The sequence below is a fragment of the Neolamprologus brichardi genome, chromosome 17 (genome assembly GCF_056152115.1).
Source record: "Neolamprologus brichardi isolate AB-2024 chromosome 17, ASM5615211v1, whole genome shotgun sequence".
Classification (NCBI taxonomy): Eukaryota; Metazoa; Chordata; class Actinopteri; order Cichliformes; family Cichlidae; genus Neolamprologus; species Neolamprologus brichardi.
Window position 1 is genome coordinate 13,678,267 of NC_142120.1, and position 60,948 is coordinate 13,739,214.

At 39.3% G+C, this 60,948-nt stretch overlaps 2 protein-coding genes across 2 annotated transcripts; both read left to right on the forward strand.

The window, feature by feature from the left end:
* Nucleotides 1-8,557: 8,557 nt before the first annotated feature.
* wu:fc23c09 (uncharacterized) lies at nt 8,558-12,524 on the forward strand. Its single transcript, XM_087830938.1, has 4 exons — nt 8,558-8,623; nt 9,347-9,409; nt 9,622-11,341; nt 11,438-12,524. The coding sequence occupies exons 1-4, from the start codon at nt 8,575-8,577 to the stop codon at nt 12,522-12,524; spliced, it is 2,919 nt and encodes a 972-aa protein (XP_087687064.1). The 5' UTR covers nt 8,558-8,574.
* A 27,793-nt stretch (nt 12,525-40,317) lies between these two features.
* dcn (decorin) lies at nt 40,318-60,464 on the forward strand. The gene is made up of 8 exons (XM_006780766.3): nt 40,318-40,498; nt 48,282-48,499; nt 53,216-53,328; nt 54,393-54,606; nt 55,749-55,862; nt 56,081-56,174; nt 57,491-57,629; nt 59,008-60,464. The coding sequence occupies exons 2-8, from the start codon at nt 48,301-48,303 to the stop codon at nt 59,206-59,208; spliced, it is 1,074 nt and encodes a 357-aa protein (XP_006780829.1). The 5' UTR covers nt 40,318-40,498; nt 48,282-48,300; the 3' UTR covers nt 59,209-60,464.
* The last annotated feature ends 484 nt before the right edge of the window (nt 60,465-60,948 follow it).

The following is a 60,948-nucleotide window of genomic DNA, read 5'->3' on the forward strand; positions in this document are numbered from 1 at the left end:
TAAACTGTAATTTGCCTGGTCCTGAAAAGCTAACAGTGGTTCAATCAATTTGTTCTAGGAACAGAGGAAAATTCAGCTAAAGCCCTCCAGGCGTGAGGTTTCTTTAGTCTCTCAATCATATGCTGACAAGTGGATTAAAATTTGGTTTACTGGTTTGCTTGAATATAAAAGTAGCTTGCCTGCTTAATAAAACTGCCATCTCTTTGTCGCCTGTCGGGACATGTCTGCTGTGCACAGCACAAAAGATGTGAGGGCATGACATCATCAGAACTTTCTGCCTCTTTAAGCAAAAAGGCCCAAGATAAATGGGTTACCATAAGCATGCACAATCCTCATCAAGCAATTCCTTAGATAATTTAACCTCATTTTACATATTTTAAAAAAAATCAAGGTAAGACTTGTATGGATAACTCAAAATAAACAAATCTGTATTTTTGGCTGGTTTTACTGTTAACTGGCTCCTTGATAATCAAAATTATTATTAATCAGTTGATTAACTATCATCAAACAGTACAAAAATGGCATTGCAAATATTCTCTTTGAGCAGCAGATTTAGGTCACCAACATAATCTCTGTGGCAGATATTCATGTACTGTGAACTGTGTCAGCTGCATCATCATCATCATCACCATCATCATCATCATCATGGTGCTGCTGGTGGCTGTCAAATCCACTGACTCATAAACACCCACCACTTTGCCATGTCAGCATATCGTAATGTCAGTGTGTTTGTACATTTCATACTGACAAACGGCTGCACAGACAGTGTTTATGTGCATGTGTGCGAGAGAGGTTTGTGTGTGTGTGTCTGCCAGAGCGTCTGTGTGTAATCAGAAGAGTGTTTGCACATGTTTTTAAAGTAAGCAGACCTACGCAGTTTATAGCCTCCTTCTTAACCACATCACACAAGCCACCTCGCCTGTGCCATGCCTGTGTGTCTCTTCACAGGTCTTTTTTGTTTTCTGGAGAAACTGCAGTTGAGATTTCAGAAGAAGTGTAACCTTCAGCGGAGAAAGGAGCTGTGCATCGTACGTTCTTGCAAAAATCTGTGGGCCACTTTGATTAGTAATTGCAAGATACGCTACATGTGAGTTTGAATCCACCCACTTCACTTTTCTCACAAATACGCAGTAAACAAATGCATGGTATACACTCAGCACCCACAGAGGATGTATAAGATGACACACGGAGAAAAGATATTTAGACTAAAACAATGCATAGAACCGCATGCTTGTTTATCGCCCATTTCCAAATGTTTTCCACTCTTCTTTCAGCCTCACATCTACAACCGCATGCGTCACGGCTACTGTAAGACAAACACCTATTATCCTCGAGAGACTGTTGACTCAAATCTACCAGTAAGTCCACTCGAAGCCCTGGAAACACTCGTTTTGCAATGACATGTCTCTGCCTGCTGAACACAAAGCCGATAGCATCAATAAAGAAAAGTCACCGCCTCCTTGTTGCCACTCAATGCAGGCACTTATCTGGTTGATGGATCCCAGAAAATGTGTATATGTAGTTGTTTTATTTGTTGATACAACCCTACATCAGTGATCTGATTTTTTGGCAAATCTTTCAGGTCTCAAGAATTTCTATGACTAGTTGACTGATTGTTAGCAGTTGTATCTGATATATAATAAACATGAAGGATTTCTTTCCTTTCATGAGTGTTACTGTGGCCTTTTTAAGGATGTCAGAGCTAACAGAGTGCGACACGGAAATCTAGGCTACAAAATACAGGATTTGAGAAACATTAAAAGATTTCCATGGTAATCTGTGTGAAAGAGGTTAAAGCTTTAAAAAGTGCTGCCTTCTAAGTATGATTAGTATGTGCTGTCATTCTGCTTTCTCCGTCTTATCACTCTCTGTTGGAAACACGAGCTGATGTCTCTCCAACTCTTCTCGTGTTTTTTCACGGCAAACTTTCTCACAAGCCTTTCTGTTCTCTCCTTCTCTCTGTTGTGTTTTTCTCCCCCTGCGCTTCCTCGACATGTGGCCTGCACGATTGGTCGGAGGAGGTGGAAAGTTGGCCAATGAGAGGACAGTTGCCAGGCAGTCTGTACCTAGTTTGGAGGCGGCTGGAGGCTCACACAGCTGTTCCATTGAAAAGCAGCAGGACATAATAACAGGGGCCCCTCGCCAGACACACACACACACACACACAAACACACGCTCGCTTCCACAAAGGCACACAATGCAGGCTGAATTGAATTCTGTGGTCTGAAAAGTTAACTGCGCTACTTTTTCTGTCGACATATGTGTCCGTTTAACATAACAAATGTGGCATACATGTGCTTAGCAGTTATTTTGAGACATTTTTCCCGAGTTTTGTCTAGTCCAAATGCAATGTTTATTTTCTTTTGCGTGCAAAAGTTTGGTCTTGGGGTAATACCTGGCTCTTTAGTGGCAAAAGGTTCTGCTATGTTGACCATTTATTGATTAACTTTGTTTTTCCTCTCTTGGGGGAATTTTTCGAGAAAAAAAACTTACTAAAACAAGCTCTTGTATGTCATAGATCATCAGCACTGGATGCACTGTTTTTCATGCTGTACTAACAGAGGAAACCACAAAAAGAAAAAAGAATATAACAGCGATGTTGTGTTTCAAGGTCAAAGACTTGTTTTGCAGTGCTGCAGCTTGCCTAATAACACTGGAGAATTGTTAACTGGGCCCAATGACCCACATCACCCGGCAAAACACTGTGGATCCATCTGTCTCTGTGTCCCGCTTTAACAATACAACTCCTTTATGCTGTGTGCACTTTTTTCCACCCACATTTTTGACACCTGTTGCCTGTGAGGACAAAGAATCAATCCAAGCTGCCCTTGAGAATTAAAAAGATTTAAAAAAAGCATATACATTTTTAATGCACAGAGCCGAATATGTATGTACATGAACTGACACATGCATTGTGCGGCATATGGTGAGCTTTTCTTGGCTGATGGCATCAATAACAGCTGTCAAAAGGGGCTTCAGCAACATGAGTCACTCTAGATGAACAAAGGGGTATTTTAAAGGACAAACGCATCCGCTCTGCTACAGTGCTTCAGCATTGCTTTTGTTTCATCTTGCAATATGTGGTAGCCATATGTCAAAGCTTCTTCAGATTGTTGCTTTTACACACACAAAAAAACTAATGGATAAGTTGTTTTCTCCATGGGAAACGTCAATTTCAAGGGTGTTTGCAAAGGCCTGTACATGTGAGTCTCTGTGTGTGAGCAATCAATAGGCCTGAGTTGTGTTGCTGTTATAGAGATGAGTCTTCTTCAACAAAGAAGTGGGAATGTAAAACAATTTCAAGGTTGGATGTCTAGGGTCATAAAGAAAAATCTGCTAGTATGAAATTGCTGTTCCCTCTTTTCCCACAAGTTAATGAGTTACTAATTCAAACACAGTATAAACCCATGTTGAAACCCATGTTGATGACTTTCTTTGAGTTAGCAGTGCCCTTGTCATTTTAGACCTAACTGTGCTTTGATCAGTCTGCCCTGACCGTTGATGTGATGTTTATGAAGAACTGACTGACCCACAGGTTAGATAAGCTTCATTAACACTAAAAAAATATGTTTTTTGCCAGGGTGAGGCTTTCACTTCAAAGGCCTTCTTCCTTCAACTTCAAATTAAAGTGTAAGGAAAGAGCCAAAGTCCTATTTTAATCTATGTTTTTCTGCCACAACCTCCTGTTTTACTTTCTAAATCATTTTTATTCTTTATCCTCATTTCTCCAATGCTTCTTGCCATGTTGACACAAGAACTAAAACAAAACCACACATTTCATTTGGTGAAGCTATTCTAGGCAGGGTTAAGACAACAGTGTTGTGGGCTGCTCATGATTACTTCTATCTTTTTTGGCCAGAAGGACAAGAAAATATTTAGAAATTCTTAGAAAAGTATGCAAAAGGATGACTAAAGTACAATCGGTGCACTTCCTGTTTTCATGCTTATGATTTTCCTGAAATTCCTCTTTTCTTTTTAGTGCACTTTTTATATCAGGAACACAGTCTGGAATTTTTTAAAGAACAATCCGTAACCTTGAAAAATTCCAGTCACTAAAAATCATTAACCATCTACGACAATATCAGATCTTCATTTTGGTGCCAAACAACTGAACTGGACTAGTCAGTGTGTTAATGTTTACCTTATGTTCTTCTGCCTGATAACAGAACTGCTGACATTTATAAAAGGAATAGGAAATACACCACGAAAGGCACAACCTTCAAACTGTTCTTTTCTCAAAGTTTTTCTGCAAATTAGTTATGTTAATGAATTGGCATAATATAGCAATAAAAACATCACATTATATTTATATCCAAAATACAACCAGATCTAATACTTCCAAGAAGAAGTCTCTGGGTTGGTGCCAGGGGAAGTGAACTGTGCGGTCAACCAACTTTGACAAGCGGTACTTGGCTCAACTTACTTTACTATTTCATTTAAAAAGAAAAAAAAAATGAGCGGCTTCATGCACACTATAGCACTTGCACTCAGACTATGCCCATAAAACAGAGGTTATAAACTAAGATGCACAGTCACAATATACAAAATAAGAGATGCAATCCTATAATTCTATATAATAACCTATACACTGGGCCACCGTTACAGGCGACACAACAAATTTAAGGATAAACAACCTACTTTAAACCACATCATGAACAGGCATGCATAATTACAACCATACACGCACAGTATGCTCATAGTTTTAAAAGTTTAAAAATATCTGTCTCAGAGGCCATAATATGCATAAAAGTAGACATTTTTCTCAACTGTTAGCACAGAATATCCTCACCACCTTGTGAATGAGTCTAGCACTAGCTCTAATTATGGATACTGTGGTAGTTGCATGTATGACTTGAGCAACTAGAAAATCTGTGCTCAAGTTTTTTGTGAGTGAAATTCTAGTTGGCCTATTACTTCAATGATTTATTAACAAAAATTAGCAGATATATATGTGTCTGTGTGCTAGCTAGACATGCTACTTATTGTTAGCTTAGCACTCCACCCTGTTGACCAAATGTGTCACTTCTGGCTGCAAAACAAATAAGATGGCTAGCCTACGCTAACTATGCTATTAACTGTGCTAACTTTCAAAGCTCGCAAATAGTGACCCCCAACAAATGAATGATGAAGGAACATAGCTTGGATTCATCCTATTTTTATTACACCGTCATAGAGGTGAATATATAACCACAGTATATGATCCTATACATTCAGATAGTATAGATCCAAACACATGCTAGGTTTACACAAGTAATATCATTTGCCCTTGAAGGATAAGAGTGAATGTCATTTGTGTGTTCTCCAGTGTGTCATGCACACTGCACAGATATGGGTGTGACACATTTAGTGGACAAATTGATCACAGTCTGTGTCCTTTGCCCTTTGTTAACCCCCACCACCACTGGTGCTACTGCCAGCAGACAGGCTCCAAGCAGATGGGATAGTTTGAGGGGGAGGGTTTATTTCTAACAGGCTTGTTGTCACTCAAGACTTTTTCTTCTACTTCTTATCTCTCACTATTTGATTTTACTTCATTCTTCTCTCTCTTGGTCACTTTCTCCCTTAGTTTATGTCCTCAAGTTACACAGTATTGATGTTTGGTCTTTTTATTGTAAAAGAGACTGTGCGCTAGTACAAAAAAAAAAAAAAACTGGGTTGAAAACTGGGTTAACATTCTCATCTATTACATGTCCAGTTATCAACCAAGATCAGAAAAAGGTCCACTGTGGCTCTGCACAGAGAATGAACTGAGTAACTGGTGAGGCTGATGGGCGGCTTTGAGGATGCACTGGGGGAACAATCATTCAACTGTAAAAGTGATTTGGCTAGGAGGCAAAAGTCCAGACAGACAGATTGTGGAGTATATCATACGCTTTGTCTGTGAAAGGGATTTTTGAAGCTGTCGATGGGAGAGACAGATAGAGAAAGGCTTTGAAATCGGTTGAAAGGGAGGAGGGGCAATGTTCTGTATAAAATATCCTTTCATTTAAACACATACACGCATACAGCAGGCCCACATGCTGTACAGTGAAACACTCTCCCATATTTATAGCCTAAACAGGTGCAACCCTACGATACCACCTCCACCTCTGTTCCTTCCAGTATTGCTGCTTTTCACACCTACTCTCCTATACATTACGTCACCTCTGACAGGAAATGAGCCACTACTATTCAAGCAGCTGTAGAGACTGCTCTCTTCTTATGGGCTTTCATTTAGTTCCCCTTCCATGTCATTTATTATTCATGTGTATTAAAGTCGATATTGTTTTCTTCTCATGATCCAGAAGAACAGAACTGATCTAGACCCATACAAAACATTAAAGCCCATCTGCTGTGTTTTTTCAGTGCAGTCTTATGCAATAGGAGGCTCTTTTGGGGCAACTTGAGCAGTTATGTGTGAACGTGCTGCCACTTTGTGGCCTTGCAATGCAACTCAGATTGTTCTTTCACATGACATATTTTCTACACTAGAGGTCAGCATTGTGTGTGACCATAATAAAGTAGTGAAACTGCCTTGGTTTGGTACAAAAGGGTATAGTCCACATTTCAAGTGTTTTTGGCTTCTAGTGAGAAAACTCAGTAAAGCTGTTTCTCACATTTGGATATTGTTTTTGAACAATAGCCAATTTGTAAAGAATTTCATCATTTATTGTATCTTGTCTAGTGTGGTTCTATACTCGTGGATAAAACTGACTGAAAAGCATTGTTTGTCAGCTCGGCATTTGTGTATTTTCATGACCATTTATGTATCTGGTTTTTTTTAAAAGATAAACATAAATACTCACATTCCCACACATAATAATGCAATGGAAAACTGAAAAGCAGTGTTTCACCAAATGAGTTCAAATGATTCACGATGCAACAAAAACACATTCACAGATTATGCGTTTTAAAGACACACATCTAAATAAATAAATATCTGAACACCAAAGGGGAACGAAACCATCTGTTTGACATTTGCACTTCGGTTTTCATTATTTTTAAGATGTGTTTTATACGGCATGGTAAAATTCTGTCCAAAATATTTACAGCATTGAAAATTGGCCCTGATTTTCAGGCCCTCGCTGAGCACATTGTGCTTTAATCCACATGATCTTAAAAATAGTCTGGTAATGAATGGTTGTTTTTGCACAACACAACTTTGTTCAGCTAAAGAAATAACACAACACAAATGTATTTAATTGTTTTTATTTGAAATACACATGTAACCTGATACAGCGCTGTTCTTCTAAATGTACATTAATTCCAGTGATCGCCAGGACAAAAAAACTGCATATCTGGAATTATTTGTCAAATCTGACTGACAACAAAAGCACAAGCTCCATGATTTGTTGCTCCCATTGCGAGTGAGATTTCTACTTTTTTGACATTTAATAAGTTGCAGTTTTTTCAGGGTTGATAGCAGTTTAATTTATACTGAAAATAATGAGTTGCTGCCCTTATCAGCACTCTTGCTGCATAACTTAGAGAGTTATTATCTCTGTGCACTGTGGGGCTAGGGCATGAGTCATGAATTGGGTTGTTTTCTGTCTAAGCTAACATTGTTGTTGTTAAGGCAAAACCTATCATGGTCTACTACATCAAGTATACTTGGACATCTCAGCCAAGTTCAAAATTAAACCAGACCAGACATTAATTCATTAGAAGTTTGTAGGATAAAGCCTTGATTAACCCTTCATGTTTTTATATTTTGCTGGGGAAAATAATATGCACGTGTGTTTTGTGGCAGGTTGCTCTTAACAAAATGCCTAAAGATAAATTTTTAAATCGGATCTTTGCTAAGTTGTGTGTTATCTGTAGAGAAAGGTCCATCTTTTGAGTTAGGTGATGTTTTTATGGTTGAATTATGTAAAGGTCAGTGTTAAGTGGCTTAAGAAACATTAAAACATTCCACTAAAATGGTCAAGTACACATAATGAGTGAAAAAGCACCCGATGTCCAAAGAAAAACTTTGCTAGACCTCCAGGATACCTAGAGAGTTATTACTCTAGACCGAGTCGCAATATAATCTGGCTCCTTGGCTGCAAAACACAAGAACTGAAGGCTGCAACAAGACTTTTGTACAGTACTGTAACCTAATGCTGACGGAGAGAATAATACATCTAACCATTCATCATAATAAAATTGCTATCACTGGTTTTTGCACGCCTGGAGTACTTCAAAATATTAGCATATGAGTGAAAGGCCAAGCAGTTTCCAGGATCCACTTCTCACCCTCATATAACCTCTTAGATGCAAATGCCTTCGCGTGGCAGATAGTAGCCACTGTAAAGTGGTCATCACCTCTGACCCCTCTTCCTAAAGTTGTCCCATTTTCCCACTATTGATCCTTCAGATTCCTCTGACATTGAGAGTAAGTGTGACAATCCTCTTCCAGATAAAGGCATTTTAGGAGTTATTACCCATGGCTTACCCAGAGCTTATGTGTGAAACCTCTCCATACTGAAGGGGCACTGAAATGGACCATTAAAGTTAACTATGCCGGGGTAGTGTGTGGTTCAAAGGTTGCACTCTTTCTCCTGGAGTATTCTGTTCAGTAGCTTTTAAGTCCTCTGATGCTACAGATAGAGGCACATGAGGGTCAACTGGAAAAGGCAGACAATGAGGGAATTCAGCATGATGGGTAAGCAACTCTCATACATCAGTTCAACAATGTCTTTGTTGTAATTTGCAGGTTTGTGCCGTCCTTAACCTTCATTATTTTACTCTATTATCATATTTAATGTATTATTTTACTGTATTCATATTATCCGTTTATAATTTTGGGATTCTGCATTCTATGTGTATTTAATTTATTTATTTAATTTTTTAGTTTTTTCACCAAAAAGTTATTTAAATATGAAGATGTGTAAATTGTTATTATTTGATATCGGTTTTTTTAGAATGTGTTTGAAGCCAGAAAGAGGTCAGACCTGTTAAAAGGGAATGAAAATCAAAACCAAGTACATGTTATGCGACCTAAAATGTAGCACACATACACATGGTCATTTATTATATTGTATTACATACAGAAGCCATTCATAACTTTCTAGGAAACTGGAAATTCATACAATCAGTTCGTGTTTTTAAACCTGTTCAGGTTTAAAAGCTACTGGTCAAAAATAAATGTTTAGCACACTTTAAATATCTGTGGCTCAGGAAAAAGAGAGTTAATTTATCAGAAGGGGTGAATAAGGCTTGTACAAAGAAGTGCTCAAACAGATTAGAAAAGTGCCATATAAATAAGTGACAGGCCATTTATTGATTCAACAAGTTTATAAATGTAACCAGAATTTATTTTTAACGCTGAGAAAGTTCTTATGACTTTTGTCTGGAATTTGTTTTACTGATTTTTGTCCCTCAACAGAGAAAATAGAAGTGCTGACACTCACACTTGTCCTGCTGTGCACTGTCTCTGGATTTTCACAGAGTACGTATTACATTTCAGTAAGTTAAAGCTAGAAAGTTTTTAGCATTTTTGAGTTGACATTCTTTCAGTAAAGATAATCGTTTACAGATCTACGCCCTGACATTCCCGTAAACACCTTTCATGTTAATTATGCTAGTTGTTGTAACGGGAAAGTGCAGCTTTTTAGTGCTTATTTAAATGTATGAACTTTCTGTCATTGCATTGTACAACAGGACTGACTTTCGCTCAGATAGACGGATGGAACAGCCATGACCAGTCTGACTTGAGAAATAAGGAGCTTAGCGATGTTTTTACATCTGCAGAGATGAGAAAAAATGGCACAGAAAATATTACTGAGGAATCCACTCAAATGACAAAAACTGAGGAACAGAGGGGTGAAAGGAATACCTCAGAGAGGAACCCTACTAGAGAGCTTGTCGAGAAAGTAAAGACTGTGATGGAAAGAAGGGGAGATGGACTGACTTCACAGATAGAAACAGAAATGGAGGAAAACACAGAGCGTGAAACGACCACAGCTGGCAGCATAGAAGGACTCTTTGTAAAGAAAAGCGATGAAGGCTACACCCCTGAGAAATTTCTCACAAGTAGTCTTTTACAAGAAGGAAGAAAAAGAAAGATCTACTCTGTACCAGACACAGCTGAATATGTAGATACAGATAAAGAGGATGCATCAAAAATGAGAGAAAATGGACCGAGTTTGGACCCTGCCTCAAAGACAGAGACACACAATGAGAGCAGGAGACTGACGCGTACTGGGAAAAAATGGAAAATAGATCATGATCACGATGCAGTGATACCAGAGGAAGCGAATCACAACAGGATAGATGTGAAAGTGAAGAGAAGTGATCAAATAGAGAGGCTGAAACAAAAAATGGTTGAAGAGGAGCAAGAAGGAGAGCTAGTTGCAGGGATCAGTCATCAGGAGAAGAGAAGAGCGGCACAAACTATAAAAGAAATAGGAGACAAGGAGAAGGGCGCAAAAAAGAGTGAGGACATAGCCCATGCAGTCTATAAGGAATTAATAGAAAAAGAAGATCAGGTATTAATTAACAACATTGCATCTCCTTTAAGTATATTTCCTGCTCAGGTAGAAAATGCCACAATTCAAATTATCATCCATTCTCAAAATAAGCCTCCTGCTTATCACATCTCCCCTTCACTTCCTGTCACACCCACACAAATTCCTCCAGACTCCTCTCACCCTCCCACCCTTTACACCACGGATAGTTTTCAGTCTCCTTCTGTCAATATTCACATTCCTAACTCAGTCAGTCACATCACAGACTTAACAGAGAGTCCGGGGGGCCATCTCAAGCAGAAAGAAATGGAAGTGAAGGCTGGCTCAGTTATAGAAGATGTGATGGCTAAAAATGTTTTGTTGAAACCAGCATGGAAAGAGGTACAAACACACAGAGCAGAGGACAAGGGGGAAATAAACAGAGTTGTGCAACCATATGAGGGTGAATTTATCTTCTTGGTCCAAACAGCAACAACACAACCCAACAAAGCAAAGTTTTTCACCAGAGAGCCAAACTCAACATCAAAAATAAATGCCGTTTTATCTGCTGAAGTGCCTTGGCTTGCACACAAATCAAACACGTCGCAGTCGATGGGCAAATACCGAAATGTTGAACTGATGGAGAATTACACCAAACTTACAGGGAAGCAAAATAAAGCATCTTCTCCGCAACCACAGCTGAACAAACCTTCAGACAAACCACAGCTCGGAACTGCCAAAACACCTTCACCGAGGCCAGTGAAAAACAACAAGCAAAGCAAAAATAAGACCATCAAGAAGTCCAAGGAAAAGAGAAGGAAGAAGAACAATAAAACCCAAAAGCCACCAAAGAAGAAGAAAGAAATCTTCCCACCAATGCAGTTTCCTTACTTTATGGACAACTATTGTCCAATTGAGTGTGCCTGCTATGGAAGGTAAGACAAAGGATACTGAAATGAGACTAAGATACCCTTTCAATATTCTTAATATTAAATCACTAATGATTCTTTATTTGTATGTGTTGTTTTTAGAGTGGTCCAGTGCTCAGACAAAGGTGTGGATAAGGTTCCTTATGGTATCCCCTATAATTCCCGCTACATCCTCCTTATGAATAACTACATCAACAGCATCCAGCTGGACCTGCTAAATCAATATGATTCTATGGAGTTCCTTGTACTAAGCAACAATCGTCTCACAGATGGTTCCATTGAGGGAGCTTTTGAAGGGGTCCCAGCTCTGAAACGCCTCTACTTGGATAGGAATCTCTTACAAAGGGTGCCAGCAGACCTTCCAGCTTCTCTGGAGGAGCTTCGTCTGGACAACAACCGCCTGACGGTGATGTCGAAGGCAGCCTGGGCATGGTGCCCTGGCCTCTTGGTTCTGAGCCTCAGCAACAACAGCCTTTGGAATAATTCAGTTCCTAATGGCGTGCTCTCCCCTCTAGGGAACCTGCGCACTCTAAACCTGGATCACAACATGTTGATCTCAGTACCTCTGGGGTTACCATTGTCAATCAAAGAGCTCTATCTTAAGGGTAACCTCCTTGAGAGTTTTGGCCGAGGAGCTTTCAACGGGAAATCAGGGTTGGTGGTGTTGGACCTGAGTGAAAACAGACTGACAAACAAAGGGCTAGATAGGGATTCCTTTCTCAATACAACATTCTTGGAAAGCATCAACTTAGAGGGGAACAGACTAAAACAGGTGCCACAACACCTTCCTCTATCTGTTAAAACTCTAAATTTGGAGGGAAACTTCATATCCTCCATAAAGAAATCAGCTTTCAGAAGTTTGAAAAAGCTAGAGCACCTAGGCTTAGCATGGAATAAAATCTTTAAAGTGACAACAGGTGCATTCAGGATGCTGCCCGTACTGCACCAGTTAGACCTGAGTCACAACACACTGAAACAGGTGCCCAGACAGTTACCTAAGGGTTTGCACTCAGTAGCACTCAAGCACAACAAGATTCGGTCAGTGCCGCGTGATGCTTTCTGCTGGGGCAATAATACTCTCAGCGGACTTGTGAAAGTGCAGTTGGAGCACAATATCATTGATATGGCAAAGCTGGATGCACATGCCTTCAGATGCTTACGGGGCTTCCAGGTGGTGCACTTCTATTGAGCATCTGAAAAGTTTCATAGGCTTGGAATTTTTTTATGCACACAATTGAAATAAAAGTTTATAGTACTGAATCCTGCTTTGAAAGTTTTATCCAAGACCTGTGGTGAATGCCACTATTACGAGAAACCAATGATGAAACTCAAAAACAATATTTATTGTGTGTGAAATTCAGTTTATTGTGTGTGACCCACCAAAGTCTCAGTGTCGGACTATTTTTATGACTCAGGCTGCTTTTCCCCAAATCCCTTATATGGTAGGAAAACATCTGTTTGCATGCAGCATGAGCAGCCTAAGGTACCTCGAACCAGAATTGTATGACTGCAAATCATCATGTTATTACTGACAGTTTTTATTTCTGGCAGTTTTTCCATGACCAACTAAAGCAAACATTATTATTTTATCCTACAGTAATTAGTTTGTTTTTTTTTTAAAAAAAGCTGCTTTGTTTTATTAGGCTAAAAGTTAAATTAAGACTACTTATACGAAGGTAACTGAAGGAATGAAGGAATTAGAAATTTTAAAAAAAGAAAGAAAAGCAATTATGTTGAATGTACGTAAACTTGTTTAATTTAAATATTGGATCCAAATTTACTTTTCTTTTTAACATTGTCAGCATTGTTTTCATTTGTCCTAGTTTCTAGAATGTGAATATGTCAGATATGCTGACAGTGAGAGACGCTCTGTGGCCTATGGATCCATGTTTGTTTTGGGTAAACTGTGAGCTCACTGATTGCAACCATCTATTCTTTCCTCTGTGTGTACCAACAATATGTTTTATGAGTCACTGAATAACAAAGATTCTACTGATTATATGCCATTGTCGTGACACTCTCTTTACCTTTTCGTCTCCACTATAACATCTTACTTAACTAGATGTCTGTTTTCCTCAAATCTTCAACGAAAATGTTTAATCATGTAAATTTGTCTGACTCAATTAAAAAACAAGTTAAAATAAAGAACTTGTTTGCTGGTGTATTTGATTGTTTGTTGCTCTTAAACAGGGTTTTTCCCTGTTTGTGACCATTCCAGCGTTCTGGTTCTCAGTGAAAGAACAAAGACAGTGTGATGGGGCAGTTTAAAGGTTCAGTCTTAGTTATCCTGTCGGTTGACCAATTATTCCACAGTAAATACATGGCCACAAAAATGTAAATACATTCCTAATAAACTAGCCACTAGATGGCAATAATGTATAGAAGAACGTTTCCAATGAGGACAGCCTCGGGGTATGTGTGCAAAACTAAAGACAGAAATGTGTTTTTACCTGGCACAAATACAACACTGTGGCAGTTTAAATGCACATGCTTCAGGAAGCTCATCCTGTCAGGAAAATTATATATTTAAGGTTATTTATGGCTTCAAGGCTCACACTACAATGGGAACTTAATGTGAGCATCGTGCACAAACACAGACAGGGGTAAGAGTCATAAAAAGATTTTCACTCTGAAGCAAATGTGTTTAGGATTTCACTCGCAAAAAATTAGAGAGGATTCAACCTGACCACAGGCCTGGAAAAAATATACATGACAGAAGATAAATGAAGAAGGGGAATCTTTTCTATTAGTGAAAAGTAAGACAGAAGGCAAGAATGGGGTAAAAGCATTAGCCCACGTGGAGGTGCTTAGCACTTTTCTCCCTTTTCCTTCTTTCCCTCAGTCTAATAAGTTCAGTCAGCAACGTGGCACTGCACCCATAGGGCCTGGGAAAGAGGAGCAGGAGGAGGGGGCAAGAGGGAGAGCCGGGATGAGGGGGGAGAGAAGTAGAAGAGAGGCTGAAGGAGAGGAGGGAGGGCTCAAAGAATGGATCCAGGCTCCACTGGTTCAGTGCGTGTCCAGAAGGGAAGAGCTTTGGCTGCAGCAGAGAGCTTACCAGCACCTCCTTACGGTCCAGCAGGACCCCGACCCTGAAACTCACTACCATATCTACCTGGGTCTTCTAGAAATCCTACTTATTTCTTTTTATACCTTTGTGCCTTTCTCTCCCTCCATCTGTCTCACTCACTTTTGTTTCTTTGTTGCACATTATGTTCCTGCACCCACTCACCTTTAAAGCAAATTGCATATCAATTTATGCATATGTGCATGCCTGCGTGCATGCATTTTTCTTCTCAGTACTTGTGTGGGAGTCAGATACGTCATGATCATGTGAACTGCTCCCTTGACACAGTCTGAGCCTGTGTGCTCATTTAAGCAGTTTGGCAGATGGTTGATTTGGCAGATTTGTGTACGTCGGTATCCTGTGCTCGATGCTATCTGATATTTAAGCTTATCCTAACAGGAGGAATGCAGGAGTAGTAGTAGTAGTAGTAAAAGTTGGGGATTTTGCATTTTTTATTAAGAAAAGCTTTTGCACTGATTGATTTTCATTCAAACATGACTTATAAGGCAAAGCAATCATGTAATATTTGACTAAAGCCCCAACACCACATTTACTGACTTAAACATTCTGTCTATTTAATTTAGCATTGCAATTTTACACTTATATACAGATTTCACTCAAACAGTCCCATAGGTAAAATGCTGTGACTGAGAACACAAAATATGCAATTTATTTAATTTTTTTTTTCACTCTAATGCTGATCAAAGTCATGAAACTCCTAGAGGAATCTGACCACAAAAGAGAGAATAGGAAGACAGAAAAGAACAGACTGAACAGGATATTAAACCACACCCTAGATGTGATCCAGCCAGACAAAACACACAGGCTGACTGGACTGAGTTGTGGTACTATTCAGCTGTTCAGTCTTTTCCTTTCCCATATTTGTAAAACTTATGAAACTTGTATAGATTATCAGATGATTTATATTTTATGCTAAAAGTTTTATTAGCTACAGCAACAATTTTATGGAATACGTATAAACGAAGTGATGAAGTGTTTTAGTGACGGTTGACACTGACAGCATATCATTTGCGGCTAGCCTTTTCCACATACGGTAATTGAATGCAGTTCTAAGAAAGACACACATAAAGAAATCATTTTTGCTGTGTATATGTGCTGGGTTTAAGGGTATCTTGCACAAAGACACACAGACACATACACATACACACCGATCTCTCTCTCTCTGTTTATCTTGCTGTTCGGCACTATACAAACCAATGGCTGAATTCATCCCCTAAGCCGAGCTCAAACTCTAGACTCCACTATAATTCAACCCCTGTCAACCCTTAACCTTAAATCAAAGCAAAGATGAATCCTAACTCTAACCTTAAGCCCACACTCTGAAGATAAGATTGACCAACACGACCTCAGTTCTAAATCTCAAACGTAATCCTAAAGAATATAAAAGTCCTTGTGGAGATTCAAATGGCAGCTCGGTCCAAGCACGTTGACATTTCAAAAGCCAAAGGTAGGTGGCGCTTGAGTTAGCCCGGAGAAAGGGAAGGCAGAGGGAAGTAAAAGAGGGAGGGGAGCAAGTGAGGGAGGAGGCGATACAGAGAGAAACCATGGGAGCCAGAGGGACCTCTAGACACACACATACACACAAATACAGCCCATCATATGGCTCTGCCTCAGGCCTGCACTAACAATACACACAGGCATGAGCACAGAAGTCACACACGCACATATACAAAATGCTAAATTGCTCTGCACCATCACATTTTAGTTACACAAAGCTACTAAGGAACATTTAACGAAGACACCCATTGCAGGGCATTCATTACTAACACATGTGTGCACACACTGTGCACATATGTTACTCGGACTCCACAAGGGGGCCTGTGAATGTTTATCTTCTGGAGCGAGACCGAACATCTTGATCTAAAGCAAAGCACAGTGGTATAAGCAGTCGTTACACTCCAAATGGGCCACATAATGTTATCTAAAGTAATTCATTTGTTGGCCAGTTTGAGAAAGCAGAGAGTGGTTTAGGTGGGATGAGGGAGTCTCTAGAAATGTCACACAACAGATAAGAAAACTTGCAGCATGAAAGGATTTCCTCTTCTCTTCTTTGTTACAGTTGGAAACGTGTCTTACATTTGCTATCATTGATTTGACATTTTACTACTGCCATTAAATCCACCTGACACAGGCTTCTGACTAAAAAAAAACTTTGCAGGGTTGCAGTATGCAGAAATATAATTGCCTGTAAGTTATTCCCAACCTATAAGTACTCAGGAAACATGCTCACAATAACCTGATTTGTCAAGTCTTCTTTACGTGTTCTATCCCAGACCTAAAAAAGCTGGTTGACAATTCATTTCACATAAAATAAATCTTCCAACTCAGTCTCCTAGCATTAAACTTGATGGTTGTTTATCATCAAGTCAATGCCTGTTTAGCTTTCAGCTTTCCTGTAGCTGGCCATTTGTTTGAAGGTGTTTGCACAGGGATTCATGCAAATAGCAATTACTGTACGTGCATGGAGCCAATCAGGGGTCCCTATTCTCTGTTCACAGTGAGGACAACTTTGATCTTTTCCTCCCTTTTATCTCTGCCAAATAACTAATAAGCATATTCCATTGCATCTTACATACTCCCTCAGCCTTTTTAAAGTGATCCATATGATCCTTCCAAATAAAAGTAGAGACAGCACGGACTTGTAAAGTTGTCCAATTTCCAAGCTGTTCTGTTTTTTGAGAACTGTAAAATCACCAGCCAGTAATCTCCTGCAGGATTTCCTGGAGCACACAACTTTAAGTCCCTGTAAATCTGGTTTTGGAGCCAATCAAAGCACCTTGTTTGTCTCATTCCCAGTTTGAGGAGCAATAAACAGTCTGACTTCATATCCATTCATCGAAATAAGTTTGAAGACATTAATCATTGCTTACTATTACAACAGTGATAACTGAGTTTTATCCAAAAGGACCTCCTGGAATTGGTTTTGTCAAATAGTCATGCATAAGATACAAACCAACCATAAGCCACTTTTGCACAAATACTGCAGCTCCCAAAATTTGTATTATCTGATGCAGATGCAAGGGAGAATTAAAATATCTGACACAGATTAAACTCTTTAAGTTGCCAGCTCACCAGTCGAAGGTCCATGTGAGAATATTGCAGGTACATTCACTTGGATCAATACCAAGTGAATGGGTGCCATGCTCAGCCTTCTGCTTGCTCTAACCAGGCGGCACCTTACCTAAAACCATACTGAGTATTTCCAGTATTTGGAATGCAACCAACCTAGACTATTTCATGCTTTGCGCTTTATGTTAGAAAGGGCATCTGGAAGCAGCTAAATATGCAATTTGAAACATACATTTATTACATATGTATACATATTTTGTTTCCAAATGTGACATGGCTTTACTTCTTGTAATTAATCCTGGACTCAGACCAGTCCCATAACTATGATAAATATTGAGATTCGAATACATATTATAATGCAAATGCAGAAATATTTTACTCTAAAGCCCAGTTACATTTTCTACATTTCTGTGGTCTAAATCCATCTTTTTAGGTGTCTCAGAAGTCTGTTGTGCTTGGTTCTACATCAGCAGCGATAATTTATTCACCAAAGCCCACGAAGCAACCTAAGAATGCACCTTTGCCTTCAGGCCTCTAATTCAGTAAAGAGGCACTAACACTCACGTTTAGTTCATGAACTGGAATCTAACTGAACTGACTTTTGTGTTTTCTCTTGGTTCCGTCTTGGGTTTCGATCATTAGGTTGGTGAGTCAAAGGTTAAACCTGACTCTTGGAAAATTCCTCATTTTAAATTGAAAACCTGCTGAGCTTTCAGGTGTAAAGTAAATGAAAACAAGTCAAAACCGCAGACAGGATGCAATGGCATTCCACTTGGTGCTTGTAATATAGTTTAAAGACTTCATTAGGGGACAGACTTTTAGCAGCTGAGTCATGTAAAGATCACTGAATGACAAGATTTGTGCCGATCATGATACTCGGCAACCCATCAATCCATCTACGGTTCCAGTGATCTTCTGTGTCTCACTTTTTTATTGGTCCTGAACCATATGTCTGCCATCAACATGGGAAATCTATAAAACAGGTCACCCTCAGGAAGCATGTCGTTTGTTTCTCCAGCTTCCTGTGTGTTGGCTTTTGACATGGGCTTCAAACAGGTTTGTCTGAGGCAAATCAGGTCACAAAAAGCAAAAAAAAAAAAAAAAAAAGTAATTCAAAGAAACCTTAGAAATATCGTGGGCTAAAAAAAGCCAAACAGTGACAGCTGGCACTTTAAATAAATAAAGCTCAAGTAGTACATGGGGTTTTCCATGCTAGCAGACATTACCTAAGAAATTGTTTCCCCACCCCAATTTTACTGATGCCTGTTTTGAATGTCAATGAGCAGAAAGTAAGACAGACAAAGCCAGTGGTTTTATTAAAGGGCAAGTAGGGAAAGAACTACTAGGAACTCTCCAAGGCCACTTAGTGACATTTTTCTGGACCTAATCCATAACAGCACTATATTACATGATGCAAATACATTCAAACAGTAGTCAACAAATCACCTGACACCACAAATCATCACCCAGCATTAAAACATCTGACAACGCTGTTTCTCCACTTCCTGTTTTGCCTCTAATCTAACAGCTGTAAAGTAAATTAGTAACACTAGCAACAAGATGTTAAATTAGAGGTAAGTTCATTCTCAGCAGGTATTACACAGCTTTAATGTCAACAGTGGGGGTTGTGTCACACGATTGGATGTTTTAAATAAGAGGCAAGTCTAAACACATGACGATGTGACACGGACGTGGAGTAGAGCGGTGTGTATAGACACACGATTGGTGACTGCTCAAAAACACTGTCACAGCTAATTTATCTCCCTCGCACACTTCGGTGAGATTAACAAATGTGCCACTGCACGAACAAAAACATGACTGACAAATTAGATCATCTGATTATGTTAACGTGACAGCAAGATGAGTTGGCTGGATTTCAATAATCAGTTCACTGCTCATAGCAGACATTACAGTCAAAGAGTGACTGGCAGAAATGATTCAGACATTATCTGTGTTCCCTGCAGTGTTATTGGCACTTATAATCTAAGTGGCATCAACTATTTTTATGTGAGAAACACTAAGGATCTAAGGATAACCATACTGAGGGTGTTCAAAGCTGTACTTGAGCAGCATCCTAATTGGTTTTGCATGTATTTTTCTTATAAAATATCAAATAGGTTATAAATTTGAACCCAATAAAGAAAAGACAAGGATTAGCACGTACATTATAATTGACTTTTGGGAGAAAAATGATGTTTGTCACAAATATCATGGCAATCAATCAAGTTTAAAGTTTATTATTAAGTATTCATGTTAATATTTCATTAAGACCCCAAAATAATCGTTGCCATACACTATGATTCATTTCCTTGCAATCCATAAAAACGTTGTGTATGTTTAAAGACTTGCTGGACCCTGTCTTAGGTGCATCTTGTTAGTACTAAGTTGGACCCCCGTTTGCCCTCAAAACTGCCTTAATTCTTCATGGCATACATGCAGTAGGCTGGAAACAATCCACAATCCATGCACATCCTTGATGAATCTCTTGTTCCATCAGATCCCAAAGGTGCTCTGTTGGATTGAGATATAGTGATTATGGAGTACTTTAGTGACATGAATGAATAAATTAATTAATTAATGGTAAATGGTAAATGGACTGATTCTTATATAGCGCTTTTCTACTCTCCCGGAGTACTCAAAACGCTCTATACAACATGCCACATTCACCCAATCACACACATTCTCACAAGCACTTTATCTATACTTAGTGCTTTTTCTAACTACATTCACACACATTCATACTCCGATGGACGCATCGGAGAGCAACTTGGGGTTAGTATCTTGCCCAAGGATACTTGGCATGCAGACTGGAGGAGCCTAGGATCGAACCTCCAACCTTCCGATCAGTAGGTGACCTGCTCTACCTCCTGAGCTACAGCCACCCCTATTAATGTACTGGGATCATAAAGAGATGGACTTGGTCAGCAACAGTACTCGGATAGACATGCCTGTTTACATGCATGTCCATTTCAAGTTTTGGAGAGGCGACGCGTGAGATGGACACCCTTTCAGAAGTTTCATTGCTGCATGCAGAAATTGCATTACCAGCAAGGGGAGATAATATATTTAAAGCTATGATGTTGGTAGTGAGCAAACCGCTAATTAAGTATATCCCAGCGTGTCTATTACATGCTTTGTTGTGATGTGGAATCATAAATGTCATGACATGGGTTGTCATATCACCTCAGATATTTTTGCGTCACCCATCCTCCTCGAACATTTGTGAACATCCGGACATTTTCGTCCATAGAACTGCCATTTGCTGGCTATTTTCTCCTTCCTGGTGCTGTACAATTCCAGCAGATCAGCAGTTTCCGAAAAATCTATCTGGAAGGTTCAAAGTCATTCAAATCACCTTTCTTCACCATTCTCACATACAGTTTGAGCATTGAGTTGGTGCCATGTGATTGGCTGAATAGTTATTGAACTGAACAAGCAAAGGCTTGAAGAGGCGTGTCTAATAGGGTGATTCTAGTTATTTCAGTTGTAACCCATATGCATTATTGACAGTCTAGATGCATTAAAGCACAATTTTTAACCAAATGTTTAGAAAATAACAAGCAAACATTTTGTCTTACACTTGACACCGTCACCCTAATCAAGGTCATGTCGACTTTGGTCTTCAAAAGATCCCTTGTCCTGCTGCATCAGCAGGGACTGAAACAGCATTTGGCAACAACATAATACACTTAATTCTTCGATCCAGGGCAGAGTTTCCCGGAAAGAATGAGCTGTTACATAGAAAACAGATGCACTAAATTTGTGACATTGAACTCTGATTTTCCACAGTGAAACAAAGTTATCCATCCGGGTTTAATTAGTTCGATTTAAAGTTAAGAAACAAATTGAGCCATTTAAAAAGGTGGGCAATAGTTTCTCTTATTTTGTTTTCCATAAAACACTAAATAACAATGGAAATTTCCACACAAAAATGGATTACCATCATGTTTTTTTGTTTATTTGTTTGTTTTTATAACAGCACTATGATATACAGTTATTAAAACAAAGTATTGCATCTAAATGTAAAATCCAAAATCCAAATAAAGAATATGCAAACTATAACAGTTACTTTACCAAAAAGAAACAACTCCAGTTAGCATATTTTTAAAAAGGATTTATGGACCAGTCAACTGTTTGTGCCAGGTATTGTGAAACAGTGACTTCTTTGTTGCCAGATATTTTCAGTTGTGCAACAGTTCAATGACTGTTACTTAAATCAGATATTTCATCCATGTTTTTGTGTGAAAATACTACCGCCAACTTTAACATCTGCCCATTTTTCACTGCCAGGGTCATCAATGTGTCTGACAGAGAACTACAGAAGGATTATGGGAAAACACCCCAGTGGGTGACTTGGATCTGTGAACAGCTAACACCGATGAATCAGTGAATCTTCCTGACTGTGACTTTGATGTGGTTCAGACCCAGTTTTGTAGTGAGTGCTACATGTTTTGTGTAATTTCAGAAAGATAATATATATTCTTGTTGTAATACAGATAAAAAGAGGACTAGTGTCTGAAACAACATCAGATTTGGTTTCCTTAGAGAACTGCTTCCTCTTTGTGCTTGAGCTTTATAAACTTTATAAACAGTCATAACCGATGAGGCGGAGGTCGAGATGTCCTGACTTTGAATCCGTAGAATGGAAAAATCTTCAAAAGAAAGAACTGCAAATTCTGTGATGCAAACAACGCGATCTTTTGTTCAACCCAAGCTTTTAAATGTCTTGTTGTTGAAACATTATGCTCTTGCCTTTCTGCAGTTGCCAGCTTCAGACTTCAGCAAAGCTCGTCTAGAACCTTTATACAACAGTGTAAAGACAATTATGCTGACATTGGCTGCTTGGAAACTGGAAAATCCCACCACACAAGTCGTTCATTGTTGTTAAAATTCCTGTCTCTATTAACAAATGAGAATTTTAGAGTGATATTTGCGGAAAAATGATCACCGTGTCTGTCAGGACACAACATTAAATTATCTTCTTCTTACTCTAATCAGCTCTTATAGTACATTTCCAAATTTTCTTGCATTTTAATGAAAACATGATGATCTGTGACTCAGCTCCAAAGCCATCAATCACCCGAAACTCTATGGTCCAAGGGGCTCTCATGATGCACATACCTGGGAAACTGATTCATTTAGTTCAATAATATGACTTGCTTATATTTATGTCAAATGTGTTAAGCTTCTACTTGCAATTGGTTGCCATGTGGTTACATATTTTACAGGCTGGCAAAGCAAGCCTGCATATCTGACATTAGGCATTCATTGCCAGGGTTACTAATACAGACCATTTTAAAGGTGGAAAAGTGGTTGTGACTACACCCTTGTTTTTATGTGGTCATCTTTCCCATCAGTAGACTCGAGACACTGTAAAGCTATGCAAACCTGGATGTGAAAATGTGAAGTATGTGGAAAGAATGGGGGCAGACTCTAGAGTAAACTTCAACTGATCCAAGAGTAACTGAATGATCTTTTGGCCTGCTGGTAAAATATCCTGGTTCAATCAGTCAGGCAGAGGTTCTGTACCAGAAATGATGGGCTCTATTAGTACAAGATTAGGCTTAGACACAGAATTCTGACCCTTTGCCACAGGTTTTCTGCTGCAGCAGCATTTAGCTGATCAGACATGGCCACTCCAAGAACATTTCATTTCATCCTAGAGTGAAGAACTCCATGAAAGAGAGGTTTTTTTTTTCTTTTCCTTTTTTTTTTGTTTTTTGGAGTGTTCAGTGCACTTTGGAAAGCTTCATGAGAATACTGGGAAAAACTCTGACCACATCTCATCCGTTCCATGGATAGCCGGTCTGCCATTAACCACGGATAAATTATCAGAGTCTGGGAGAGAACAGATGTGGCCAACACCTAATTGGCTCCACCAACACTCTTTTTGTGTGTTAATCCTTTTCTCCTGTCGGTCTGTATTGTCCTTTCTTCTGCTTTCTCCCCTGCACATAAAAGACAAATGGAACAATATTCATCATTGTTTTGAAGTTGACCTTAGCATGTGTTTTTCACATGACAGGTACTTGAAAGCATTTTCCATCTTTCAGTGAATGCTCCCTTCAGTTCCTGTACAAATTTTTCCAATCACCTGAAAAGCATTCCCGTGGAATATCAAGGAATTTATGCCAATTCTATTTCTATCCCATGTGATTTGGGCAATCTACGAATGCTGACGTGTGTGAAGCAATAAGTGAGATAGGATATGTTTACATAGTTATGCTGTGAGGTTATTGAGGAACTGGGAGTGAAAAGTAAATGTCTTATATGTTAAACAAAAACAGAAATAGAGGACTACTTCCTTCAAAACTAAAACATACAAACAGCAGTTTATTTTGTCAGTTGTACTAGCAATAAACAGTAAAATGAACAAAAAATCTATCCACTGAAGTAGCAAGCAACAATGTTTGTGTTTTCTTTCACTTTCTTCCTTTTTTCTGTCACATCTGGTCCAGTAACAAAGTACATGTTCCTACCACACCTCGATGAAATAAACTTAAACAGCTAAAATGGGAAGTTGGACTGCAGCTCCTTTTGGCACACTGAATGATAAATGTGGATAGAACAGAAAAATATTTCTCAGGAGGTAAACATCGCCATTAGTCTGTCTTACTGTCATTCTGGTTGGGAACTGCCATCCAACATATACAAAGGAAGTGTTTTGTCTGGTGAAGAGACAGTTCCTCTCAGTTTAATTACAATCCACGTTGGTACTTGAACTTCATCTGGCCTGAATTCTTGGTGAAGATAGATGGTTGACCCACTATTCTACAAAAGCCCACATGCTGCTGCCAAAGTAGGGTGTGGACACTGTGATGGCTCATGAGGGACAATTTGGAGACATAACACATGTAAGTGTTTTCTTATGGACGTGTCTGAAAAAAGAGCAGGAAATAGGTCAAACAAAGTTTCTAAAGACACTGTACAGCTGTTACAGAATAATTACTAATGAAAAGCAACACAACAAGATTTAACACCATACTGCTCCTTTACACAGTAACTGTTCTTTGTTCCAAGAGCACACTCAGTTATTAAGGTCTATGAATAGATTAAGACTCTTTCCCTGTTGTGGTGATGTTCAAGAATTTTCCACTGGATCTGCTAAATGTTGCACCAGTTATGTCCAGTACTGGCCCAAGTTGGTGATAAAATCAATAGAGCCTGTAGCGGTCTGTTTGCAGTAACTGGGTAGGAACACTTAGTCATGGCAAACACACAGAAACCCAAGTCTGAGGTTCCCAACAATGTCAAAGTCCGAGCCAAATGAAGGGAAGGTATTTGAAAGTCTTAACTGCATTCCAGACTTTAATCCTGTGGGCCTAGACCTGGAAAACGTGATAGCCGGAGGATAGATTTAAAGAAATAATCAGATATTTTAGGGAAAGCATGTATTTGCTTTTTTGGGCAACATTTTTGTGAGTTTACTTTAGCATAAACAAAAAAAAAACCCAGAAAAAGGTGGAGTGAGGGCAATAACACTAGCTTTTGAGGTTTGCAAGCTGCACCTGTAGACAGTGTTGGGGAGTAACGGAATACATGTACCGCCGTTACGTATTTAAAATACAAAATATGAGTAACTGTATTCCGTTACAGTTACCGTTTAAAAAGGTGGTATTTAGAATACAGTTACTTTGTTGAAATAAATGGATTACACGGCGGTACTTCCCTGTTTCATATTGTGGCGGGTCAGGCCTGTTTGGGTTTTGTTTGACAGCTACGTTCTGTTGTTCCAGGTGGCAGCGTTACGGTTGCCATGGTTACAGGGTGACGCTCTCTCTCTGCGTGTTTCCTGGGTGAGAGAGGCCTTTTTGTTGTTGTTGTGCTAAACTAATAGGCAGAATTCTACCGGTATAGCTCTAAAGAATGTAGCATCATAGGCAGTGTAGTCTGTGCTGCAGGGAGAATGGACTGCCATACCCGTTATGTGTCTGTGAGCGAGGGAGGGAGAAAAAGGAAAAGTATGAGCTGTCATCGAGCAAAAACGGGAGCTGGAAGCATGTAAATATAATAATAACCACTGCAGCCAAGAAGAGTGCCAGACGAGCCCAGTTGTAAGTAAGCTATTAAGACTCGACTGTACACCGTGTTCGTGTTTTCCTCCAAAAACAATAAGTTCCGTTGGAGCAGCCTTTCAACGCCTCTCTCTGTCTCTCGCTAGCAAAGTTGACCCAGACAACAAAGTAAAGCTAGTTTTCGGCTACGAGCCCGACACAGAACCCACCGTATTAGCCAGAGGTCCTTTACTACGGTTCGGAGCCGCGGACCTTCAGTAACAGTAATAAATCACAGCAATTGTACATTCATGTAGTTGTAAACAGCATGATAATATATTAAGTAATCCAAAGTATTCAGAATACGTTACTCTCATTGAGTAACTGTCAGGGTTCCTGGGTCGGTGACCCAGTGCTTTCCGTTTTGTTCATGTTCAGTTTATTTTGCCACTTCCTGTTTTATTTCCTGTTTGTTCCTGTCACCTCGTCTCGTGCCATTAGCCAGATTATGTTCAGCTGTGTACTCACCGGTCTCTCATTATCATCCTCATCAGTCTGTGTATTTAAGTCTTCTGTTTCTACTCGTTCTTTGTCGTGTCATTGATGATGTTTAGGTTATGTTGTTGTTTCCGCCAGTGTTCGGTCAGCCAGTCAGTCCGTCCTTCGTTCATTCGTTCAGTCAGTCGTCCAGCCAGCCATGTCCTTCCTCTGTTCTGTGTGTTCACTCCATCATCAATAAATCACCCAGCTTCACCTACCTGCGAGTCCTGCGTTTGGGTTCCTTCTTCCTCGCCTCCACTCCACAACGCCTGACAGTAACGTAACGGAATACGTTACAGAATACATTTTGGGGCATGTATTCTGTATTGGAATACATTTTAAAAGTAACCTTCCCAACACTGCCTGTAGACTGGGTGTACCACATAGATCTATAGTTCAACTGAAAGTGAAGAAAACTTCAGCAGGGACTTTTTGCAAGGTGTTAGTACAATTAAAGGCACAGAAAGTGATATTATCCGTTAGTTAGTCATATTAAAAATGCTCCGAAAAGGACTAGTATTAAGGAGTCGATTTTAGTGAATTAAAATTAGCTAACTTAAGTCTATAAATGATAGCAAAAATATAGAGAGGGATAGTAGCTACATATTGGCTATTTTACTCAGTCAAAGGACTCGTGTTGGAGTTGGCATGTGGTAAATTTTGTAAAAAATATTTTTTTTAAAAACCACCAATAAAATGCATGCAACTGATTGGCTAGTTACTAGTGTTACTTGATTAGGCTGTGTCCTTCAGGAAAAAGTAAAAACGCCATTTTGAAAGCTGGCAATGAGGGAAATGGATACACAACAGCAGCAAGTATACCATCGACTCGATGTCCTCCTTTGTTGTAGCATTCATGTTGCATACCAATGACATTATGGGACGTTGCTATAACGACCCATTAGGTGGTAATGGAAAATGATGGAAACTGAGTCACATCAAGTAGGTACTAGTGGAAAAGGGCTACTAGGGCTGCACCCTCTTTCCAACTAATTTCACCTAGCAACAGCTAGCAACCAACAGCATCCACTTGCCAAGTTGCCAAGACGTCACTGACCTTTCCCTAGTTCTGTGTGAATCAGACAGCAATTGGTGAGTTTTGGTGTGAAGTGGATGGATTTTGAGGCAGAGTGAGGTGTGTGCAAAGCTAAAACTGTTGACAAAAACCAGCTGTTTTTGAGCAAAGCAGTGCTCCAGTATATACTCTGGACCAAATGAGAACGAGTTGCCCAAGATTTTGACCTGAGGGGAGCAGTGGGATATTTTTCCATTTTTATTGTAATCATGTTTGCAGCCATTTGGCTTCTTTGCACAAATAGTGTTTTTCTCTATCAGCATCTTGCTGTGTATGGGCCTCCTGTTGTTCAGATTCAGGAACATTTTAGTCTTATCTTGCTGACAGCTTGTTTATAATCTTCCCTCCACTGTCTGGCGATGCTGTTGGAGATACTCTATTTCACGTAACGCTTTATTTGGACTATGTTGAAAAATACTAAAGATATTTGACATTTTGGGAAATAACTGACCCCACATTCACATGTGCGCTGGTCAAACAGGATCTCTGTTGGACTGCTGCATTAAATATTGCTACTATCCATTACTGTGTCTGTGTATGTGTCTCAACATCTGTTTATCTCATTACTTTGCAGATGTGTTTTCTCCAAAGTAACAGAGTTGGCTGACTAACACCCAAACTTAGCTCATTATGTCCTGTTGTAAGTTCATATTTTGTGTTTTCAGCTGATGAATTACTTTAAAAAACTACATCCTCGGTAACTTAGAACTTTCTATTTTCCTAATATTACTATATTAGAGCTCTTTACAGCTATAAACACTCTTCAAACGAATACAGTGACAGTCAGGCACAGACTAGTGCTTATTAGGTGGATTGTCTCTCCCATTCTAAGCTGACAATGCCACGGCAGGGTTTGACTGTTAATGTGTTTCCCATGCACACACTTTCTGCTTCAGCCTTACCAAATGACACTCGAGAGCCCTGGACTGCCTGCTGAATACATCACCCATTTTACAGCCACTCTTTTCCACTAAAACTCTCATACTGATACTATTTTCCAAGGTTTCTAAGTATTAATCTACATTTAGTGTGAATAAATACTGCATTTATACAAAATAAGTTAATGCAACATTTGAAAAGCAAGTAAGTTAGACATGGCGGGACAAAGCAATGCAATATGTATGGCATTATTATTAGTTAGCATCTGAAAATCAGCATTTTGTTGATGGATGGCTTCAAAGCTGATACACATTGGCAGTGCCTACTCTTGTGCACAAATTCCAGTTTTACAAAACACACCTAAGGAAAAATGTCATAAATCTACCAATCTGTAGCCTGATCCATCCCGGCCTTGCTTTCTTTTGATATCTAACCTTAACACAAGCCAAATTTTGTGTTATAAACACTATTCAAGCATCAACTGCGCCAACATTCCCTTCAGTCGCATCAAATCTTTACCCTAATTCATCTCATGATAGCTGTTAAGAATAGACTGAAATGTTAGGACAGATTCACCAGCTCTTAGGAAGAAAGACTGACAGGGCAGTTTAAACAGATGGTGCAGAAGTCCTGGACACTCCCTTCAATTTGGTTTGGACAGACATCAAAATGGACAGTTGGGAACATTTGAATTTGTAATGTGGTTGTAATCGGTTTGTATATCTTCACTGGTCATTGAATAATTCATTTAGTAAGAATTCTGCACATCGTGCCTCATATGCTCCTAGTATTTTACTCCCGATATGTTTTTTTGTTTGTTTCTTTTACTAGAAGAAATTAACAAATCTTCGCATGCAAACATTAATTCTTGCGCTGGGATGAATTGCAAAGTGCACTGCCATCCTTATTTGAAATGTGATGTGAGTATTTCTGTCAGAAATACTTTTTGTGGTTTACCCATCCTCCCGAATTACTGGAACATCCCAGTGAATTACCATCATTGGATTCAGACCATTAGAGATCATGTCTAATGTGCCGCTTCTTGGGGGAAAAATTAAAGGCATACATTTAAGGAATAAATGTTTGATATATATATATAAAAAAAACCCTGCTAGATAAAGCTTTTGCTGCTGTTTGTATTTCACCCACCATTAAACCTTTTTATAATAAAAAACTTAAACTTTACTATAACTGCCTTCACTTGCTGCTTGTTTGTGGGTCTTTCTGTATTCAGTATTGTATTTAATAAAAGCATGCTATATTATGGACTGTATTTGAGCAGCCCTGTATACTTCATACTTCCCTGCTGTATCTATCAGCAGTCACATCATCGATATGTGTTATGATGTGTTATTCATCAGATCATAAGCTGTTTCTCTCCTTCTCCATTACAAGTTAATCTTGGTTTTGTCTGTCCAAAGAATTCTTTGCATAATCGTGTGGCTCTTGTAGACGTTTAGTGTAACCAGTGGTTGGTGCCTAGTTGTAAACCCTCTGTATTTCCTCCATGGAGGTACTATCTCTTGATTGTAGACCTTTACAGTGATACACTGTATTTCTTCAAGAGTGCTCTTGAGTTTGTGAAGTTGTTTTTTTAAGTATGAAAATCTGACATTGTGTATGTTAGTTGTCTTCTGTGGTCTTTCAAGCCCTTTGGTGGTACTGATCTGACTATTCCCTCTTCTTGATTTGCCCACTCCTGAAGTTTTTGTGTCTCTCCTGTCAAATTATGAGACTCTGATAAAAGGAAATGCATTAAACTGGTTCTAGTTCCTAAACAGTTAACCTAAAAAAATAAAAAATAAAATCTGTAAACCCCCAGTTTACAGATTAAAGCTGAAAGTCTGCACTTCAATCACATGTGGATTATCTGATTTAAAATCTACAGAAAATTGTTTCTTTGTCCAACACTTTTTGGGCCTATCTGTATCCCAGGCTACTTGATGCTGTAGTGTTATGAAAGGTTTGTCCTCCATGAATATTATCACACACACACATGGTAATCGAGTTGATGAATATTAGCCCTGTGGGCAAAATAATGAATTTCAACCAAAGGTAGAACAATATCGGAAAAATGTTGTTTTGCCTCATGTGCATGGAATATAAAATGTGTATAAAAGACATACAGCCCTTAAATGCCTACAGATTGTCTGGTGTTGTGTGAGGTTAATGGTATATTAATAGATCTGTCACTGAGACACAATGGCATGTAGTATTTAGCTCATACAGTGTTTTGTGGATCATCTGACTCTGTAAATACACCACAGTGTTAACGCTTAACTTCATTTTGTTTCCATGACTTGAAGGTTGAGCGGAAAATATTTGTGTAGCTCTCAAAGCTTGGTTCACTATAAAACTTGGCAGCTAACATATCTGTTTAAAAGCAAGCGGCTCTGGAAGGGTCAAACTTCGTTGGCAGACAAGAGAGCTGCTTGGCTGCTCACCTCAGCTCAGTTAATCAAAAACAGACTGAAATGGAAAGAAAAAAAATGCCCACCAAACACATGCAGGCCCATACGAAAGACTAATGAAGTCTCTCAAACACCCAGTGGCCATTTGTACTTTGAGAAAAAACATTCAAGGCGGGACGCTTGCACACAGTTAACCCTGTATCCACTGCAGATTTGTGGATGTGAGTAATAGCCACTTGTATTCCTTCACCATTATTTAAAAGCAGCACAGATTACACGCCAAAAAAGTGTTCACCCTGTGAAAATGTTGCTAATAGTTGAGCAGAAAATAAAGCAGCTTTAGTCACGCTTTTGTTAATCTCACAATGAACTCAAACCAAATTGGATAAAATTAAAGTTAATTGTGTAATTAACTAAGAAAAACAATAGGTCAGCTTGACCTCCTCACCACCACAATATTTTATTGCCTTTTTAATGACACCACCTTGATACACTGGTGTGGTTTAAAAATGATAAAATCTTTTCCCTTCTTTTCTAACTCAAAGCGTTGGATCAGAAAAGTGTTTTTTATTGTTCTTTTGTGGTGTTCCACAATAAAACACCTGCCAACTGATGGGTGTATTTTCTTCTAATGAGCTTAAACTCTGCTGAATCAAACCACTAAAATTTAGCCATCGTTGCTATTGTTCTCACTTTTTGCTACAATAGTCAATTTAAAACTGTTGCCTTAGTAGAAATGCATTGGCTTTTTAAAAAACATTAGTGTACATTTGTCGAGACAAAGATATCCTGTCATTTAAAATACAGTTTACAGACAGGCTTGTCAGTGCTTTTGTTTTTAAGGAAAAACAAATCAATTTAGTCTAATCCCACACACTGTCAGGAAAAAAAACAACAGTAAAGTTCATTTTCTATCCCTACAGGTGCAATTTACCCCCCAGGAATAATTATTATTGAACAACAATCTTATTTTTACATTTCCAAAGGCTAAAAGGGCAAATATTTTATTCCAAAGCAACAAATGGTACACTTTTGCATTATTTCTTTTAGCAAAAAATCAGTCTTTGACTTAATACAAAAGAAATAAATAAAATCTGTTAGTTTTACTCTGAAATGATCATTCTTTACAGTAGAAAGAAAAGAACTGAATCCATAGCAAGCTTCTGTATCTGTCTTTTATATCAGTGGCCTGTCAGCTCACAGCACCGTGTTCGTGACTTGATGAAGTTGACAAAGTGTGATGATGTAAGAGACATAAAGATGTGATAAATAAATTTCCAAGTGTTTAAATTATATAAAATCAACTATAATTAAATATTTTTTGATACCATTTGATTAAAGACTTGGCTTTTTGTAAAGTATAAACTGTAAGGGAACATAACAGTAGCTAAGAGTGTTCTGCCCACTGGTAAGCAGCTGTACCCCTAAAAGTATGGTGAGGTTCCTTATTTTCACAGATTTCTCAGCACATCAAACATTTGTAGATTTACTCATTAGCTGAGCTCAGCCACGACATTCATCTACCATTATTGATTAATGCTCACCTGAAATTAACAGGCTGTGATTTGGTTAAATTCTGAAAATGCCTTCAGTTCTGGTTGTGCTGATAAGACTGGACGTGTAGCTGGAAGTTCCAGCCCAGCCTTGCGGCTAGGGATGGGTATCGTTTACGTTTTATCCGATACCGGTGCCAAGCCAGTACTTTTGAAACGGTGCCGGTGCTTAAACGGTGCTCAAACCGGTGCTTAAAGAATGGAGAACACAAAATTGGTCCAAAAACCTCTCATGTTCAGCTGTTTTTTTGTAAAAAGATAACAATGTTAGCCTTTTCTGCAGCTATAGGGCATATATGGTATCACTCTTGGCTGGAAGCAGTGCTTAAACAATGGAAAAAACACAAACTTTGTCCAAAAATCTCTCATGTTTAACTTTTTTCCACTTTTTCTTTGGTCATTTTAGCCTTTTTGGCCAGGGTGAAGGGAGTATCTGCCATCAAACAAGAAGACAGCCGCATGTAGCTATGATGATGTTTGCTAGTTCACCTTACATGCATTAATTTAATCACGTGGTTAGCTTGCTCAACGTAAATTACACACGAACAACATTAAGCTACTCACGCAGAGAAGAACGGCTGCTGCTGCCATCATCATCCGTCATCATTTCTGCTTCACTGGCAGGGCTAGGGGCCAGGACTCTCCTCTTCGGGTTTTTGGGGGATGTTGCTAACTCCGGGTCCGATAACAGGCACCACACCCGCAGTAGATGTGCTCGGTGTGAGGTCTCCCGCAAGCTATCAAATACAGCGCATTTCTCGGCTTTTAAAAAAAACGCTATGCGTCACCAGGTGCTTCATCAGATTCGAGGTGTTACCTCCTTTGACAGTATCACAGTATCAGCTTAAAGCACTTGTTGCAGGCTGCTGAGTTTGCATATTTTGCTGTGAAGTACAGCCAGACTTTTGACCGCTTCGCCTTGGGCATTTTTAATCTGTAGCTCTGCTCTAAAAGAACGTACGTACCTGGACCCGCCTACTATCCTCGGAAACGTAAAATGATTGGCTAGAATCTAAAGTGTATCACAGCTCAGGAAAAAAAACCCACCGAAATAAAGCACCGAAATGTGTGCTGCTTTTCGGTCTGGTTACTACCGTTTATGACAGAACCGGTGCCATCATGGCACCGGATACCGGTCCTTTCCCTACTTGCAGCAATACAGCCGGCATGCCCTTTTAAACCTCGAGGTTCTAATTCAGAATACATAAATGTTTAATTTGTCACGAAAGCAAACTGAAAACACAGCAGAATAAGCTTTGTTAAATATCAAAAGATCAAATCAATTAAAACTGATTTGTTCCCAAGGTTCCATATGAATAATCCATTTTTTATATATGTTGCACTTCCTTAACCTAATTCCGCTTCTTCAATTTAAAACTGTGTAATGCAACTGAGTCAATATTCTAATACAAAAGCTTTCAGCAACTTTGTGACAAGGTATTTATATTGCAATTACAATACACGAATGATTTTATAAATCAAAACCTGAGCAGTGCAGAGAGTACTGAATCTCTGCTGCACATCAACTCTTATTTGTCCTTTTTTCTCCTTTATTGTACAGAGCAGGTTAGTAAAGGCTTTTTAACCTAAGAAACAAAATTATTAATGTTTTAACAGCACTGCTCAGCAACCAGGCGTCTGTGTTTGCCGATTCCATCGTATCCCTCTCCTCTATTACAGGATGTGATGTAAACTTGGCTGATCGTGTGTTCTGTCTTTCACTTCATTTTCTGCCACACAGGAGTCTGTCTCCATGGACACCGAAAGTCCTGCTGGCCCTGAATGAGCACGTTTGTATCAAAACACTTCTTGAGCATGTTTCCGTCGTCTGTGTGACTCATGTCAGGGCCGAGGTGAAATGCAGAATGAAGGAGACATCTATTTGAAAAGACTTGTGCATTGTTGTGACGATAGGTGGCTCACCTTAATGTGGACTAATTTGCAAGAAACATGAAAAAAACAAAAATCTGATTTAGCACCCATCTCTTCTTTCACTTTGTATTCATCCATCTTAGTTTCAATTTCCCACAGTACTTTGAGGAACAACCTCTTACCAAGAGATGATAAATGACATCTTCCCTCTATACACTACCAATGCCACAGTTACTCACTATTTGTGCAGCGGCACAGCACTCATCTCACCATTAAGGCTGGCAACTGACTTGCCCAAGCTTTGTGTGTAGCTCAGAGGAAAGGGTGCAAACAGTGAACCAAAGTGACAGGATTCCTCCACAGCAATTATCATATGAATAAGTATCAACACACAGCCTTGCTTTGATTGGACCAAATAAGGTCATTTCCCACAGTACTGCTGACCCACAACCCGATTGTCTGCCTGTCACTGCCATCACTGGTGCCTCGACTCTCATTCGTGTGTGTGTGTGTGTGAGACAGAGAGCATGCATGTGTGTGGAGGGTCTGTTTTGTCCATTACAGCTGAGATACTCCATTCAGAGCAATAGGAATGACAGCTCTCCTACACCTCACTGCTGGTGAATTACTTAGAGATCCTGGGATGGGATTTGTGTGTTCCTGCACTTTAAGGACTTCCGTTGGTTTGTCACTGAGAATGACAGAAAAACAAAACTTTATTTGAAAAGGAATGTCACCAATGTGTACAGAAGCTGTAAATCTATAATGCAGGAACAGGTACAGTATTCAAATATTTATTTATATTTTCTCTACCATTCAGAAGAATTATGGAAAAAAACTATTTCATGAATTCAAAAGTTTCCTAATTTGTTGTATTAATTTCCTTAAAAATGTAACTAGAACCACAATGGTGCCGGTATTTCACTTCGTGCCATCTGGTTTTGTAGTTTTACACATGCAGCGATTCAGTCCCCCCTCCACTTGTAAATCAAGCCACATTAAGGCTTACTGAGCGCTGGCTCTCTAAATGAAACATCATTTTAGCTCATTATGGTGAAGCAGAGTTTGCTGTCCAGCTGACCACAAACGACACTCAAGGTCATTCTCAGTATGTGAGAACATGACAAAGATTTTTCTTCCCAGAGTTGGTTACGTGCAGGTTACACACATCTGTCTTATATAATTTCTATAACGCAATATCCATCCAGCTTCTTACAAAATATATCTACTAAACCGTTTTCATTATTTTATGACAGTAGAAATTTCTATACACAACTACTACTACTCTTCCTTGACAGACAAACACAGTGGAGTATTATCAGTCATGGATTGGCCTCCCCAGAGCCCGGACCTCAACATTCATCATCTTGAGAGAGAATGGAAAAATAGGCAACCAGCATCCAAAGAAAAGCTTTGAATGTTCTTCAAAAAGCCTGCAGAACTATACCTGAAGACTACTAAAATTACAAGAAAGCTTGCTTAAGAAAGTTTAAGCTATGTTGAAGAATAAATGTCATACAAAATACTGACTTTCAAAGTCATTTGAATTTTACAAACTCTGTTTTTAATATACTGTATTTCCAGTTATGTTTCAACGTGTTTCAATCAATCAGTCACCACAACAATTTCTCATTGCAACCCCTAAGAAAAATATAAAGAAATGTGGGGTTAGCCAGATAGTTGAAGTGATACCAAACAGCTTTTTTTTCTAGTACTAAATACTTATGCTAAGTACCTAATAGGATAAAGTTCGAATGGACTTTTCGTATTTTCAATTTATTCTCAAGAACAGGAATAGTGACCACCACATATGTACTTCTTCAAGTTAAATGAAAACAGTACTCAGGCACTCAGTGTGTGATAAGCAGTGATCTGGTAGCCAGATAAGCCCAGGTTCAATCAGTACTGCTGTCAAAGTACAGTTGATAAAATGACAATCATTCTAAACATTAAAAAGGCAAGGTGTTTAAACAAGTTGTTCATCTAGACCCAAGGCTACATTTCTTGCTTGAACCACACCCAATATCCATCTGTCATACTTGGCCAGACTTAATGATATAACCTAAACTAGCCTCTTAACAACAATATTAAATGTTTGCCTTTAATTTTATCACTGATATTCGTACTTTACAAAGTGTGACTTTCAGCACAACCCTTTGTTACCCAGTAGCAGAGGTAGAGTACGTGTAAGAGAGGCAGTACATGTAAATGGTGTAGACTCCCTGGAAAATGTAATTTTAAAGGAAAAAATGACACAGTGAACAGGTTGTATGAATGGTTGGTAGATTGCCAAAATTGAGAGAGACACAGTAAATACAGAGAGATGAAATAGAGCATATATTTAGCCTCCAGCTCTCCGCAGCAGATCACGTATGTGTGTGTTTGTATGGTGAGTGACGGATCAATGAATCATCACTCCCGTCACTGAATATGTTAGCACAGGCAAACAAACCTTCACATGCCTGTGTAAAAAAAAAAAAAAACAGTAAAAATTTCTAATGCCATTGAAATGTCTGGAAATGGTGTTCAAGCAATCTCTGATATGACGGGAACGAATCCAGCCAGTGGCTTTCTTTAAGACGGAGATCAACTTTTTTTCTGCCCAGAGAATTACAACTGTGAACGGTTATTATTGTCTTGGAGAAAGGCATTGTTCTTTTGTTTTTGGCAAATCCTCTATGATTTAAAAAGAATAAAACCCACTGCTGAGGTCACAACTTGATGCTGAGCTTTTGACCTTTCTTTCTGACTCCTCTTTACGAGAGATTAACCTGGCCACCTTCCAATCTGTTTTTTAGACACACATATATAAAGCTATAGGCTACCTGAAATCCCACTCGTAATAGTGTATGTGCTTTCTGCACTCCTCTTCCTTAAACCTATCTTCTTCCTTCATCTCTTTTTTGACTGCTTTGCAGCTTATTCTTACCTCTAAGTCCTATCATTTGTCTGTCTTCATGAAACGTGTTCTTTTTATTTGCGTCTGCTTTTGACTTTAATTAGTGTTTGTAATCCGACCCTCGTTTGAGCCTGCAGAAATATACTGTAGTCTGCCTGAGGGAGGTCGGATTGAGCTACAAGGTTCAGCGTTCTATATCAAAGCAGAAGACTTCATCAAAACACCCACCCTGCAAGCATAAGGTCAGAGGTTAAATCTTCTCAACACATCCACATCTCCACAACAGCCACGTGTCACGGCAAAACCACCTTCTGTTTTCCATCATCTTCCAAAGATTGAAGGTCGCAGACAGGTTGTTTGGGGTTTTTTCCCCCTGTCTTCATCCAGTTATTGCTATATGTGCCAGGTATGATCTCAGCTTTTGTGCTGGACACCCGATTTTATTCAGTTCCTCACACAATGCTGTAATCTTTCTGGCCTCTGACCTTTTTCCATGCTGGTGTTTGGCTTGTGTCCTTCCTCTCTCCTCTAGTTCAAGTCTCATTAGAGCATAGATCGTGGATTTTAGTTAAGGTCACTATTTTGTACAAAAAACAGAAAAATCATGGTGCTTCTTCCTCCAAAGTACAGTCTTAAGACAAAGATGGACCATTTCAACACACTTGGGGGCCGCACCATGTGTGGTCTGCCCTTTGCCTTTTGCAGTGAGAGAGTAAGCCAGACAGGATAGAACTTGCTCCTCTGCTATCTGATACTTTTTCAAAAGGAAGAGCCGAAGACAAAGAAAAGGCAGAGGAAGAGTGTAGAGCTGAGATGGTGGAACTAAAATGTATCCTTCGAATGTCTTTTTGATTAGCTGAGTTTTCAAAATAAAGACTTCAACAAAGACACGAGAAAAGAAGAGGAGAGACATGAATTTGAGAAAAAAGAAAAGCAACAGCTTCAGACCTTCATTTAAGTTCTTCCCAGATGTTCATCTCTGCATCGGCTTATTTTACTTAATAATATATACTCACTTAAAAAAGAACTGGGTAACACCTGAATAACACCAAATATAGTCGTATGAATAAAAAAAGTACAGTACAGCCTTGAGTTATGTCTAGATGAACAATTCAAACTAAGCCAATATACAGAAGCAGTGTGTAACAAATCAACATGCTTTACAGTTGGTGTTTGCACTGATATGCTGTATTTGGTTTTCTGTGAATTATGGCCACACATCTCAACTTCGGTCCCAGACGTTTTGTGGTTTGTTCAGATGCAACTTTGCAAGCCTAAGCTGGGAAACACTTCTAAACAAGCCACTTCAGCCTTTTTCTAATTGTTTCCAAACGCATTTTAAAGTTTAAAATGCTACCTAAGGTCTGTAGTCTGGTAGTTGTATCTAAGATCATTGCTCCCTTCCTCAATGGGTTTGTGTTAACAAACTTGAATGCTCCAGACCAGCAAACTCCCAAAATTTCTGCTTTGTAGGTGGACTTACCTGCTGATAATCAATTATTCAAGTGTATTTAGTTAGCACCACCTGGCTACTAAATACCCTCTTAATTCCTCCCTTTCATTTTTCCATTGTGCTGTGGTGTACTTGTGTATGCATGAAAACCCAATTTATAAAAAAGCGAGAGAGAAAAAGGTGTGTTTTCCCTTTTAAATGAGAGATGTAAATACATCATCTTAACTTATCTGCACTCTCAGTAAATCAGGTTATGGCACCGGTGAAGCAAGGCCTGGTGCCATAAACTGATTTTGGAGGGAAAATTGAGATTTCATTATTGCAATCAAAGCAGAAATAACTCTGCAGGAATAAAATTAGTGACATAATGCTTTTATCCATGTTTCATCATTTCCATTCTAAGTACAATAGCTACTTTTATGACCCAGAGTAAATTACTACAAGGAAGCAGATAGAGGCTTGCCAACTGAACACATGGCTGCACATGGAGATATTGGGTAATGCACAAGTTGAACTTAATGCGACCTTCCTACAGCAGCAATACACTTTCTCTAAACACCACATTTCTGCCTTTCAGTCATGATTATAAGATGACATCTGCCTCACCTGAAGTTGAAAAACTGAACCCCTCAAGCCCCGATGAGAGCATGCTTACACTCATCCAATCAAACACGAACAAAGGCAAGATTTAACACAACCTCACTTATTAGAAGTTTTCTTGAACCTGATGGCTGATTTGGCACTCAATGCTCACCACCCTCTGCCAATGGTCAGTGCATTGCAATCTGGGAACCAATGAGTTTGTCATCTCACTCAACGTTTGGATACTAAAACCAATATTTCAGTGTTTTAGGTGTAGTCAGCAGACATCAAGGCCCAGACTTCACCTTCAGCTGACCATTCTTTGCTTATTAAAACAATCTGAGAAGCTCAGACCACAGCTTTCGGGTAATTTGGGGAATGTTATATCTCTTTACAGTGATTATTATTGACTTTGTAACAATTACCCTTCTCATGGTTTTTCCCTTGCAATAATATTGAGTACTTATCGACTAAATGGTAAATGAACTGGTACCTATGTAAGGCCTTCTGACTAAGTTTGAGCACTCAAAGTCTTCCTGCAACGTATCTCATTATTACAACGGTTTTATTTATGTCTAAGTGCTTTGTCTAACTTTCACACGTTCACACTTTGACGGCGTGCATTGGGGGCAGCTCGGTATTCAGTATCTTGCTCGGGGGACATTTCGACATGTGGACTGGAGGATACTGATCCACCACCTGGGACACAGTCGCTCCTGAAAGAGTGATATAGTTCAATATCTACTGGTTGGATTTTGTACAGACATTTGGGTTTCGTTGCTAGATAAATGAAAGCTAATATGTCCTTTACTTCAGTCTTTCCCCATCCATAACCACAGCAATAGGTGGGCTGCTGTGGTATTTTTTTAAAATAACACTATATGAGTTTCGGGGTATTTTTTTGTTTTTAATATAAATATATTTTAAAAATGTAATTATTTTTTTTTCTCCAAGGACTAAGATTGGAGGGCTCCTCCTCTATCTTTGTCTGGTAAAGCCCAACAAACCCTGATTCATGACAGCAGCCTAAACAAACCCCATTAAGATTTGGGCAATGGGGTTAAAAGAGAGAAAGAGGTTTGTGTGTGTGTGTGTGTGTGTGTGTGTGTGTGTGTGTGTGTGTGTGTGTGTGTGTGTGTGTGTTTGTTTTTCCTGGAGGTAGTCAGTGGAGTTTGAATGAGAATGAATGACAGAGCGTGAAAGAGAGAGAAAAAGAGTTTGTGTGCAGTGTTCTCTGCTGAGCTCCACAGAGGACCTATCATTACCAGATGTCTCAGTAGTTTGCTTCCAGACGAATCCCTGCTTACCGCCTTTAATTCGACTCTGCCTCTTTCTCTTTCTATCTTCCCTTCTTTCTTCCTTTCTGTCTGCTCGCCCTCTTTTTCTCTCTCCATTTTTTCCTTCCTCCCTTCTCCATTCCCAGCTGTTTTTGGAGCACACGAGCACGAAGGAAGTTCTCCACCAATTGTTTCGGTCCTGAGAGGAGCTCCGCAGTTGGACCCCTCCCCCTTTCTGTCTCACTCCCCTTTCCCTCCTGCTACTCTTTTCCTCTCTCACCCTCTCTCTCTCTCTCTCTCCCCTCCCCTTGTTGTGACAGAGCACACCTGCTTGATCTTGGCTGCATGCGCTCCGAGTCCAATTACCCCATAGGCCCTCTCAGCCACTTCACAGTCTCATCCCCCTGCTCGACTGGATTTTGGGAGTCAAGCTCATCTCAACCACTCTCTTTGCCTAGCTTCCACTGAGAACAGGTAGGTTAAGCTTTTAACTCTGATAAAGGATGAAAATCTGAGAATGAATGAGGGATCTTAGCTCAAGAACAACGACTTAGGCTTGACTGTGAACAGATTTGTTTAGTTTGAGAATAGTTTTGAGATAACTCTTCAGAATTTTGTATCATTTAATGGCTTGCTTACACATATAGGGATGAATTAGGAACATCTCTTTATCCATTATATAAAACTGACATTATTTGCTGACGATGTTATTTTCTAAACATGTGTCTACATGTGAGGCAAAGTGGGTTTAAGTGTGCCTCCTTTCATACTTAATTTTGCATCTGTGTGCATGTGTGTGTTGTATATATTCCAGATTTGTTGCCAAGCCTTGTTCCCACAGCACTGTTGGCTTTGTGATGAGACTTTAATCATTCCCAGTCCAATCTCCATACAGCTCTGAAAGCAGCGACTAGGGAAGGGGGTGTGGTAGTGCTGTTGATACCAGTACCTCGCTCGTCTGCCAAAAATGTATTATTTTTTTCCCCGTATTTGATCTCCAAAGTAACCACCAGTGAGGACTGTCTGAAGTTCTCTCACTTTACAGTTTTAACTTGCATTTCTAATTTGTTGGTTTTTGTGGCAGCTGACCAGAGAAGTGTTTGGCCACTTATTTGTTGACTGTTTAGATGTAACCCATATGTCAGGGGATTATTCAAATGTGTTGTATTTTTACATGGCAATAGAATCAGATTTGCAATGCTTATGGAAGGACTTAAGAGAGGAAAAGGGAGAAAACTTGGGCTTTCTTCCTCCTTAACTTGGTTAATTCTTTTTGTCATTATTTGCTAACGTCAGTGGAAAAGATTCTGATTTGTTGCATTCATTTTTCCCTCTCCCTCTCTCTTTGTTTAGCTTTCTTTTTCTCTCTTTTTTTCCTTCCCCTGTGGCGTATTGGCCAGTCTACAAGTAAATGAGTGGAGAAAAAAAGTTGAAACGACAACAATGAGGATTTCTTTGTGTTTATTCAGCCCATTACTGCATGTCAAGATGTTGATTGGAAAGGTTGTTTCTGGTGCTTCTCACACTTTCCATTTCAGTGACTCATTTCAGGCCATTTTAACCCCAATCCCTTATCTGTCTGCTCAGTGAGCCTGTTTCCTTTCAGTACATACCTCCTCTGTCCGCCGTGGCATTTGCAACTGTGTTTTCACAGAAGCAGAGCAGCGCCCAAATTGCTAGGGGCAACTTAAAGTGAGAAGAGGAGATGAAAAAGGAGGAGATGAAAAAAACCCTTTACCTGGCAACACACAGCACCATTAATCCTGTAATGGTACAGCTTCCTCTATCAAAGAGGTCTGAAGATTTCCCGGCAAGCCACCACACAACTCTGAGCTAACTCATTACATCCTTTCTTTGCCAGCAGGGAAAAAAACTTAATAAGGCTCAGCTGCACTGAATGACACTCAATGGAATGGAGTAAAACTGAGGAAAACTTAGAAACAACACAGAAAGAAAAATGTCACTTAGAATAGAATCGAAGCCAAAAAGAGGCATACACATTGTGCTAAAATACACCCAGAGCAATAAAAGTTCTCCTCCAGATCATAGTTTCTTGGGCTAAGCAGCTGTTTAAAGTTTGAACCAGAAACCAGAAATACCAGATTTTAAACTAAAAGCTGGACGGCATTTTTTTTTTCCATTTGGAATTCAATTGTTTGGGTCAAAAAAAGGAAAAGAACAATGGAACTTGAATGGACATCAGCTTTGAAGTATTTTCCCCCTGTTTGTGTTGGAATACCAGAAAGTTCCACATGTCAGTCCTTCTGGCCAAAGTTAAGGGGTCAGACAGAGAAAGAAAATACCAAAAGCTATGAGAGAAAGGCTTGGGAAGGAAGGAAGAGAGCACAAAATGGGAGGAGGAGATGGAAAGAGAAGAAAGGTGGAGAAGGTTGGGCAGTTTGTCCACGTCTGTACAGCACAGACGTTTGATAATGGGACTGAGGCTGATGGCAGGTTGACAGCTCTTCACATGGAACAGCTGAAATGTGGTTTAACCACTCACTGGCTTTCTCATACTTTGATTCCAAACGCCAGGCAAGGTTTTAAGACCCAAGAAGTTCTTTCAGTTATATTTTTTAGTCTGAAACTTTTAGTTTCTCTATGAAGAAACTACTTTAAATCATAGTGGTGAAAAACCCTTGGGTTTTTCTTGGAGCCTAAAACATCCCATCATGCAGATATACACGGAAGGAAAGACTGATTTGGCTTTACTCATATTAATTTTAGAGAACTCGTTGACACTGACATTGTTTGTTGGCAGTGTCTGTGCATATTTTTGGATGTTCATGTTCTCCCTCCCAAAATCCCCCAAATATGTATCAGAAATTCGTTGACTGTAATGACCACTGACTTGTTGGGTAAGTGCTGAATTAAAAGTTCTCAGTAATTTTATCATAGTCATCAATCAAACGTATGTGTTTGTGCAATCATGTGGGAGGGGGAAACATATTCATTTGCTGATAGGTTAAAGGGGCCACATGTGTTTTAAATGTCCTGTGGCCTTGTAAATACCTTCCAGTGATTCATGGCCTGCAGACACTCTGCTAAGTCAGGAGCAGGCCTGTGGAGAGTTAAGAGGAGAGGAGCGAGGTAGCAGACAAGGGTCGAGAGTGGCAGTTAGCGTCTGCTTTATGGTGATTGGTTCATCATGGTTTGATTTGTTCAAATTAAAGCACTGTGGTGTTTAAAGCTCGAATCTGTTTCTGTTCTGCTGTTGCACTTTGGTCGATCGAAAGTGACGAAGCATAGAAGGGAAAATTGCTTTACTCCCTCTTGCAGGCTCTGTTTCCTGTCTGGGATTCATTAGTAATGCTGAGGCCAGTTTTGGGGGAGAGTGGAGGGAGGGAAGGGAGATGAGACAAAAGTTGAAGACAGGAGAACTGACAAGGATGCCACCGCCACAGGAAATGTCAAACCCTCCCTCCCCCTTTTTTTCATCAGACATGAACTGATGAATCCCAGGTTTCAGATACGTAAGAAAATATTGTTAAATGGTAACCTTATCGATTAAAGCTTTTCACAGCTGCCCGAGCTTTCACATTGTTATACCTAGTTTGATTCTTTGGTCAATGCTTTGAGAAGCCTTTGATGATCACTGGAAGCCCTTTCAAAGTCTTTGGAAGTCGTTAAACCATCAGTTGTCTCAGTGCAGTAAGATACGACGATTAAAAATTGCTACTACACCAGTATCTTGATCCAAGTGTGTTTTAAATCTCAGTATAAAGCCAAACATATTTCTCAAGTTAGGTTCCAATGACTGGCTATATATCACTTCTGCACATGCTAATGTTTGTTCTACTGATGATGACATTTTTTGCAGCCCTGTTTCTCAAACATGCATTTGTTTTTTAAAGTGCAAGTGTTTGCTTCATAGCTCAATAACAGGAAACCTTTTGTCTAGCAGCTTTTGCCAATTAGTTTCTGTCCACTTTTTGTCAACAAAGAATTTCTCATTGTCACCTTCCAAGCTGGCATACAGCCACACCATCAACAATATTCGTCATGTTCCTCGAATAAAGCCACTCTGACCTGAAAGCTCAAACAGGGAGGTTTGGAAGATGTTTTAATGCGGTTACTATTTGTTCACACTTTCATGTACGTTTAATTTGAAATGTAATTTGGAGATTTTACAAACATTAAATCACTAAAAAAATATATTAAAGTTGGGTTTTTTTGTTTTTATTTTAATAGAAATAAAAGATGTTTTCTGCATTTTAGGAACAAAATGATAAAATTTTCTAGTGTTATGTTTGTATCTCCAGCTTGGTGGCGTCCTCTGTAAAACTGGAAGTGATAAAGTGAATCACATTTATCCTGTAACAGAAAGCTGTATCTTCTTAGAGGGAATTAGAAATGCTAACACTAGCGTGATCTGGAGTTTTGCAGGGTCAAGTCATGTTCCTGCATGCTGTTCAGGGCTGACAGCCCTTTGGGTTGTTTGAGAAGCCATATTTCAGATTCGCAGGCCAATCCTTCGGGGCCTGTAGATGCATCTGAGCAGGCTGGTAATTAAGGAACCAATGCCTGGGGTGCAGCAGGTTTAATTTTAACTTTTTCATTGTGTCTGTGGGTTTTTAGAGCAAACATTAATGCTTACAGAAAGACTTTGGGTGACCAAAATTTTTAGTTACTAGTTACTAGTTTATAAATTTCTACACCTCTTGATCCAAAAACGCCTAACTTAATAATGCTAATACCACTTAAAGTTTTTTCTGAAGCTATGGTTCCAATTTCTTAGTTAACGTCCCAAACAACAATCTCTGTCTGAAAAGCTTTTAGTTTTAGTTTTCTTGGGTTTGTTTCAAATAATTTTACTCTCATCATCAGCAACTCCTAAATCTGAATATAACTCATGAAGTAGTAAGCAGTAAGCTTTGTGTTTGCAGTATTGCTGCAGCGGTTAAAGGCTAACAGAGCTCAGTTTGAGATTGCTCTCATCTCGTTCTTCCTTTTGCATGTCTGGCTTCCATTAAAAGATGTGTTTATGGACACCGTCTGACAGATTGATGGCAGGGAAACTGAAATTCTTCACCAGTGAGCATGTTCATGTATATCTAGTTGTGTGTTTTTGCCCAGAGGTCAAAGCAGACAGATAAGGTTCAGTAGTCCTTGGTTATGTGTGCCCATTTCTGTTCTGTTCTGTTAAACAAACCTGGTTTTGCTGATTAATTTGAGTTTTCAGCCTCTGAAATGTGCCAGATGTAAGGAGTTTACAATATCAGTAGTTCACTGAAAAGATTTGCAAAGTGGCTTCAAATAGTTAAACTATAATGCTTTAGCAAATGAATTATCATGCAAAACAGGTCCATCCAATTTGACATAGATACTTTGTTATAGATACTGTGTCAACAGCACAACATGATGTTGGTTATAGTTATTTTGGTACCGTATGATCTGGCATCCACTGGCTCATAATACTCATAATACTGGCCTACGAGTGCCTTACATCCCAAAATCCAACAAAATAAAAGAACACTGCATTCAGTTTCATAGACGAGGTTTTTATTGGATTGAATTTTCTGCTTTGATTAGATATGAGAGCCTAACACAGCCAAGATTACGCAGCCCTTGGAAGACTGGAACAACTTGTCCTCTGGATCAGATGTTTGCTGAGACCAGAGCTTTTTCATTCAACACATTCAAGTAAAACAAATGCAACATGTTTTTAAAGCACAGAAAGTTGAATCTGGACATCAAACACATGATCATGTGACACAATTCCAGTTTCTCATTTCCAACCTATAGAATCAGCTGCTTTGTTTTGGGGGGGTTTCTGGTTTTTGCACTTCATAGCAAAACAAGGAAAGTTAAGAGGCAGAAACGAACCTATCGAACTTGATTCCCCTCTGAATGGATGTGATTTCAAGCTTGGTCACACTGTATGCAAGCACTGTAACCACTGAAGCTGTACAGTGTGTCAAATCGGTGGCTGTTTTGTGGACAGAGACTATAATTACGGCTCATGTTGAGAGTCACTTTGAGCCGTGATCCCCATGACCCGACACAACCTTAACCAGGATTTGCACTACGTCAGCACTCACTTTCACTCCCATTCTCACAAACACGCTCTTAAAAGCTTACAAAATAGTTTAAGCAAAAGTCTAGTATTTTCACTGTGACATGCTTAATAATAGAGTAGAAAAAATACTACAGTACAAAAAACCAACACAGGCACCTGTGTTAACACACATTAAAACAAACTTTTTGTTTCATCCACACTTGAGAAGACCTTAACATGAACCCAGTCACACACAAAAAACTCAATAAAATAAACATATGGGCCACTAACATCCTATGTGTGCTCAGAGGCCATATAAGCAACCTCGGAGTCGCTTTTAACCCTGGCCAGCTGATGGTTTTTGTTAAGTTTCATCATCCTGGTCATGATGCTCAGGTCAAGGTCGGCTGCAGACCAGCAGCTCCAAAATTGTTTGTTAGCAGCTGTGGCTCAAAAGCGCCCTTCAATTATTGTGGCACCACGAGGGAAGGAGGACCGTTTGGCTTTAAGGATGACAAGCAGATTGCTGGGTCTTTGAGACTCTGCATGCATGTGTGTGTGTGTGAGGTTATCTTTAGAAATAGAAAAAAAAGGAAGTAGGATTCTCCCAGCGACTCCACTTGTACTGTAGATATAGACCCATACAGAAGATGAAATGTTCGACAAGCAAACGATCGTTATAACTCATTAAATATGATATACAGCTGCTACCATGAAATTTCTTGTCATGCATCTTCTTTGAATTACTGTAAAAACGCAAGCAGCTGTTAGCTAAAATGGTTATTTAATAAAAGAAACAGGTGCAAAAAATATGAAACATGCTTAATGAAAAGGTAAAAATGAATGGAAAATGAGCCTGTAGAGGTAATCCAGGACTTCTTTGATGCTACATACTGGAACCAGAGTACTTGGTTCACCTCATGGACAGGACATTAACAGTTTTGCTGGCAGCATCACAGAACACATTCAATTTTGTGACCACACTATCTCCCCAAACAGGATTTCATGTTGATTTATGAACAATCCTTTGGTCATTGAAAGAAATGCTTAATGAAAAGATGAAGTCTTCATGTCTAGGGATAGGGTGGAGCTGAAGGTTAAGTTGAAAATGTAAGCGTTCATAGAGGAGGGAACTCAGAAACTCTGCCAAAGCACAACAGACAGACGACCAGTGGGCAGGCTGGAGAAAGCAAATGTCTTGGCCCACTTGATGCTGCTCATGAAAACATCTCTTGACCCTCTGTAGTTTGCATATAGACCAAATCTGGGAATGGATCATGCAGACATCTGCAGTATGTGCTGCAGAAAGCATACTCTCATCTAGATAGCAACAGGATCACCTTCTTTGATTTTCCAAGTGAATTTATCATGAGAAGATACAGGAAATGTCGGTAGACTATCTGACAGGCAGGACTCGGTGTGAGTTTGGGTAGTGCTCTGTCTGAATTGGTATGAAAGAGACTATATTGTCTCCTGTTCCTGTTCACCTTATACACCTCATAATTTCAGCAAAGTTTGCAATACAACCTACAGAAATACTGACAATTCTGCAGTGGTTTGCTGTATTGGTGATACAGGAGGAGAAGCATGGAGCACTACTGGATGTTTTTTCTAGAGTGGACTGGGAGGTATCATCGTGTGAATATGAAAGGCTACGTGGGCCATGTTTATGCTGGGATAGGATGTTGATATGGTGTAGGTGTAAAGGTACCCAGGAATCCACATGGATTACACAAAGGCTCTATGTAAGAAGGGGATAAGTGGATGATTTTCTTTTATAGACTGAAAATTAGGTGCCAAAAGGACAGATAAAGGAAATCTTTCATTTCATTTGTATTGTATATCTCATTCTATAAATGTTTAAATGTTAAGCCTTCTCTAGTTCCAGCAGTAACAGTAGAAATGCAAACTTGACCATGGTCACAATAAGGCTGACACTTGGATTGTAACAATGTAAAAGAAAATAAAAAAAAATATGAAAATAAAAATATATTATTTTATATGATTGTTATTTTTAACAGTATCTATAAGGGAACCCTCAGTCGGATGACCCTCACTAATCTCTTTAAACTAAAGGGGTTTTTACTTCTACATTTCTTATTCTTTTTCTTATAAACTGCATTCTTTTGTCTACTTTTGACTTATTGCAGCATTCAACAGCATCCAATTCAACAGAATTTGGTATTTTCTAAACTTATTTTCTAAACTAAAAGACTATATTCAAAGTGTATCCACCCAAAACCTTCTGTGTCATTTCAGGCTCCCTACTATCAGCACCATGAGGTCTGCCTGTCTCTCTCTGCTCCTGGTCACCGCCTGCTGGGCTCTGCCCTTTCGCCAGTCTGGCTTCTTAGACTTCATGATGGATGAGGGGTCAGGGGACCCTGTTACTCAGCCCCCATTGCCCCCCGTGGAGGGCCCTAAATGCCCCTTCAGATGCCAGTGCCACTTGCGTGTGATCCAGTGCTCTGACCTTGGTAAGGCAATACACTTCCCAGTGATGGTTTATATGGTTGTGTAGACTTGTTTTCTAGCACTGATTAAACAATATGAGAATTATCCATGGTTAAAGTCCAAAATCTGCAGGTTTCAGTATATATAGACAAACAGAACTCCATCACCTGTAAAGATATGCTTTGCATGTTTCTTTTGGGTTTGCTTGAGCACAGCTAACATCTATTTTAGGGCCTAATTCCTAAACATTTGTGAGAAGAAATGTTTTCTTCATTCAGTCCTTCATTTGCAGTCCTGTTCTAGACTCAGCTTGTTCCACTGTACCATTCATGGCATTACATTTTTTAACTCTTTTCCCCCTCAGACACCTACTAGGGGTAACCATAGCTTCTCTTTTCTGTCATATTTCCTGCTTCCTAAAAAAAAGATTGGGTGTGCATCAGGTAGTGATGGTTATTTCTCCCTGTACAGTTCACTAGGGCTACCCTATTAGTTGCCAAACCACATCTTAATTCATATATAGAGGTGTGAAAACTCATCATTAAGGGTACTGGAGCGATCACCAAATGTTCTTTATGGGGGAAGGAGTTAAGAGCCTGAAAGAAGTTGCTTCCTCGCTCCACCCAAACCCAAAGGGTCATTGGAAGGGTGTATTGTGTTACTCATTCTTGCACAGTTCTCCAGAGAACTTGTTTTGATACATTAAATGCTTCCAGATGCTGCAAGTCTTATTTCATTTCCAGTAACAACAAGATTATCTTCTTTTTCTGGATAACAGCTTTTCTTTAATCGCAGCGGAGATTAAAGGTTAACTTGGACTTCATAAATATATTCTAGTACCTTAAATTAACCAAAAAGTGCTTCTATAAGTTTACATGGTTTATTTACCAAGGTTAGAACTACTATTAGTTGGGTTTTCCATTCATCACACTCACAACAATTTACTCAATAGTCATCTTCTTTGTTTGGACCTCATCTGCCATGTTTGTCTAATCTCATGTATGGCATACACAAAAGGTTCAGTCATCTTTCAGAATCCAACACACAAAAGTCCCTGACCTCATTTATATTTGGTTATTATGTAAAAGTGCTTGACTAGGCAGTTTGGTTTGACAATTCTTTGGCCCTGTTTTTGTTTGGAAAGTATGAGCTTCAAGGAGGAGGAGGACAGGGAGGAGTGTCACTAATGGAGGATACCAGGATGAGGAGTAGACAGACATCGCTTAAACAAACAAAAGATGTTTCAGATTCTGGAAAAGAAGCATAAGGAGACAGGCAAACAAATACGAGCAGGTGACTCAAACGGTTAAGGGACAGACAGGCAGTCACAAACACAGAGACCAGTTCCATTATGTCATTACTCCAAGAGGGGCAGTGAGCAGCAGCACTTTCCCCAAAGATGCAACTCTAGTCTCCACTCTTGTATCAGCACTATTTTCCAGAACCCCCATCTGCTCCGCAGATCTGCTGGCACATCCACAATAGACATTCAAATGCTCAGATACACACAGGAATAAACATTGCATGTGTTTGGACACACACAAGTCTGGCCATAAAATGTCTGAAAGAACTCAGAGATTTGGATTTTTCTCAGTGAGGCTGATTGCTGCTGGCACGATGACAGTTAAAACATTCGGGGGGAAAACCGGTGTAAGGGTCAAAAGTTGTGATTATATCTGTGAGATAGAGGTTTTGCTGACAGGCTGCAGAACAGCTTTTCTTTTTCCATTACAAGTAATAAAATGGCGCAATCCCCCATTAAACCTGTGAAGCTAATTGTCTTTTAAAAAATATATGATGGTATAAAGTGAGCAACCTGAGCATCATACCCTTCTGAACAACCCAAAAAAGTCCCAAACTTCCCAAGAGCCATTTGGTTCTGTGACAACTCATCCTTCCCAGACACAGTTCCAGAAAACGACAGGAAATTTCATAAATAGTGCCATTAATTCTTTGTAAGGCTCCAAATTAGTCCAGTCTACTCCAAAGCAATCATGCACTTGAGATTGTAATCACTCTGATATAAAACTGAGTGATGAGTGAAGTGAGGACAAGACTCGAAGCCCAGTTTTTTCTTGCTCATTTCCCGATTGCTAACAGATGAAAACTAAGAAATGAAACATTCAGTTAATTTATGCTGTAATTTTAAACATTTTTTAACATTACACATTTGCTTTTGTGTAATGAGGCGTTTTTCTTTCAAGCTTTGCATTCGCAGTACATTTGACAGCTTGGCTACAGTTCTTTAACCACATGAGGTTAACTTAAAGTCTCCAGTCACACAGGCTTAGAGAAAGATCAGAGACCCTCCAGTAACCACCTGCTCCTAGGGGAAAATGTTTATTCCCAAGCTAGTTGACCAAAACGTCCTTGTTTTGTCACTTGCTTTGGTCGCTAGCATATTGGTGCACTCATAGTATGAATGGAGGTAATAAAGTTGTCTACTGGCCAGCTACTGTCCAAGCTGTAGTGAAACTGTGAAAACTAACCAGAAATGAAGACCGTTTGCCTTCAAAGTTAAAGCTTTAACTTTTGAAATGTTTTGGCTGCAGTGCCGAGGCTCAGATTTTATTTTTAAGGCAGCTAGGCAGCGAGTATTTGCAGACCAACATGAAAAACTACAGACAACCACGCCAACTGATTTCACCCATGAGAAAGCCAGCAACCTTCAGGAATCACTACTAACCAGTCCAGGGATACAGATTTGTCCCTAGCAACCAGTGATTGTATCACATACCAAAGGGCAGACAGCTCTCCAACAAAGAGTGCATGACATCACATGGAGAACATTAATTAATCCAAACTTCGTGTCCAGAAAACAACGCATTTGTTGGGCCTTATGGAGTTCATATTCAGGTCATTTATGGCTCAACTACTTTGAATCGCATCAGATTGCATGATTATTGCACAACACCCTTTATCTTGAATGTTTTTGAGTTTCTTGCGAGATTTTTTTTTCCACACATGAGATGTCAAATCATTATTCACACTCAAATAGAAAACATTTCTTTTTAGTCAAGTTTTAAGTTAAATATTTGATTAAATTAATTTGACACTCGTATTATGATAAATGAATCTGCAGATGAAACATGCCGTCATAAAACCATGTATTTTGCTGGATAGTCAGCACCACATGTTCCACCCATTTTTCTTCTAAACCTCCAGTTACATGGAGTACTTATTAAGCTGTATTTGTCACCAGATAGTTGACTGTAAATTGTAATAAATAGTGTCTAGTTGAGGCAGATGACAGATGTTGGAAACTAGGTTAAGGCCATATTTTTCAGCAGTTCTCATTTGCCTGACATATTAATATATATGCTGTATTTTTTTTTGCTTCTATTAGAAACCACAAACACATCCTTTTGAAAGTTTTTCCAGCTGGCTTTCTACAAAATTGTTGCTTTTACAATAGAAAAGCGTTTCAGGCCCATGGAAGCAGAGATATTTTGACTTCTTAGAAAGGAATAATAAAAGGTGTGTGTGTAAGACTAGAGCTATACAGTGCAGTGCTGTAATGATGACCACAAACTGCTGTGTTAATGTGTCATGCACTGCCAAGTTGGAAAAGCTGACAGAAAAACAAACCAGCAGGAAATAATGTTTGGGTGAGCCAAACAGAAGTAGTCACAAGTTATTGAGCCAAAATTTGTCAAGACAAACGTATGGAGTGGAGAAACAGAGTGCAACCTTTTTTGTCGCCGTATGTTTTTTGTATCACCACAGAAGCATAAAAATCTCCTAGGTGTCTTCATTCAACTTTTTTGAAAACTGTCTTTCACATCAAATGCCTTTTTTTTAATTTGCTCATGACGTGCCGCTCTAAAGTCCAAGCAAAAGGATTTCATGTGACCGCAGTGTCCAGGTATGCGGTTGCATTAATGCCAAAGGAAATTTGTTTCAAGGTCCATTTCCACCATGTGTGCCTCGCAGCACATCAAATAGTTTTTCTGTCCCTTTGGAATATCTGTTCTTAAGATCTTAAAGTCAAAGCACCGTCCTGTAATGTTAGATATTCCCAAGCCAGTATTCAACAGACATCATGGAGAGGCTTTATTCAGTAACACTGCAAGGCACAAAAATTTTACTCAATCAGCCAGACAAACACACAACAGTTATCACATGTGGATTTGTAAGTTTAAAGGAACTAAAAATGAAATGTGTGAAATTGTGAAAAATTAGTTTTTCTTGGCTGTTCAAATTAAAAACAAATCATCAAATCAGCTACACCTGTTTTTGTTTATTGCTTTGAAACATCGAAATAAGCTTTTCGAATCATCCACACTATCAAAAAAAAACTGAGTGATGCTCAAAAAAAACCAATTTAAAAATCCACACGTTACCTGACAAAAAAAAAATCCTCCTTCCCAGGATGAAGACAAGTAACTCAAGACATCAAATTCAAACATCTGCGTCCAAACTGTCTTTCCTGCAGCTCATGCTGAGCACACGTCGCCTCTGGCAACAGCACAAAGTTCCACAAATACACACTACACATTTTCACACAGTCGGACAAAGGCGGACAGAAACCAGGGAAGAATAGCGGGTAACCGTTTTGTATCCATTTCCTCTTGGGGTCAGAGTGTGGTTAACCTCTCAGCACCTGAACCACCACTGTCACCGCCTTACTTCAAACTCCACCATCCATCATTCTGATGGATTTATTGCACTTGTATGCTGCTGACTGTCATAACCACACATGCAGTTAATCAGGTTCTTATTGAAATCGCCTCCTTTAGGCCTGAAGGCTGTCCCTGAGGATATTCCAGATGACACCACCCTGCTGGACCTGCAGAACAACAAGATCACTGAGATCAAGGAAAATGACTTCAAGAACCTTAAAGGACTACACGTAAGAAATCATTCGCTTTCACAGGGTCGCGTGACCATGAACCATTTGTTATTCCCAACATTATATAATGTCTGAAGTTATGTAACTATAAAACTCACCACAGCTGTCTTTCAACATAAAACTTGATTATCCACACTGGGAAACATCTTGTCCATCCATCCATCCATTTGCTTCCGCCTATCCCAGCTGTCTTAGGGCGAGAGGCGGGGTACACCCTGGACAGGTCGCCAGTCTGTCACAGGGCTAACACACAGACAGACAACCATTCGCACTCACATTCACTCCCGCATTCACACCTATGGGCAATTTGGATTAATCAATTAACCTAACCCCACAAACTGCATGTCTTTGGACGGTGGGAGGAAGCCGGAGTCTTGTATTAAATCAATTTTTTGATGTTGGATAGATCCTCCACCTCCATAAAGCACCACCTCCATTTCCCTATACAAATAGTAAATACCACGACTGCCCCTCTCACAGTCCCCCAGTCCATGGGGGCCTTACACCTCTGAACTCTCATAGCTTTCCTTCTCGCAATAAATGCCTCAGTCTGACAGCCAGAGCTGTTTCCAATGTAATGTAACTGGCCTCACAAGGGGATTGGTCCACATACCACATATTGCTTCATGTCTGCTCCAAGAGAGGGCAACAGCAGGAGTGAGATTCCTCTGAAAATGCATTAGGAATAACACCCACCACCACAACATCTGCTGGGTTCAAAATATCTTTTGTTTTTGTTGCGGTTTTATTCGGAAAGTACGATTTCTTTCACAGTCCTATGGTGCATATAGCCATGAAAGTTTCTCAGTGGAAAAACTAGAAGCCACCAAGGTGTAAAGTTTCAAATAAATGTTCAAATTCCATATAAATAAATATCAAACAGTGATCTGGATGTGAAACACTGCTGCTGTATTTTCTAGACTGAAATGTTGCTGTTAATGCCTTGAACTCATCATTTCATGCATTTTTTAATTAACTTTAACACTATTATAGACACTAGGCAGCAATAAAAACATTTTACAGTCAAGAGTATCATCTTATTTCCCTTGTATTCCCTCTTACAGGCTCTGATCCTCGTGAACAACAAACTCACTATCATCCACCCCAAGGCCTTCAGCCCTCTGACCAAGCTGCAGCGCCTGTACCTGTCAAAGAACTTGCTAAAGGAAATGCCGGCTAACATGCCAAAGAGCCTGCAGGAGCTTCGCATCCATGAGAATGAGATCACCAAGATTAAAAAGGCCTCTTTCCAGGGCATGTCCCATGTCATCGTCATGGGTATAAAAATTTACTGATATAGTTACTACATTATATTTATAGATATTCTTTTGCTCTTCCCTTAAGTAATTACATACACAGGAATAGCTAGCAGGTCTGATTTTCATTTGAAAAGAAGCAAACTTGCTCATGTAAACACACCGAGTATGCAGCTGGTGGCTTGACGGCCCCTGGGAAGGTTGATTTAATGTTTTGTGTGTGACCTGTTAATGTATTCTCTATTGTGTCTTAAAATACAACCCCCACTTCTTTTGCTGAAATGTACAGTTTACAAAACAAATGTGCATATTTGGGCAATGAGCTGTACTGCTGTTTATCCATCTAGATTGTTTTGCTATGAGTTGATCCAAATTTTGGAGATAGTGTCTCCATTCTTCTGAATATTCTCTGCAGAAGGATCTGTGCTTTTCCCTTGGCTCGGTTCTAATGTTAGCTGATTGCACGCTTGTGCAAATTTCATACATGAAATCGCAAAGTTGTTCAGCATAGTGAAGCCTACAAGCAAGATAAGACAGAGCCCCTACCATCATACAAATGTAACAAAACTCCCTGCGTTCTCCTAAAATACCAACACATCTGAGCTTACAGTTTTTATAGCTTAGAATTTGGTGTTTAGGTTCAATTATAAATTCTTCTGCTGTAATAATAACAATATCATTATGATTAAAATGTACTGGAACACTAAAAGGCAGGTGTTGTTTATCTTCACTATATTTGCAAGATTAAGGAGATTTTCACTACTGAAATCTCCAAATCTGGGCAACTAACACCAAAACTTGCTGTGAATTGTCCCATTAATTTCCTCCTCACTTTGATAACTCATATCTAACTCTTAAAATCCCCTGTCCCACAAATAAAGTATCAGTGTGTCACTGATTAAACTAAAGCCAGCGTGTGGATTCAATCAGCTGAAATACAGTGAAAGTGGTATGAGAACAATTCTCCGTCTGTGACAAACCAGGAAATCTGGCATGGAGAAAGATGAGTGTGCAAACAGAACTATTCTCTTGCACAACAACAACAAAACGATTTCATTAGTCAGCCCCCGTTGTTCCCGTAACACATCCAGGGAGGAACTAATTTGGGATCCATTTCTCTTTTTTCGTCATGTGTCCTCAATTCCATCTTTTTTTTTTTTTCAGAGCTTGGATCCAATCCTCTGAAAACTGCAGGAATTGAGGCCGGTGCTTTTGCTGACCTGAAAAGGGTGTCTTACATTCGCATTGCAGACACTAACATCACAGAGGTCCCCAAAGGTATTGCTCTCATCTATTACCACAAATAACTCCTAAAAGAAGATTTTTGCATGCGGCTGGAAAAAGAAAAGAAAGAAGGAATACTGCATATTCCTAGACTAGAAATATCCTCTTCTTGCTTTTTTTTCTGTCACAAAAGATTGAAGAAGTCATAGAAGTTGCTACCTCTTAATACCACTTGGTTTTTGATGTGCATCTATTGTCTTGTGGATTCGCAGGTCTGCCCAGCTCTCTCTCTGAGCTTCACCTGGATGGAAACAAAATCACCAAGCTGACAGCTGATAAGCTCAAAGGCCTAAATAGCCTGGCAAAGTAATATGCATATGTTTATCATTTTAAACTGTGATTTCCTTTCCATTTTGAGCTTTGCTTAAAATGCAAATTGAAGAAGTGGTCCCACTTCTTCAATGCAGTATTAACCACTTGCAGCTACATGGCTGTGAGTAGTTGTAGTACTCTGATTTAATGCTTTATACTTAGAAAAAAGGAGAAAAACATGACTATCCAGAGTCCTGAATTTTAAAAAAAATGCAGATGCCCAAATGGATTTAAGAGTAGAGCACTGGCACATATTTACGTGTAAGACGGAAAAAGTTTATTATGGGGTTTGTAATTGAATGATAATTAAGCTGAGGGTGCCTGCAGTCGCTTGCAGACAGGCTGGAGTGCAGTCAGAAGGGAGCCGAGTGAGTGGGCCACTCAATCTCCTATGGTTTGGAGTTGGTTGAGTTTTGCAGAGCTAGGTTTTTCTGCAGTACATAAAGAAGAACAGTCTGGGGAGGTTCACTGGAGACTGAAGTAAGCCTCTTAAGACACGCACTTTTTTCCATTAATCCTAGGTCATCTGAATTTGTCAGCTTCAGCTCTGAATGTACACATTTTGTCCCATTTCTCACATTTCTCTGCAGTCACTTTTGCATCATTGCCGCTCCCTTTAGGCAGCCTTTTTCTGATTGGTTGCCACTCAAAAAGGTTTGGACAGCTGGTGGGCGTGGCTCCTATGAGTGCAGCTCTATTCCTGACATGAGTACTACATCAAGAATATCTGCTATCCCTGATATCATACAGAGCTACCAGACATTTGTACAGCAGGCTGAAGTCTAAGCTTGTGGCTCATAATTTATGATAATGTACCTTTCTGAATGAGTTACCTTTTAGAATTGTGTTTCCACTCTTTGGTTTGGCTTGTTGACCTGGAAAACTAGCTGCAGTGTTACTGTTTAAGCAATTTTCTGTCTGGAAAAACCTAAAGCCTAAACAGTGGTTTCTGGATAATCAAAATAAATGGTTTGCTCATAAATTTGACTAGAACGTGTTTATAAGATCACTGCTCAGATTATGCCAGGGATGGCATACCAAACCAGAACAAAGAACACTTTGATGCAGAAGCTGAGTGAAGAGGAGCATAAGATGCTTTTTGTTTTCCATTCTCTCATAATGAAGTAAGTGAGTGGGAGATTCTGGGCTCTGCAGCAGGTGTGGATATTTTCCTGCATGCGAGTTTCCTCTGGTAAATCGCTCTCACTTCCTTTCAGCTCATTTTATTAGCTATTGAGGACTTTGGAGTGAATGTCACTGGCTTAGTTTGCAATGTACTACTTTTTTCTACTTCCTGATTTTTCTTGCAGGCTGGGTCTGAGCTACAATCAGATCAGCTCTGTGGAAAACGGCACATTGGCTAACACACCCCACCTGCGAGAGCTGCACCTTGACAACAATGCTCTGACCAGCGTTCCTCCTGGCCTGCCCGACCATAAGTACATCCAGGTACATAATCATCTGATTAACGTTAGGATTATGGCACTTCTTGTGTTAACAATCCAGTTTTCAATACACATCTTAATCAAAGGAAGGTTGTTATTGCAACCACTTATTTCCAGCTGTAGTTATGTTTCTCATTCTCTTATGGTTTGATCACACACAGCTCCTTTTCTTTGATGTAAACCATGCTGAAAAAGTTTACTTTGCTGCGTTTTTTCATTTGGGTTGTTTAGGTTAACAATGCTCGATTACAAGTCAGCCAAGGCTTTCATAACTCAAGCCATATGGATTCATTTTTTGTTTGTTTATTGACTGTTGGTAGCTTATACTGATACAATCTGATCTGGAGAGTAGGGGGAAAGTAGACGGGCCATTTAACATTTAGTTTGGCATCTCAAACAGTGGAACTACTGCTTCAATCTTATCTCACAAGGCTCCTTCATTTAAGGTAATTCCCTGAATTTCTCAATAGATCAAAAAGTATTAGATTACAAACTACCTTTTTCTGTGAATGTTGAGCAAACATCCCAGACTTTTGGAAGAAATGAACCAGATTGTTGATATAACTTTCAAAATTTGCAAACTATGCACAGTCTGCACAAATCCTTTACTTCCAGCACAGATTGGGACACTTCCATTCTCTGAGTCAAAAAGGATATTGTGTGATTCATCTGCAATTCCTGTTCCTGGACATCCCACGCAAGTCTGTGGAAAGCCCAAAGTGGCATGGCAATAATTAAATGACGATCAGATACAGTATGAGAAGGAGAAACTTGCAGAGGCAGCAGCAACTGTAAGCATGCTGGAGCACATTAAATAGCACACCCTCTATGAGATTTACCAATAGAATGAGCAGAAATGTATCAGCCGATGTGGACTGATAGAAGTTGCATAACAGAAGGTTTTATTGCAACTGTAAGAATATCTACACTGCAATATTTAAAAAAACAAAGAAAGGTGGACAACAATATTGTTTTTAGTGAAACCAGATGTTTACAAAAGGTGCCACATACAAAGAAATTATTTATAGGAGTCTCTTTCATGCTTTTTGTTCTGTCTTTTGACTTTTCCATTGTATATGATGACATATTTAGCAGGGTGACTCTGAAGTCTGTAATTAACATTATACTAGCAGCTTTGTCATTTTCCTGAGTTCTCCATATTTTTCACACACCACTTGATTGGCATGTATGCAGTCCTTTTCTCCACTGTTTTTAGTTAAACATTCTGAAGAGAGAAGGAAAAACAGCCTGGCTTGATTGTTGCTATCATTCATTTTGAGACATATTATTTTCCTCTTAATCTGCTTTATTCTGGAAAAGCCAAATTATTGCCATGCACGTTCGGTGACCGAATGTTGTTATTATTTTAATCCCTGCTCTAGGTGGTCTACCTTCATGCCAACAAGATTGCTGCTGTGGGAACAGAGGACTTCTGTCCTCCCGGCTTCAACACCAAGAAGGCCATGTACTCTGGCATCAGCCTGTTCAGCAACCCCGTGCCTTACTGGGAAGTTCAGCCAGTCACCTTCCGCTGTGTCTTTGACCGCTCCGCTATCCAGCTCGGCAACTACAGGAAGAAGTAGAGCGTCCTACATGCCACTGCAAGGAAGTGTGTGTTTGTAAATGAGTGTGTGAGAGTTTTGTATGTGTGAGTGTTTGACAACAGCCCCACAACACTGACTCCCTACCAACACTGCCTTTCCACAAATGATGATACAGTTAATTCGCATACTCATTTCAAAACTCTGTGGACCTCAAACACAACATATCAGATTCAATATTCAGCTTCAAGGTTTGTGCAACGATAGTACCCACAGCTTACTGCAAATACTAGCACACTACGGTGACGCTTTTGTGCACAGGGCACATCATTCACGGGACCAGTTACGCAAGCATTAATATTGCATATATGTTCACATAAGTGCTGTAACATATTAATGTGTATAATATGTGCAATTTATTCAGTGGACAACAAATTAAAAGATGAAACCAAACCAAAAAAAAAACCCCAACAACAACAAAAAAATCTCACTCAGTGGAAATCTCAATTTAATCACCTTTTAGACCTGTAGCATTGTATGAATTAGCTGGCCTGTAGAGCAGGCAGCAATGGGTTAACTTGTGTTTTACAATACCTTTAACAACCGGTATACTAGAATGTAGTAGATATTGCCTGTGTACTAGGAATAGACTTCAAAGTGTAATATTACCAAGCTGCATTTCAAGAACACAGAGTGTCTATTTGAATTGTTCTCAATCCAAGTAGAGATAAAAGCAGCAGTGATTTCATTTGCTTTGTGATATCTTGTGCTTCCTTCTATGTTGTTTTAGCTCCGGATCTTTTTATATATTTTCTCCATCACATTCCATCTCCTGTTCTGTTCCAAGTGTGTGCTTCCCATAAAACAAGGTGAAAATAGCTTGTTAAATGTAGAATAAATCATATATGTTTTAAACAGAAGCCATGCCCAAAGATTTATATGCATGCTCTTAATTTTTCCTTTCAACTTGAACCTGATGCTTTCTTTATTGTCGTGTTAATGCGTGTATGTATCTACTTCATGTTTACCTTCCCTTTATTTTTATTTTTTATTCTTTTTGTTGGAAGTTGGAGGGTCTATGTAGACTGACATGCAAGCAGCAACCATATTGGTGTGAATGTTGTATGTATAGATGCTGTATATAAATGCTGTATAAAAACCTCTCATTGCTTAAATGCACAAGCACTTACCATAGCTCAGACTTAATATATCAGCAACAAACGTGTTCCTCTTTTTTTCGGAGCAGGGGCTCCAGCTAAGTTGTCATGAACAAAATAAAAATACTAGTGGAAACAGTAGCAGTTTTCAATGGTTACAATGACCAGAATTAGCATTATTATCTTTGGTGTGAATGGAGAGTTAGCTCCAAGGTCACTGGATAGCACAAATGATCAAGAGAACGTACTAAACACGAGAAGTCTTCACTTACATAGAACATAAATTCACATCAAATTCGAATGCTAACAGGAGGCATGTCATTGAGAGAGAACCGTGGCAAAGACTGGAAATGTGCTTTGAAAGCGCGATGAGTTATCAAATGAAAAACACGTGCACCCAAACACTAAAAATTTCAATTTCATTATTTCAGCTGACTGCATTTCAGAATAAAACCAGACTAATAAGCGATCTAGGTTTAACTATGTTTCACTTTCGATTATTTAAAAGTCATCGATTGCTTTCACTTTTATCGCAGCCTTTATCTGCTCGCGCTAAACATCAATGCTTTCTTGCCATCTGGCAACAGTAAGTGAGTCACACCATCAAAACTGTACTTCTCTACAG

What these genes read in the sequence shown, in the direction of transcription:
- dcn (XM_006780766.3), top strand. Translation starts at nt 48,301, where the DNA reads ATGAGGTCTGCCTGTCTCTCTCTGCTCCTGGTCACCGCCTGCTGGGCT. An exon ending in AGAACCTTAAAGGACTACAC is followed by an intron (nt 53,329 to 54,392) that starts GTAAGAAATCAT and finishes TCCCTCTTACAG; the next exon opens with GCTCTGATCCTCGTGAACAA. An exon ending in CATCACAGAGGTCCCCAAAG is followed by an intron (nt 55,863 to 56,080) that starts GTATTGCTCTCA and finishes GTGGATTCGCAG; the next exon opens with GTCTGCCCAGCTCTCTCTCT.
- wu:fc23c09 (XM_087830938.1), top strand. Translation starts at nt 8,575, where the DNA reads ATGAGGGTCAACTGGAAAAGGCAGACAATGAGGGAATTCAGCATGATG. An exon ending in GAGGGAATTCAGCATGATGG is followed by an intron (nt 8,624 to 9,346) that starts GTAAGCAACTCT and finishes GTCCCTCAACAG; the next exon opens with AGAAAATAGAAGTGCTGACA. An exon ending in GAGTGTGCCTGCTATGGAAG is followed by an intron (nt 11,342 to 11,437) that starts GTAAGACAAAGG and finishes TGTTGTTTTTAG; the next exon opens with AGTGGTCCAGTGCTCAGACA.